General features: G+C 40.4%; 6 protein-coding genes across 6 annotated transcripts; 2 read left to right on the top strand and 4 right to left on the bottom strand.

Moving 5' to 3' along the window:
- Positions 1–24,885: 24,885 nt before the first annotated feature.
- LOC128739798 (putative gustatory receptor 28b) lies at positions 24,886–26,614 on the top strand. Its single transcript, XM_053835301.1, has 6 exons — positions 24,886–25,034; positions 25,507–25,572; positions 25,636–25,978; positions 26,272–26,340; positions 26,396–26,482; positions 26,546–26,614. Exons 1-6 carry the CDS (start codon positions 24,886–24,888, stop codon positions 26,612–26,614), a joined length of 783 nt encoding a protein of 260 aa, XP_053691276.1.
- A 3,464-nt stretch (positions 26,615–30,078) lies between these two features.
- LOC128742786 (DNA replication licensing factor Mcm3) lies at positions 30,079–33,033 on the bottom strand. Its single transcript, XM_053839241.1, has 3 exons — positions 32,867–33,033; positions 31,518–32,807; positions 30,079–31,448 (listed from the first exon to the last, which is right to left on the bottom strand). The coding sequence occupies exons 1-3, from the start codon at positions 32,930–32,932 to the stop codon at positions 30,339–30,341; spliced, it is 2,466 nt and encodes an 821-aa protein (XP_053695216.1). The 5' UTR covers positions 32,933–33,033; the 3' UTR covers positions 30,079–30,338.
- Positions 33,034–34,954: 1,921 nt separating this feature from the next.
- Positions 34,955–36,445, bottom strand: LOC128742443 (ER membrane protein complex subunit 2-like). The gene is made up of 4 exons (XM_053838810.1): positions 36,253–36,445; positions 35,632–36,197; positions 35,480–35,575; positions 34,955–35,409 (listed from the first exon to the last, which is right to left on the bottom strand). The coding sequence occupies exons 1-4, from the start codon at positions 36,284–36,286 to the stop codon at positions 35,194–35,196; spliced, it is 912 nt and encodes a 303-aa protein (XP_053694785.1). The 5' UTR covers positions 36,287–36,445; the 3' UTR covers positions 34,955–35,193.
- Positions 36,446–50,066: 13,621 nt separating this feature from the next.
- LOC128740447 (zinc finger and SCAN domain-containing protein 2-like) lies at positions 50,067–52,165 on the top strand. The gene is made up of 6 exons (XM_053835988.1): positions 50,067–50,361; positions 50,433–50,983; positions 51,043–51,379; positions 51,508–51,613; positions 51,691–51,893; positions 51,959–52,165. The coding sequence occupies exons 1-6, from the start codon at positions 50,215–50,217 to the stop codon at positions 52,046–52,048; spliced, it is 1,434 nt and encodes a 477-aa protein (XP_053691963.1). The 5' UTR covers positions 50,067–50,214; the 3' UTR covers positions 52,049–52,165.
- Positions 52,116–55,632, bottom strand: LOC128740446 (poly [ADP-ribose] polymerase). The gene is made up of 4 exons (XM_053835987.1): positions 55,265–55,632; positions 54,937–55,187; positions 53,693–54,879; positions 52,116–53,581 (listed from the first exon to the last, which is right to left on the bottom strand). The coding sequence occupies exons 1-4, from the start codon at positions 55,521–55,523 to the stop codon at positions 52,285–52,287; spliced, it is 2,994 nt and encodes a 997-aa protein (XP_053691962.1). The 5' UTR covers positions 55,524–55,632; the 3' UTR covers positions 52,116–52,284.
- A 3,832-nt stretch (positions 55,633–59,464) lies between these two features.
- On the bottom strand, positions 59,465–61,303 carry LOC128742632 (28S ribosomal protein S30, mitochondrial). Its single transcript, XM_053839052.1, has 2 exons — positions 60,791–61,303; positions 59,465–60,728 (listed from the first exon to the last, which is right to left on the bottom strand). The coding sequence occupies exons 1-2, from the start codon at positions 61,231–61,233 to the stop codon at positions 59,507–59,509; spliced, it is 1,665 nt and encodes a 554-aa protein (XP_053695027.1). The 5' UTR covers positions 61,234–61,303; the 3' UTR covers positions 59,465–59,506.
- Between the last annotated feature and the right edge of the window lie 9,426 nt (positions 61,304–70,729).

Genomic DNA, 70,729 nt, shown 5'->3' with positions numbered 1-70,729 from the left:
CTGTTTAACCTGGCTCCGGTCAGTCTACCTTCGTCATTCAGCTGTGTGAACCATCATCGGCATCCACTGAACTTGATCTTGACGAGCGGTCGCTTGATAAATCAATTTCGATTGGGAACCAGCTGAAAATTGTGAAAGTGTCAAGAGAGTACATCGTTTGAACTTGCTAAGTGATTTAATTGACTTTTTGGCTACGGACGATGACGCTACGAACGGTGTGCCGACAAAGAAGGTTCAATTAACGGCGAAAGTCAGTCCAGCGTGACTGTTTGCTTTATTTTAGTTTCGATAGTTTATTTGAAGAGTTATTTGAATCAAAGCAACGATTTTTTTTGAGACAATAAATTACAGTGTTTAAAATTTTCTCGATAATTTGATTAATAAAATGAATCAATGTGATTGTGATGTTTCATTTCTTTAATTATTATGATTTATACAATAATTAGGAAAATATTTTTAGATGGAAAGAAGTCAAAATTCGTAAACTTCGAATGAAAAATCGTAAGACACTTTGAATGTGGTGGAGTTATAAAAACAACAACCAGTTCCACGGTTTATTTCTTCCTTTGGTAATAATTATGAATCAATTTGTCAGACGACCAAAATAAATCCAAGAAAAAAGTCATGAACTCAATGAATTAACCATTTTCTACTCAAAGAACGACTACCCGTCGGTCGAACTCTTGATGCCCACCAGCAAGAGAGCAAATTAATTACGTCGATAGCATCACACACATTACGTCCTGTATGCGAAAAGCTTTCTCCGTGCGGCAAAACATGCGCAATCTAATCATGCCATTTAGTTCCATAGCCGCAGGTAGCTCGTTCAGTAGTAACACTCGATAAAACCTGTTTCCAAACCGAAAAGGTTCGTGCGAAATTCCATTTGTCCGTCAGTCATTCATCTGCGTCGCGTCCACACAGCATCGGATCCCAGTCTGCTCTGCTGGGCTTGCAATCAAACGATGCGAACGACGACGCAACGCAACGCAACACAGCAGAAGTCTGAAGTAGTTTCACGGGTCATCATCTGTGGCTAAATGCCAGAGTGTCTGCCAATATTTACCATCCAAGAGCTAGTGTACCCCTTGGCCAGCCACAAGCAATTTACTAGAGATACATTCACCCTTAGCACAACTTGCAGTAGTATTACTTAACAAACGTGACTCCTAGTTGAGAGAGGAAGCTTTCCGTACATTTCCTTAGAATTACGGTGTACGGCGCACGCAGGGGAGTAAAAAATCGCACGAAGAGGAAGGAGTAAAATTGAATGTTCGTTCATATGCATGCATGCGTGAAACTTGTCAGCCACTGACTGACTAGGCTTCCCCATTGATCATTTCCACGGGTGCAGCGTGTAGTACATGTTTTCAGTACCGATAGAGGTAACTTGTTTTACTAAAAAAAAGTTGCCCAAAAGTCATTGAACTCGATTTAATTATGGAGGCAGTAGCTGAGGCTGGTACTTCGAGGCTTTGTTCTTCTTTTGGAATTTTTTAAGCAGGTTTCACAAAAATCGAGTATTTATTTTTTATCGGCCAGAACTCAAACTCAAAAAAAGTTTCCGTGAAATTTTTATCGCTAAGATATGTACTTAATATAAATAAAAAGTCAAAAAGAAAAAAAAATATTTTGAAGGTTTTCCATTGGGTAGAAAATAGTAATTCCGATTCCAAAGAAAAGGAATTTTTCAGCACCGTAGAAAATTTTGCGAAAAACCTTTTCCAGATGATATTTTTCCTGAGTTGCTTAGAATTTGTTTGTTTTCATGATAATAAAAAAAAATTTGTTCGACGATGCTTAGCTCAAGAGTTACAAATTTCTAAAATAAGCGACAACCGAGAAAATCGGAAAATTTCACTTGGAAAATAGGGTAACGGAACCAGTTCGTCATACGTAAACACGATCCACACTTTATTCCGAGTTTTAAAAGGAATTATAACCGCAAGTACTTACTCAAGTTTTTGGTACGAGATGAGTCTTTCATTGCAAATGAAACATACGTTTTTAGAGAAGCAAATTTTCTTGTTCAACGGCAGTTCGTCATACGGAAATTGCACTTCGTCATAAACAAGATTTGCTTTCATCTACCATGGACAATCAGCAATCGTTTACAAAAACATATGCATGCATTTGTTAAGCCGTGCGTACGGGCTATCGAACTTTCACAAGTAAAGTGCAATTAGTTTGAATCAGAGCTTAAAATTCGATGTGTTCACTTCGAGTGATCAGCAGATTCTCTTCGTCATAGTCAAAGCAAGTAGAAAACCCAAGGGCTTTTATTTTTTGAAAAAAAAATCGTAGAAAATAGTCGATAACGAACAGACAATTCATAAATATCAACCCTCTAATTTACCACTTTTACCACTAATCGGTATGCAAATTTCATAATAAATACAGTCTATCTAATTGATATACTGTCATACTCGATGATTCATCACAAAAACGGCATTAACTAGACATGTTTTTCACATATATTGCAAAAAACTTCAAAATACAAAACAGGGGTAGAATGCATCACACTGGGTCGAACAGTTATAAAATATTTGTAATTTGCAGTACATTTTTTGTTTCAAATTATTTATTAAAAATGTAGCAATATTATGTATAGTATAGGACTTAGAATTTGCTTTAAACCTAATTGTACATTATTTAACTTACAATATTTCATCACACATCAGTTGGAGAAAAGTAGATGATTAAATTTTATTGCCAATTATGTTGAGATATGAACCCACTATATCCCAGCAAACAAGCGTATGTAACAAACGCTATAACGAACGCTTCCGCCATTTCGGCAGCCTAGTTTTAGGAGTTTATACAACACGTGATTAAGTGTAAATTTTGCGGTTGCGTTTAACGCCTAGCTGGGCAAACTTGGTGCGTTTTGTACACGGGCTTTAGCGTTCTGCCCCACATAATGATTTTGACTCATGCCAAAATACGTCAAAAATAACAAAAAAATACTGGTTGTTGTTAGAAAATTTCACCAGGAGTAAGTATAAAAACCCGATTTAATCCACTTAGTGGTGAAAGGAACCTTTGTTATACGGTCTTACTTGATATTTGAGATAGAAATCGACACGTTTTCGAAGCATAATTCATCTATTGGTAGTGCATTGGTTTAAATAAAAAATTTGAAAATTGAATACGTTTACAAAATTTGAACAAAATAGGAGCACTTATAAATTTTGATAGATCCTTTTTTCATGAAATTGCTGAGTAAGGATAAGTAAGTTGTTAATAATTTGAATAAGTGCAAGTAAAAGTAGGTTGTAAGAGCAAATATTATTCTTTACCATATACATTGCGTAGTAAAGGTCTAGTTTATAGATTTTGGAACTATGCATAATTTCTTGTAATGCCATTCTATTTGATTCACATCAATAAAGTTTTCTAGAATAAATTTCAACAATTTTTATTAACCTTCGGTTACTCACGCTGTTGTATTTTGTATTTTGAACGCCATATTGTTATAAAGTTACAAATCGTTGTTTATCTAACGTATATTCTTCAATAAACTTGTTATGAACCAAATATCATTATTATTCAATGTATTAATACTTTAAATTATTGGCACAAACTGCCATCACAGAAACGAAGCTATCAGCATGTAAGGAGTACCGGAATTGGCCCCAACTGGAATTTTCTCTCGTTTCTTCATATGGAAAAATAGTGTCTGTATGCAGCAAAACTATCAACAAATCTAATTTTTGCTATAAATTTGGGTAATTTTTTATATAAATCTATGTGACAATGAGAGATTCTCTTCATGTCTCCTCTCTTCTGTTTTTTAACACATCAGCTTTACATGAATCGGTTGCCGGAGTTACTAGTTAGCTAAATGTGTTGAAAATTCGCTTTTTTATGCATTTATGTAGCCGTGAAAAGCGGAAGAGAGGAGACGCAAAGAGAATCTTTCATTGTTACATGGATCTGTTTGAAAAATTACTCGAGAAATGTAATATGTTTAAAATGTATTTGTTATAGTATAACAAAGGTAAAAAGATCCCAAAGTCTTCTAAGTTGAAAAACGTGGAACAAACACGCCGTTGCTCTGCAAAATGATGTTTTGCTTAACTTACAATTGCCTAACATCGGTACCTCGCGTACCTGCAGTTATAAAATAGACCCCACAGCGGTCATTAGCCTCATACCCAGCAACTCCTATCCCAAGTAACAATTTCAAGTTTTATTACGTTCGTATAGGGTAGAGGATCCATATTTCGCCAGGAGCCATATTTCACCAGGAGCCATATTTCGCCAGTTTGATGAATCCAAAGCCTTTTTGCTGGATGGTAAATGGTTGAATAATGCGCTCCAGAACTACCACGAAGTTCCACAGCCTCTTATTTAGCAACTCCTCTCTCTACCTCCTCGTGGTACCATCCGGGATACGTTCCTTAGTGGAAATCGGACAACCGGTGGAAACTAGGGTCGTATGCGGACAGAGAAGGGGGCATTCATGCGAAGGCTAAGTGTAAACTCTCCGCCTGCAAATGACAGATCTCGGTAGAAGCATGTTCGATGAACCTGAAAATACTGAGAACCTGAGCAGAGGGTCCAAAGCCCCCAAAGGAGGATGGTTTTAATAGCTGTTATCCATGGCTAAAAGTAAAAACAAGAATGGATAAGCCCCTAATCCAAGGTGTCATGCGACCCGTGCCGTGGGATGAATGGTGGGGGGGTTTCATAAATACTCAGCCTCAAACGGAGCCTGTGGAGTACCAGAGCGCCCTCAACAGTAAACAGCCCTAACCGCATCATGAGGGGCTCTGATGCGGCGGACTCTTCTTTGCCCTCAACTCGTGAGATTCTATATGAGCAATCAAAATAAAACATTAACTTCAGTGAGCGCGGACGGATTAGATAATCCGTTCGCAAGAAGTGGTATCCAGAGGTCTCCGCCGATGGATACCAGTAGAAGCGCCAGCGTAAGCGGAAAGGGAAACGGCACACCTGTCGCTCCAACTGCATCTACGCCGGACGCAGCAATGAACGGCCCGTCGCTAATAAAAGCAGTGGCAGGCAAGAGAGACATGCTACCAAGAGTGGTAGCGGCGTCTCATCAACTCGATGCCATTATCGAGTTCGTGGCAGGTCGCAGCACCTTAGCGAAGGACCTGAAACAAAATCTGCTCATGCTTCGGAGCACCATGCGTGCTGCGACGAAGGAGCACAGCGAACTCGAAGCGCGAGTAAAAGTGTCAGAGAAAGAGAAGACGCTTGTGTCAAGGTCTGCACAAACGGATGCCTGCCCGTCAATGGCTGACCATTCCGTGGCACTCGCGACTACGAAGCAGTCTAGCGACAAGGCATCCGGCAAACGCGCAAGGCAGTCCCCAGGGGGAGAAACTCCCACGGGTCCAAAGAAGCGCCTGATAGCAGAGGGTCGTAAGCCAACAGAAGAACCTACTGAGGGTAACAAGACGCTGTTAGCGTCCGACAACCAGTGGGAGTTGGTCAAAAAGAAGAAGGCCAGGAAGAAAGAGTAGGATCGAGCTCCACCGAAAGTGGCTAGGAAAAAAAGGAGCAAAGGCGATGCCCTTATCCTCAAAACTGAGGGGTCGAAATATTCGGAAGTTTTAAAGGCTATGAGAGGGCATGATCAGTTGAAGGGTCTTGGCGCGGATGTGCGGAGTATCCGCCGCTCTCGCACAGGCGACATGATTCTTGAACTCAAAAAGAATACCACTGAAAAGGGTTCTGCTTACAAAGTGCTGGCAGAAAAGGTCCTTGGCGATAGCGTGCAGATCCGAGCACTAACGCCCGAGATGACTCTCCAGCTTAAAAACCTGGACGAGATCACCCAAGCGGGCGAACTAGCACGAGCTCTCAACGAGCAATGCAAAGTGGTGGTGACTATCGAGGCAGTTCGTCTGCGTAAGGGACCGGCGGGAACCCAGGTAGCAACTATAAGACTTCCACTGGAAGACGGGAATGCAGCCCTGAAAGTGGCTAAGCTGAAGGTGGGATGGTCCGTGTGCCCACTGAGCGTGTTCCAGCAGCCGGAGGCCTGCTCCGGTGCTTTGAGAGAGAGCACAGGTCCTGGAGCTGTAAGGAGCCAGACCGAAGCCACTTGTGTAGGAGATGTGGCGGTACGGGCCATATAGCGAGGGACTATACTGCGCCACCCAAGTGCCTGATATGTACCGGCCAACGGGACGCTAAGCACACAATAGGAGGCCCGAAGTGCCCGGCAGGCGCGCCGGCGACTAAAACACGGGCGTAGTGCAGGTAACGCAACTGAACTTGAACCACTGCCACGCGGCCCAGCAGCTGTTGTACCAAGCAGTTACTGAGTCGTTGACGGACATTGCAATCATCTCGGACCCATACCGCATCCCTGCCGGAAACGGTAACTGGGTGTCGGATAGGTCCGGGACGGCGGCTATATGAACGACAAGCAGGTTCCCGGTTCAAGATGTTGTGCCAACTGCAGATGAGGGATTCGCGGTTGCCAAAGTGGGTGGAGTGTTCTACTGCAGCTGTTATGCTCCGCCGAGTTGGTCTATCGAGCAGTTTACGCGGATGGTAGACCGAGTATCAGTTGTGCTGACTTGTCTAAGGCCGTTGGTTATGGCGGGCGACTTTAACGCTTGGGCGGTAGAGTGGGGAAGTCGTCGCGCGAACCATAGGCCTTTGCTTGAAGCTCTAGCAAAGCTCAACGTAGATCTGGTCAACGTCGGCACCACAAGTACCTTCAGTAGGAACGGTGCGGAGTCTATCATCGACGTGACATTCGGCAGTCCTGGTCTGATAGGAGACTGGAGGGTAGACAATGGCTACACTCACAGTGACCATCAGGCGGTCCGCTATGGTGTCGGTCAGATAACGAGGCGGCAGGCGGCGAGTAGAGCCGACACTCCAACCACCCGTGGATGGAAGACATCATACTTCGATCCCGAAGTACTTGTGGAAGCAATCCGAAGAGAGTGCGGTGATCGTAGTATGCCCGATCCGAACACTGATCATTTGGTTGAGGTACTGTCGCGAGCATGTGACGCTACCATGCCTAGGAAAGGTCGACATAGGTATGGCAGGTCACCGGCTTACTAGTGGACAGATGAAATTGCGGAACTCCGCGGAGCGTGCTTTCGTGCGAGGAGAATTATGCAAAGAGCTCGTTCGGACGAAGGCAGGGCTGAATGTCGAGTAGCACTTGCTGCTTCACGCGCAGCGCTTAAGAGTGGGATAAAAGCTACTGTGTTACCTGACTCACTGCGCATAGCGTTGTATTCGCGGTATCGTGTTGGTTCGAAAGGTTTCGAAAAATATCGCCCTTGTATCGAAAATATCGTTGATTTTGATCACTAAAAATAACGTACTTAAACGTTATATTGCAAGTGCTAGTAGTACGCAATAATTGTATTGTGAAACTGAATTGTTAATTATGCAACTTTTTACAAGTTAAATGCAATAACAAAAGCACAACTTATAAAAGATCGCGTTATAAACGAATAAAACGCATAGTGACGTTTTATTTCAATAACACGCATATTCGCAGTGAGTCAGGTAAAACAGTAGTAAACGAGCCTGCTTTGAAAGGTTATGTGCTAGTGCCAATGCGAACCCGTGGGGTGATGCCTACAAAGACCAAGGGAGTGATGGCGCCCGCAGAGCAATCGCCAGAGATGCTGGAGCATCGAGGGCCTCTTTCTGCGCCACGAGCCAAGGCCCTGGCCCCAGGCCGCTGAGTCGTCCCACGGTCGACGTTCCAGTATCTCAGACCATAGCGTAGGATGGTCGGCCTCCGTGCCGAACATCCAAAGTAACGTGGGCGACGGCGGTTTGGCGGTCGGGGACGAAGTGACGGTTACGAATGAGGAGCTCATTGAGATCGCTAAATCCCTAAAGGTGAGCAAGGCACCGGGGCCAGACGGAATCCCTAATATGGCCATTAAAGCGGCTATGTTAGAGACTCCCGAGTTATTCGAGGCAGTAATGAGTAGATGCCTGGAAGCTGGCCACTTCCCGGACAGATGGAAGCGACAGAACCTCGTGCTGTTGCTGAAGCCGGGAAAACCTCCGGGTGTTCCCTCGTCATATAGGCCGATCTGTCTGCTCGATACTGCCGGTAAGGTGCTGGAGAAAGTTATCCTCAACAGACTCGTACAGTACACGGAGGGTACAAACGGTCTGTCAAGGAACCAATTCGGCTTCCGAAAAGGCAAATCTACGGTGGATGTAATCTTGTCTGTCACTAAGACAGCCGAGGTGGCAATCCAGCGCAAGAGGACAGGTATCCGCTATTGCGCAGTTGTCACGCTTGACGTGAGAAATGCGTTGAATAGCGCTAACTGGGACTCCATAGCCAACTCGCTTCGGAAAGTCCAAGTGCCGGTGTCGCTGTACAAGATTCTGGAAAATTATTTCCAGAAAATTTTGGAAATTTTTTTTGGTAGAAATTATTTGACGAATTGGTAAAATTGAGGGCATCAAAATATAGAAAACAAATGAAGCGTGTCATTAGGTGGAGACCCATCAATGACCGTCTATGCGTGTTGAGGATCCCAGTTGGCCTCGAGGTAAGACGCTGGTCTAATAAGCCAGCCGTCGTATGTTCGAATCTCGGTTGGGAGAGGCTGTTAGAGTCAATAGGATCGTAGCACTGACCCCGCACTGTCCTGTATTCTAACAGCTGGTTGCGAAGTCTGTCGTATAAAAAACAGAAGGTCAAATTTCGATAACGGAATTAGCACCCAGGCTTTGCTTTGCTTTGCGTGTTGAGGATTTCTATGATTGAGAAGTTCTGTGATCTTCTTGAACATATTGATATATGGCGAGTGCCCAGAACATGACATAAAGATAGTCATCAAGGAAAGAAATTCATAGGTCGGACGTGAAAAGGTCTTTCGTCTCGTTATTGGTAGAAAAAGCTTCCATCCTATCACAATCAATAATGGCCTAAGGTTAATCAACTTCCCTGCAGCCAGAGGAATATCTATCTGTAGTACCTATTTTGCACGATGGAACATTCGGAAGCACATCTGAAAACACTCTAATGGAGAGACCTGTCTTCAGATCGACCACGTTCTGGTTGATGGCCGGCACTTTTCTGATGTCGCAGACGTGCGATCCTTCCGGGGACCAAACGTCGACACGGACCACTACCTCGTTGCAAGCAAGATCCGCGCCCGGTTGTCCAATGTATTCAAATCGAAACCAACGAGGAAGATATGACTGAACGAATGTTATCAGCGGGAGGAGTGTGACCATATTTTGCCACGGTCACAATAAAACCCTTTGGCCACTGGGCCAGCTTGCCAATTACCATTATTTATATTGTAAATTTTTTTTTGTAAATATTGTAAGTAAATGTCTAAATGTAAAATAAATGTCGGTTCTCTGTGCTTGCATGTTTGAGAGACATTTATTTTATGTTTATTAGCTCTAGTTGGTGTCCTCGAATATTATTTATCAAAAATTGTTTTCCCGGTTATTCATTTAATTTAATTTATTTAATTACTTTCTTTTATTCATTGCATGTCATATTGTTGGTTAGTTTAGTTTTGTTTGATATTATTTAGAATGAAATACTTAGGGTTAGGAACATATTAAATGATTTGCATGCAACTGTTACCAATAAAATAAAAAGTTTTAACCCGGAGGTGACTAGTGCGTGTGGCTAAAGGGCCAACCGAAAAAGCATCAAAGTGCCGAGCAAGTAAAATACTCTACGGAAGTATATAGTTTTCGTGGCCTAAGAGCCGAAGGAAGAATCGAACATCAAAGTGAAGTACACTAGTGTCGACCCTGCCCGTGAAGTGCAGGCAGTCGTGTCGTTTGCGCGCCGTGCCTCCGGGTGAAACGCAAGCCGTTCGTCATCAGGCTTTGCATTATTAACGGACTACTAAGCCGCTCGTTATTAGGCTATGCGTAGTGCAGACATTGGCCGTTCGTTATTAGGCCCAGTGAATACTGAACCAGTCGTCAGTGGTAGCAGGAGCTACTAGTGTGAGGCATACCCTATTCTCCCAGCGGGACGCCGCTGCGTCCGACTACAGTCCAGTTGACCGTCGAAGATAGCCCCTCCCCTGGATCACCTCGCATCTCCCGTAATCAAAGTCGACCAACGTAGAACAGCAGCAGCAACCATCCATGCACGCGGTGTGCCAGAAGAACGTTATTCATCGAAAATGCGCAAGTAGTACAAAAAGTGAAATACTAACCCTTTTTCAAAAAAATATATATGTATGGTCAGGAATTGTTCAAGCTGTAAAATTCTTTTCAAATAGGAACTTCCTTTGTTTGCCTTTGAGTTCGCGTGCCTATGCTTTTGTTCTGCTCAGTGACCATTGGTGTGGGAAGAAAGTCCGCCATTTTTTTGAAGTTTTTCCAGGAGACCAACCAAGACGACCCAAGCCGGTAATACAAAGGCTACTGTGATAAAGAATTTATTCATTGTACAAAAGAATTGTAACAGGAGTTGCTGCAGAGTACTTTCGGAAAACTGATGAGCGGATCGGTGAATAACTTGAAGAGAACCTGAAGGAACAGTGAAGGCACATCCACGACTTGTTCAGTACTACAACGCAAGAAATGTTGGGTACCAATGCTGCAGCCATTTCCTATGAGTGGTTTGACGCAGAGTGCCAACGAGTGACTGATGAAAAGAATCGAGCCAGAAGTCACATATTAGCTATAACTGTGACACGCAAGAGAAGAGAGTGATACTGAGATGTTAGAGTTACCGAAAAGAGACTTCACCGTCGTAAGAAACGCCAGCACTGGGATCGCGTTTTCGTGGAGGCGGAGATTGTCAAACAAGATGGAGCGGTTAACAGAAATAGGATAACGATGCAGGTTTATGGACAAGCTGTAGATCCACCAAGTATCGCCGCCGAATTTATGAAAAGCCTGAGCAAACGGCTGTATTGTGCCATCCATCAGGTTATATTATAAGTATGAACTGAGGAGGAACTACCTATGGACTGTTTGGAAGGTCTAATATGCCCTATTTACAGAAACGGCCATCGACCTTTATTGGCGAATACCAGTGCGGTTTTCGAGAGGGACACTCTATGACGGACGAAATGTTCACCTTGCGATAAATCCCCAATAAATTCTAGGAATTCAACTTGCAGACTCGTTTATAAACTTCAAGGCGACATACGATTCAGTTTAACGCTGATGAGCTGGGGCAGATTATGCTTGAACATGGTTTTCCAACCAAACTGATTAGGCTGATACGTGCTACCCTTGATGGTTCAAAATCAAGCGTCAGGATAGCGGGTGAGACATCGGACTCGTTTGTGATGTTAGATGGTTTGAAGCTTTCAAATTTTCTGTTCAACATTGCATTGCAAGGTTCTATTTGAAAGGCAGACGCCCAGAGAAGCGATACCATCATCACGAAATCCCATATGCTGCTAGGGTTTGCGGACGACATCGATATAATCGATGTTAACCGTAAAGCTGTGGAAGAAGCGTACACGCATCTTAAGGAAGAAGCTGCTAGGATAAGGCTTACCATAAATTCTACCAAAACAAAGCATATGGCGGCTGGTGGAGAGTGTGGTAGCCCTTCGGATGCTGGAACTGCGGTGGTGATAGATGGAGATATTTTTGAAGTGATCGACGAAGTTGTTTACATTGGTACATTAGTGACATCTGACAACGATGTGAGTCCTGAAGTAAAAAGGCGGATAGTGGCTGTCAACATGGTCTTCTCCAAATTACTTAACTAGCTTAGATTCTGCAAACCTGTAACTCCGTACGAAACACGCGTTCCATAAGATGCTAACTTTCCCGGTGGTACTCTATGACTACGAAGCGTGGACGCTGAAAGAGAGCGACCGACGTGTTCTTGGCGTTTTTGAGCATAAGATCCTGCGATAAACTCATGGTCACAGAACAGAAGTGCAAGTAGAAATCCAAACACGTACATGGTACTTTCTACAGATACTAGCGAACCTGGCTTGAGCGAGTCACTTTTTTCCACGAAAATAAACGAACGCATACGAATGCACACGAAAGCATGTGATAGCTGCTATGCGATTGGCAGCGGGCGTGCTGCTTATATTGCTGTTATTCTCTTCTATGCGAAAACCTTCCCAAAGAAAAATAAAAACAACAAAGACTCTGTTATCAGTTTTGATCGCCGTATTGTTCGGACTTCCACTTCTGTTCTGTGTCATGGTGGTATATAAGACGAAGCAGTGTGGCGCCAGCGCATAAATCATAAAATATACCAATTATACAAAGATGCGGATATTGTAAAGCGACTAAAACACGGCAGAGTACAATGGGCTGGCCACGTAGCAAGGATACCGGATGAGAGACCAGCGTAGACAATACTTAGCAGAGAACCGGACAGAGGCCGACGACTTCGAGGCAGACCCTGTACCCGTTGGACGAGTGCTGTTGGTGTGGATGCTAGAGCAGCGGGTGTTAGGGGTGACCGGAGAGCGGCAGCCCAAAACCAAGAAACGTGGAGACGTCTCCTGAATTCGGCATGGATTCGATAAGCGGATTGTCACCGAAAAAGTTAAGTAAGTAAGGTTACTCCACAACGACCCTGACAACGACGATACTTAATATTGAGCGTTTTGGTACATTCGGGCTACTGTTACGTTTGGGCTACTGTTACATTCGGGCTAGTGTTACATTCGGGCATCTGTTATTCGGGTTGGTGGCATTCGGGCTTGTGACGTTCGGGCTAGTGGTATTCGGGCTAATGTTATAGAATCACCAATCACTGGTTGAAAGCCCCAATAAAAAAGTTAATAAATGAATCAATAAATATTGAGTGTTGTGCCGGCTGCATTGCACCGACAATAATCGTAGTAGCCTAAAACACTGTGTGCCTACTGCCTATATAATACTGGATGGTGGTAAAAGTAAAATACAGATTCTTCACTATTTTCAAACTTTTCGCGAGTATTTTAATTATTTGGTTTTGTTATACCTAATAGATATTGTTTCCTTTCATTACTCTATTAACTATGCTCGCGCATAAAATTTCATAGAATTCTGGGACCGTTCGGCATATCTTATGCGATGTCATCGTCCAAAGTCTAAACAAACGTTTGATTATTAGATTCCGTTCAACTCCAAATGTTCACATCACGCATCACTCGTATCAAATAGAGTAGCCGGCACAGAAATGCCATCAAAAAGTGAATTTTCTTAAAGCAGCAGAACATTTAAAAACTAAAGCAATTAGGGTATGTTGCTACATCGTCGTAATTGCCTATTCCCATCCTATCCAACATAAATTATTAAAAATATCAGCATTTTTATGACACACAATGCAAAACTAGCTATTCCCTACTATTTTAGTTAGTTGTCTATCATACGCGATCAATCAAAGTGAGCTGAGATCTATTTAAATGCTTTTTATCATTAAAGAAATCCTACCAGCCAAATTTCCTACGTTGTTTCGTGCGACGAAGAAGACAATATCGACTAATCGTTTTAATTTCCGTCATTCATAAATGAAAATAACTTACGCAAGGCATTGTCGTTATTCTACAGCCAAAAAAAAACTTGCCTGACCTGTAGAAATTTTGTAAAATAACATTTGTCATGCCGTCCTACACAAATACATGCGCGTTAGCTTCGTAAACATTGTTGTTATTTTTAGTTCGGACGATGAAAAATTTTGATAGACGGATTTTAAAACGGTACGACGAATTTTAGCAATGAAGTCAGTTGCGTAATTTCAAAAATATGCTTTAATAGTCGCTTTTCAGTGATTTCAAAGTTCACGGATCGGAAGGTAAGTGTGTTTTAGTCAAATCAGCACAAGAACTTTTGGAGTATTCATTAAATCCATCCAGCAAATGATGAAAATTAGAATGGCTTTCCTTATTACGACGGGAATTAGAAAAAGACCCTACTCTATAATTAATTAGTGCTTGCTTCAAAAACAAACACCGCCTTTCATCATTCCTTCGAAATTTCCCAACTAGAAGAATTTAATTAATTACACTTTCTTCAGTTACGGGAATTCTATTTGCCCAAACCGTGCACACAACTTACATTGAAAGGCGAAACTCATTGAATTGAAAAGTCATTCGGCCGGACCCGGCCGGGGCATCTTCGCGCCATCCGACAGGGTCAAAATGTTTTGTGTCAATAGAGAGTGAAACCAAGCCTATTGTCACAAATGTTTGTCACGAGAAAACTGCGACGAGGGGCCAATGCATTTTTGATGAAATTGGTGGCACAATGTTTTGAAAGCTGCCACAATGTATTAATCAGTAATCACCACATTTAGCATTACCCTTCGCGTGGTGCTGCCCGGTGCATTTATCTTTTTCCATACCTTTTGATATTTCGACCGTAAGGGTGCCACTTAATAAGTAAACGCACTGTTCAGCAGACCTCACTGTTGTTAGTTCAACACAATTTCACTAGAACTATTCGTTTGGAGACTGATCATTTCTACAAAATATAAAGAGTTCAATTGGGATAGGTCACCCTAACACAGAGTCGTGGTTGATATTGTTTACATGATTTATTTTCACCCTGCAGACTGGAAAGAAAACGCTTCATGAGTAATTGAATACTCGCTTTCTGTACGGAGACAATTCAAGCTTCGGCCACTGTTGGCCCCCATTGGCATGTTGGGAAAATGGAAATTTAATATTATATTAAGCTCTCTCCCTATCAATTCATCGCTGTTGACCGTGGGCCATGGAACGCTTCGGTCCGAATTCTACCAAGCCGGTGGGGGCGGTTTTCATACTCGTCATCAAGGCAGCTAAATATAGACAGCGGAAAATGAAAGAAAGGTTCAAGGTAAATGTTACCGGACCATTCAAATAAATCATTCCATCGGAATGCATCCGAGTTTCTTCATGTTACCGACAGACATTGTATTTGCTTTCGATTTCATCTATAACAGGATAGTACGTTAGATTGTCAAAAAATCGAAAGTATAATTAGACAGAAAGTATACCAAAACTAAAGTAAACTGAAATTTAAAGTAAGAAACAAAACATAACAATTTATCATTCCTCTTTGTGACCGAAGAAATTTCAATTGCCCTTTCCCTACACGTAAAATAATCCACACGTCCTTTCCACATAAAAAATCAAGTAAATATCTCTGTTATATGACATTCAGTTGAATATTATTGGAAAATACAATAACAGACAGTCGACCAACTTGTCGGGGCCCATTTTAATAAGTTCCGCTCCAATGCCATCCTTTCCCGCTGCGTTGTTGTTCTTCAGCCACTGGATGGATTCTTTAAATTCCCTTATCGAAGTGGGTGGCACATCTTCGTTGCTTGCTACACTAATGTAGTCACTTCCTCCGCTTTGATGGTGTTCCGCCTGCACGCCATTCAGGTGTTCATCGTAGTGCTGCTTCTACCTTTCGATCACCGCACGGTCGTCAGTCAAGATACCTCCATCTTTATCTCTGCACATTTCGGCCCGCGGCACAAAGCCTTTGCGAGATTCGTTGAGTCTCTGATAGAACTTCCGTATGTCGTGGAAGCGGTACAGCTGCTCGAGTTCTTCGCACTACTTCTCCTCCTGGGGATGCTTCTTCTCCTGAACGTGTCGACTTTGCTGTCTCCGCTTCTGTTTGTATCGCTCCACATTCTGACGGGTGGCTCTACACAACATTTGTACCCGCGCTACGTTCTTCTCAGCCAATATCTGCTGGCATTCCTCGTCAAACCGTTACGTCGATTCGGTGCCATACGGCCTAGGACGTTCTCCACTACGCTGTTTATGGCTGTTTTCATGGCATTCCAACAGTCCTCAAGAGGGGCTTCATCCAGCTAACCCTCTTCCGGAAACGCGGTTTTGAGAGTTAACGCGTAGTTTTTGGCAACATCCGGTTGCTTTAGTCGCGCTAGATTACACCGTGGCGGGCGCCAGTATCGTATGTTGTTCACAACAGATAGTTTTTAACGTATCTTTACCATCACAGGATGGATGGATGGATTTAAGGAGTTAATTTAATCAAATTGATAATTTACGAAATGCATACTTTCAACACGAAATGATGTGTGGGTACGTAGAGGGTGTGTTGCGTTTCACAACGCAACTTTGTAGAGTTCTGTCCATGGGCGTTAAGGCGTTTTGCGCCGCGCAATTCTGTACCTACAACCTCCCCTACAAACCATGTAATGGGCTGCAATTGGAAATAAATGTTTGCAATTAACCGAATGACATAATGTAATCGATTCTGCTGTACTGGTCGACTTTATTTGTCACAAAATAATAATATAAGCCACGACTGCGGGTTAGCGTAAAGTTTCTGAGACTCCACAGCGTGTTCTTAGTTAACCGATTAGATCGGATCACGAAGCATCTTCATCGAGGTTATGTCTTTTAACAATTTGAGCTAAAAGTTGGACACATGCCCAATCATTTGTTATTCTACGGTACTTGTTTTTGTACTATACTAACCGGTGTAACTTGCGAGTAGAGCATATTCATTTCACATCACGCTCTGGTACCCTTCAGTTGTCAAAACGGCGTGACACACTAAACATCACTCGATGCCACCGTCGCCGGATAGATCATTCCTCGGAAAGCTTCGACGATACGAGACCATTTTCGATGTCGTATGGGTTGGACATTGGTTCAGCAATCTTTTCGGTTTATCCTCGTTGGTTTACCGAGAACCCGGAGAGCTGCCCACCTACAGGCGCACTCCGTTCTCGTTTATCGTTGCTGGCCTGGTGCAGTTGTCGATTTTTATTTTCAATCTGTATTTTGACTTCGCCAAAAACCAGTCGAGCTCGATTATTATACACAACGGTATCCGATACATCGTACTAATCGGATCCTTTCTACTGGTTGCTGCCACGATTCTCAATGGAATCCACCGCAAGCGAGTGCTGGACTTGATAATGAAATTGCACGAATTTGATATAAAAGTATAAAAGTTTATATTACAACGATCTGATTTTAATGTGACTCTTTCTCTAGTTGGAATCTTCCGGCTACGGAGTTGACCTCAAAACGCAAAATCGTTGGTTTAATTTTGTGGTGATAACAAACGCTATATTGTTATTTGCCATTCTTGGGATCTCGGGTATTTTAACCTATCTGGCATTGAATGTATCACTGCTAGAATTCATCATAGCTTTTTGCAGCGTTAGTATTACAAACATCATGTTTACACTGATCAGTGCAAAACATTTTATACTCCAATATGCAATACAACATCGATTCAAAGAACTAAATAATTTCATTTGGTATGTATGTTTCATTGTACGCTAATATCATTATTCTAATCGAAATTAATTTCGACCATCAGTAAATTACTGCCGACAGATGTAGAGCATACAAATAACTTTCGTCTTATCAAAGTATCCAAGGATAGAGTCTATGTGATAAACCGAATTGTAAACATTGGCGATCTATACTATGATCTGATCTCGATAATCGACGAATACAATCAAAGCTATGGCTTGCAGCTACTGATTACGCACTCAGGATCGGCTTGTGTTAGTATTTTTAGCTGGTTTACTATGTACCGAGTGTTGATCTATGCGGAAAGTATTTATTTGGGCATCAACTATGTATGCTGGAGCATGTATTACTTTATTTATATACTTCGGAACACGTTACTTGGTGAAATGATTAGATCACAGGTAAGTGTTAACTCTATTATTACTGCATAATACTGTATGTACTACAAGAGGTGATTCTTGTCAAAGTGACTTAAATATTAGTTTTAAAAGTTGCACCGTAGTCAGCTAAAGTTCGGGTTTCTAAAACTGTGCAAATGACTATATTTCTCGTAAGTTAATGTATAAACAACATAAAGATTAGTGGTCCCAAATAATTACCGTGTGGCGTTCCTGAGATATTGGTAAACTATGCTGAAAACTGTGATCCGATTTTCATACAAAGTGTGTGGTTTATCAAGTAAGATCGAAACCATTCAACGAGAGCAGGCGACTCTACTGAGTCGTACTGCTTTTGCAGTCGATCTGGAGTCCCGCAAGGAAGCAACCTGGGCCCATTACTGTACATAATATTTTTTAATGACGTCTGCTCGGTGATCTCATCGGGCTGCAAGCTACTATACGCTGATGATCTAAAGATGTTTCTCTATGTACGATCTGTTGAGGACTGCAAACTATGTTTGTAGATATATATAACATACTTTTTTGAGGTCAGTCCCGGCGTGGTGGTTAGCATTCACGCCTCTCACGCCGAGGACCCGGGTTCAAATCCCAACCCCGCAGAAGTCACGAATGACCCAAGCTGGTTAAAATGACTATTATTAAACAAAAAAAAAACATACTTTTTAATAAACACAAGAAAAACAAATATTCTTAATATTTATGCAATTCTAAAAGACTTAAGCATTTTTCCTGAAAGTTTCTTAAAATACCTAATAACTTATGAATTATACCTACAAAAATGAATTTCTGTCTGTCTGTTTGTCGGTATGTTCCTTATAGAATCGAGACCTACTGAACCGATCGGCGTGAAAATTTGCATGTAGCGATTTTTGGAGCCGGGGAAGGTTCTTATGATGGTTAGAGACCCCTCCGCCCTCTAAGAGGGGGGGGGGGGGAGCTCCCTTACAAATGAAATACAAATTTCCTCATAACTCGAGAACTAATCAATCAAATGGAACAAAATTTGGCATGTGGGGGTTTTCGGAGACAAGAATTTTTTTTGATGAATTAGCACCCCTCCCCTGTTTAGGAGGGGGGGCTCCCATACAACTTACTTACTTACTTACTTATTTAATCAGGCTCCAGGCCGTGGTTTCCTCTGCTGCACGAAGAAGTCGTCTCCATTCTACTCGGTCCATGGCCGCAATTCGCCAGCCACGTAGTCTACGTAGGGTCCGCAGGTCGTCTTCCACTTGATCGATCCATCTTGCTCGCTGCGCGCCCCGCCGTCTCGTTCCAGTCGGATCGTTATTGAGAACTTTTTTAACCGGGCAGTCGTCCGACATCCTCACGACATGCACAGCCCATCGCAGGCGACCGATTTTTGCGGTGTGAGCGATGGGTGGTTCCCTGAGCAGCTGATGCAATTCATGGTTCATTCGCCTCCTCCACGTTCCGTCTTCCATCTGCACTCCGCCGTAGATGGTGCGCAACACCTTCCGTTCGAAAACACTAAGGGCGCGTTGGTCCTCCACGAGCATAGTCCATGTCTCATGGCCGTAAAGGACTACCGGTCTAATCAGCGTCTTGTAGATTGTTAACTTCGTGCGGTGGCGAATTTTGTTCGATCGCAGCGTCCTACGGAGTCCAAAGTAGGCACGATTTCCTGCCATAATGCGTCTTTGTATTTCTCTGCTGGTGTCGTTATCTGCGGTAACCAGTGAGCCCAGATACACGAACTCTTCTACCACCTCGATGTCATCACCGTCTAAATGAATCCGGGGAGGGAGGTCAGCATTCACTTCTTTAGAACCTCTTCCTTTCATGTATTTTGTTTTCGATACATTAATGACAAGTCCTATCCGTTTGGCTTCAGCTTTCAGTCCGATGTACGTTTCCGCCATCTTCTCAAAGGTACGTGTAATGATGTCAACGTCGTCAGCGAAACCAAGAAGCTGGACGGACTTCGTGAATATCGTGCCACTCGTGTCTATACCTGCTCTTCTTATCACACCCTCCAAAGCGATGTTAAACAGCAAACATGAAAGCCCATCACCTTGCCGTAACCCTCTTCGAGATCCAAAGGGACTCGAGACTGCCCCTGATACTCGAACAACACACATTACTCGATCCATCGTCGCCTTGACCAATCGCGTTAGTTTATCCGGAAATCCGTAGTAGTGCATAATCTGCCATAGCTGATCTCGATCGATCGTGTCGTACGCCGATTTGAAGTCGATGAATAAATGATGCGTGGGCACGTTGTATTCGCGACATTTCTGCAACACTTGCCGAAGCGCGAAAAACTGGTCCGTGGTGGCACGGGCACCCATGAATCCCGCTTGATATTGCCCCACGAACTCCTTTGCAAATGGTGATAGTCGACGACATAAAAGTTGGGAGAGTACCTTGTAGGCGGCGTTCAACAGTGTGATTGCGCGGTAATTGCAACAATCCAACTTGTCGCCCTTTTTGTAGATCGGACACACGATGCCTTCCGTCCACTCCTCCGGTAGTAGCTCATCCTCCCAAATCTTGACAATGACCCAGTGCAGCGCTCTAGCCAGTGCGTCACCACCGTATTTCAGCAGCTCGCCGGGTAGCTGATCAGCCCCAGCCGCTTTATTGTTCTTCAGCCGACCGATCTCTTCTGCTACCTCCTGGGGGTCAGGGGCTGGTATTCTGTCATCTTCTGCACGTGCTCCAAGATTTATTACCATATCGTCACCTCCATGTTCAGCTACATCGCTGTTAAGGTGCTCGTCGTAATACTGCTTCCACCTCACGTTCGTTCGTGAGAAGATTACCGTCTGAGTCTCGACACATATCGGCCTGCGGCACATGGCCTTTGCGCGAACGGTTTAACTTCTCGTAGAACCTCCGTTTATCGTTAGCACGGTACAGTTCTTCCATCGCCTCGCGATCCCGATCTTCCTGTTGGCGCTTTTTCCTCCGGAAGACCGAGTTTTGCCTGTTCCGTGCTTGTTTATATCGATCCACATTCGCCCTCGTACGGTGTTGCAGCATCCTCGCACGTGCTGCATTCTTCTCCTGCACTAATTACTCGCATTCACCGTCGAACCAATCGTTTCTTCGGTTCGGATTTATTGTACCTAGTGCCGCTAGAGCAGTGCTACCGATGGCGGTCTTAATGCCTTTCCAACCATCTTCAAGAGTTGCTGCGCCAAGTTGCTCTTCCGTTGGTAGCGCTGCTTCCAGCTGCCGCGCGTATTCCTAGGCAACTCCGGTGACTCGTAGCTGCTCGATGTTGGGTCGCGACGTACGACTTCGACGCGTGTTATGCACCGTCGAGAGTTTTGAGCGCATGCAGACTGCAACTAGGAAATGATCCGAATCTATATTCGCACTGCGGTAGGTGCGAACGTTTATAACATAAGAGAAGAATTTACCGTCAATTAGAATATGGTCAATTTGGTTTTCTATTCGTTGGTCTGGTGATCTCCAGGTGGCCTTGTGGATATCTTTGCGGGGGAAGAAGGTACTTCGGACTACCATTCCGCGGGAAGCTGCAAAATTGACGCATCGTTGGCCGTTATCGTTCGTTGCGGCATGCAGGCTGTTTGGCCCGATTACCGGTCTTTATATAGCTTCCCGTCCTACCTGCGCGTTCATGTCACCGACGACGATTTTCACGTCCCGTCGCGGACAGCCATCATACACCTGCTCCAGCTGCGCGTAGACCGCCTCCTTCTCGTCATCGGCTCTCCCTTCGTGTGGGCAATGCACATTGATGATACTGTAATTGAAGAAACGGCCCTTAATCCTCAACTTGCACATCCTTGCGTTGATCGGTTGCCAACCAATCACACGCTGGCGCATCTTTCCCAGTACTATAAAGCCGGTTCCCAGCTCGTTGGTGGTGCCACAGCTCTAGTAGAAAGTAGCCGCTCGATGCCCGCTTTTCCATACCTTCTGTCCTGTCCAGCAAAGTTCCTGCAGTGCTACGACTTCGAAGTTTCGGGGATGTAATTCATCATATATTATCCTATCGCAACCCGGGAAGCCGAGCGATTTGCAATTCCATGTCCCGAGTTTCCAATCGTAGTCCTTATTTCGTCGCGTGGGTCGACGCCGATTGTTCCGATCCCTATTTTCTTCTTCGTTGTTGGTAACTTTTAGTTTTCCAGGGCGGCTTGTTGAGCCTGCCCCTAACCCCCTGTCTTGCTGGAGGAGTCCCTGCTGGCATAAGGACGAGTATAATAATCAGCCGCCCCTAACATGGAGAACAGACGCTGTTTGAGCCGCACCTCCTTGGTGAACAAACGCTCGTGTTTGACGAAGCATTTCCTCTACCGCCATGCTATGGTTACCGCGCCAGTATTCGCGTCGCACCTCCTCACTTCGCTATTGTCAGATTGACCACATTGCCCAGGCTACGTCGCATTTGGTATCATATGACTCGTGGAGGCGTGAGGCGGGAGCTTGTGAGGACCAGAGCTGTGTTTGACGCTCCTTCCAGGTTGTCAACTCACCATTTGGCTCCCATACAAATGAAATACAAATTTGGCATGGGAGAGTTCTAGAAGGCAGAAATTTTTTCTATGAGGAATTAGGACCCCTCCCCTCTTTAAGAGGAGGGGCTCCCATACAAATGAAATACAAATTTCCTCATAACTCGAGAACTAATCAAGCAAATAGAACCAAATTTGGATTGTGGAGGTTTTAGGAGGCAGAAATTTTTTCTATGGCGAATTTTGAGGGTGGTTCCCATACAAATGAAATACAAATTACCTCATATCTCGAAAACTAATTTGACACGTGGGAGTTTTTGGAGGCAAGAATTTTTTCTATGGTGAATTACGATCCCTCCCCTATTTAGGAGAGGGAGGGCTCTTTTACAAATGAAATACACATTTCCTCATAATTCGAGAAGTAATCAAGCAAATAGAACCCTATTTGGCATGTGGGGGTTTCTAGAGGCAGGATTTTTTTCTATGGTGCAGTATGACCCCTCCCCACTTTAAAAGGGTGGGCTCCCATATAAATGAATTACAAATTTCCTCATAACTCGAGAACTAATCAAGCAAATGGAACCAAATTTGGCATGTGCGGGATTTTGGGGCATGAATTTATTTTGTGATGGTTTGAGACCCTTCACCCCTGTGGTAGGGAGATAAAGACTCTCATACAAATAAGACAAATTTTTGCGTAACTCAAAAAACTAATCGAACTCGAGAAATTTTAGACTCTTACATAAAACATTAGTCAATATTAAGACCCGACAAGGGTCAGCTAGTAAATAATAATTCCATTCCAAGGCAAAATGATGAATTTCAGGACGAGTCTCAAATTTACAGGAACGGGTATACAGTCACTCCACAGTTATGGATCTACTAAGGCGTATTTCACGCTAAATTATAGAATAAAAAAATTAACTTAAATGTCACCTTAGCTCTGATAGGAAAAATACGAAGCTAATTGTATAAGCTTTCAAGATAATTAACTGTTTTGGTTGAATAATAATCGTAAAACCACAATTTAAGCAGTTATTCTACCTCTGTCTAACCCACAACTATGGATCAGTGCAATTAATGGTCACAGTTATGGATAAAAGCGTTACATATTATGAATCAACGGAAGCAATTAAATCAAGTTCGAAAGATTTTTGCTGTGAATAGCAATAAACGCAATATCAGTTACTTTGCTGCAGTTACAGGACAACGGGAATCCGGAACCGGTTCCCATAGAGGGGCATTTCAGCATCAGTAAAATACGTCATGTCGCATATCAAAAAACATCAGCACTTCACAAAATAGCGATTGGGAACCGTCTCATGTTTCTCAGAGGTCATATGGCCGCAGGGAGATTTTGTTCTCTGATCCAAGCACGGTATGGATTTCGAATAAATTTGTCCAGCACATAAAATGGGCCTATGGCCTCTAAGAGACATGAAATGGTCAACAATCGCTATATTATGAAGTGCTGATGATTTTTGATATGCGATATAACATATTTTACTGATGCTGAAATATCCTTCTATGGAAACCGGTTCCGGTTTCTCAGTGTCCCTCCGGATCCAGATAACGCGCACCATGGATTGTAACTGCAGCAAAGTAACTGATATGACCACAGTCGATGATTTGTTAAAGACAATCAGCATGTTTCCTACAAATGTCAAATATTTAGCAACATTATGTAAAAAGGCCATGTCGCGGTCCCCCAAGGAACATCGGAATACTTCAGGAACTATGTGACAGATGGCCATGATTCGGAGATATTATGAAAATAGAAAAGATTTTCGGAAAAATTCCCAAATTTGGTGAAAAATATTGAAAGATAAAAAAATTACGCCTATTTGAGTAAATTTTCGGGTGCTAAAAATGATGTAGGTTAAAAGAGTAAATTAAAAACTTCACGTTTTTAAGTTCCATGCCTTGACCAAAAAAAACGTCAGCCAACGGACAATTTTCGTTACTTTTTTATAAATTATCAACAACTTCCTTTACAATTTCCTTTTCCTTTTAGAGAGAAGTAGAGTTTTTATTGATTCATAATAGTGGAAATATACATTATTCCCCACAATTATGGATCATATATATTTCGCTTGATGTCCTAGTTTTTTGTGAAATAACTAGATATATTGCGGTATTTTCTGTTGAATACTAATTGAATCTAATAAAAACTTTCATTGTTATGGGTTTCGTGGTTGACAATCAACCAAAAAACACCTTATGAAAATGGAGCTCTTTCTTGGCGATGAAATCGCCAACACGATGCGCGATGAAATCGAACCGCAAAAGACTTCATCAAACAAATCGACCTCTCAAGCAACACATGGTGAAGTTAACAAGTAAACCACTGTTTAAAAGAGTGTATAAACAATTAAACTACACATAAAAAATAGTTGCAATCAAGTTGAATGATTAATTTTGCTTTAACAGAGTTTTTAAATCAATGTTGATCCATAACTGTGGATTATCTACAATTGTGGAGTGACTGTACAACACTTAAAAAATTGAAGCGCCTGTAAATTTCAGTAGTACTTTTTCTGTGAAATTGGTATTGCAATTTCAACTAATTTAAAAATTATAAATTAAAAGTTATAAACCATGTCACTTGCAATTAAAATAATTACTACTGAGAACATCAAAAACATTGTTTTCGTTTAATTGTGTTCCATAATTCAACTGTGACATATCATTCATTTTAATAAATTGCAGATCATAAATTTAATATTACGTTTCATAGTTAGCAATTATTCTAATGCATATCAGAAATTAATATCCTACCGTTCGATGCATCCGTGATGGGATGAATAACTTTTCGGGCTAGTTGGTGTCAGTCTTCGAGGAGACTTGTGCTTCAGCGCTAACGCAATGTCAGCGTTTCTCGCGAACCTTCGTCGACACGACACTTTCTTCGACGTACTCTGGGTTGGACATTGGTTTAGTAACCGGTTCGGGCTATCCCCCTTGGTGTACCGGAAGTCCGGAACAGTTCCCACTTACAAACGGATTCCATATTCGTTCGTTGTCGCAGCACTACTGCAACTGGCGATTTTTTTTCTGAATCTGCATTTTGATTTTGCAAAAAGTCAATCAAAATCGGTCATCTCGCGTAATGGCATGCGTTATTCAGTGTTAATATCAACTTTTTTCTTGTTCGGCACAACGATTTTAAACGCTATTCATCGTAAAAAAGCAATGGAATTGTTAATGGAAATTCATAACTTTGATATAAAAGTATTTAATTTCAGTATTTTTCTTTTTCGTGTATTTTTAACAGTACTTTATTCAGCTTCAATTTTTAGGCCATAGAAATAATTTGAAACGTCAAAATCGTTGGTTCAACACAGTAGTGATTACAAATGGTACATTGCTGTTTGGTATTCTTATAATAGCTGGTTTTTTAACATATCATGCAGTAGGATCCGTACTAGCATTCGTTGCAGCCTATTGTAGTGTTAGCTTTACTAATATTATGATAACAACTATCAGTGGACAGCACTACATAGTGCAGTATTCGATACAGTATCGCTTCAAGGAGCTAAACAGGTATCTTTGGTATGTATGATTATCATTTCGAGCAAATCATCCAAGCTAACTGCTAAATACTCCGATTGTTAGTGAACTACTACCAACCGAAATGGAGCATTCTAATAATTTCCGACTTTTTTATGTGTCGAAGAATCGAACCTATCTACTAATCCATGTGACAGAAATGGCTGATCTGTACCACAGCCTAGTAGAATTAATCGATAAATATAATGAAAATTTCGGTTTACAACTGTTGATGACTCACTTGGGGTCGACATGTGTTACCATTTTTAGCGGGTTTACGATGTATCGCGCGTTAGTTGACAAGAATCGTGAAACTATTTACATGGGAATCAACAACTTGTGCTGGAGCATTTATTACTCCATTTATCAACTGTTAAGCACAATACTCGGAGAAATGGTTCGTTCGGAGGTAAGACCCAATCAGAATCATTATTATCGACAGGACAACCATCAACAATCCAAATTTTAGTCAACGTAACTCATCGTGATCGTTCGTTCGTATTTATTTTATAAAACTAACAGTAACGAAACATTTATTAACCCTTTGAACTGCAACTACTTTGGTAAATTCAAACATGTTCAATAACCGAGTTCTAGGTACTGAGATTTCTCCACATTTTAATTTAAATTTTTAAAAGTAAATACATTGTCAATCAATTTTTCTCATCCTTAAATGTAATTGAGACATCTATTTCTTTACAGTCGAAAAAAATGGGAAAACTTCTCCACAAGTCAATTGAACTGATAAATGATGAAGAAATTCGAGACAAGGTAAATGTCAGTAAACTAAAGCCACGTGTATATTATTTAATGTGAATGTTTTCAGTTACTCCATTTCTCCAACCAAATTTATCAAAGAACGTCGATTATCTCTTGCAAGTGGTTCGATTTCGATAATGCTTTAATCTTTTCGGTGCATATATTTATGAGCAGTAGATTTTTTTCCTAATGTATGCTAATTGTTACTTCTTTTCAGACAATGGGTGCTATCACTACCTATCTAGTAATTTTGATACAATTCGATGTAACATCTCAGCAAAACTAACCAAATGCTAGTTGAAGTTATTGTTAGTTGAAGTGTGATTGATCACCGGTGTCTCAGAAAAAGTTATATGATACATTTCAAATCAAATTTCGAAAAAAAGTCTCTTAAAAGAATCTCTCAGATTTTGATCACGCAAGGAAATAAGCATTGTAAGTGAATAACCAAATAAACAAACATAACTTGATTAAGAATAATTTCAATCTATCACAAAACTTAGCCGTATAAAAAGGCTGAACAAAGGTTAAGTAAACGTTTTAAAGAACATCTACTTGACGTGGTTATATTGATAGCAGGTAAAGCAATACATCGTCGTTTCAAATGATCACAGTGCGATTTTAACTCAACGCAAAAAAAACTAATAATGCAGGAAGGGATGAAGGGACGGTAGGGGAAAGTAATGAAAATTTTTTGGAATGAAAGGGAAAGAGCTGAAAGGTGAGGGGGGTTAGACTTAGAACCTTTTTAATGGATCGTGTTGTTTATGAATTATATAAATTACGTTGTATGATATGTTTCTGTTTCTGTTTCTGTTTGCAGCACAAGGTGGGGCAGTTAGAGCCAAGTCTGTCCAGGGCTGAGATAAGGTGGTTGTGATAATGTTAAAAGAATCCGTGCGGATTACGCTAGCTCCATAATGTATTGGTGATTATGGATTAATGGGCGGAAGAAGAGTGACAGAACTTGGCTTGATATAATTGTGTGCTTGGTTAATATAGCATAAGATGGCTTGTACTTATCTTGTTTTCTCCTTCCTTTGTTTGTTTCCTCATCTTGTTCGTAGTCAATCTTAAACCTGAAGCAGGCTCCACGCCGGCCGTCCTCTCCATCGTTGTCACCAGTGTGGTCATCTGTGGCTGGTCTCTTGCCTCCCCTCACGGCAACATTATTGTTGCCGTGAGAAGAAGCGATAGAGATCAGGCAGAAAAGAAAAGAAAAGAAAAGAGGAATTTTTTAGTCAACATGTTGATTGCAATTTTCAAGTTAGTAATATCACGAGAATTCTATGTCTGTCCATCACCTATGCTACTACCGACTAACTACTCGCTAGGCTGGACGCTACTCATCTTCCAAATACCCATGTCATCACGATTGACCCAGCGCTGTTCCACAACCTATGCTCATTAAAAACCACAGCCGCCTCTTTATCTACCATCTTTGCAGTATTGTAGCTGATGGCGTAAATTTTCGAATATTTTGTGCGGAATATTATTCAAGAGCAATATTATCGCTCAGAACTATCGAAAAACTACTTGAACTTCCGAAAAATAGAGCAGATGCGATGTAATGGGGACTGGTACTCGCTCGTATTATTCCCGGTGGCATTAATTGCATATTTGTAGCGGTAGTCAACCGATTTGTCGGTATGCTCTTCAGACCGTGGTCAATTGAAATGATTCTGTAACTAAGAAGGGATGAGGTGGATCAAAAAGAACTTCACTTGGAGATATGTATATATGCCGTGTTAGGTCTTAAGTGCAAGCTGTCACTAAAGCAAGACTTAATAAGATGTTAACAACGTTGATAATTCTGTGAGGATGGTATTGAATCGAAAAATAAATCCTCATACCACGGCCATATATTATGTACTATGACCCCATTTTAGGAAGTGGAAATGATTGAGGACAGCCCTTCGCTATCGCTTGAATCAGCCAGAGAATCGAATACCTGTTTTTACTTGAAGAAGTTTTGACTCTAAAAAGATTTAGTTAGAAATGGAATTTCAGTTGAAGTCTGCCAGCATTGGGCAATGGACAGAACAAGATATATATCGAGGCTATAAATCTTTTCGAGTGATCCACTAAGTCCGACCGCGACGACAGCCGCAAGAATGGAGAGGAGCAGGCCGCCGGTGAGTTGCCACCGTTCGACTTGATGGACTCTCCGACAGAGGCTCATCAGCATTAGGAAGGCCCTTGGGAGACAAACAGCGTCATACATGATCATTTTATGTTGTTAGTTGAATACCGTTAACGCGGTTAGTCACAAGACATGCAAATCATTCTAATAAAGGAGGGAAAGAAAAAAAAAAAAAAAAAAAAAAAAAAATTATAATTACATCCAAAACAATACAATAGAGGTGACAGTAACAGCAACGATAGCAATATTAGTAATAATAATTAGTAATAATAGCATAGGAAACTGATACAGGAAACACATCTACTGACTATAACTTCCTGCCCATTAATAATTGTAATGTGGCAGCATAGGTATAAGAAGAATTTCCGACTCATCATAGAACACTCAAACATATATTCATTCGTACCTATACACCCATGCACACTCATACATGCATACACATGTATACATGTACGTGTGTGTATATTTTTCAGTGCTGTGCTGTCCATAATCGCATAACAGCCACAAATTCTATGGCAATCTCATAGAAAATGTCTCGATTACGCAAATAAAGACATCACATCATTTTTGAACACTCGTTCGTTCTAACTAGCGATACATTTTAATTTTCATGAGTAAGTCAAAATCTCATGAATAGTGGGTAGGATTTGGTTTCAGTTTTCTAGAGAAATTTCTGTGCATACCAGCAATTCATCTAGGGAACCGATTAAGCCCTCCCGGTGCTTCGGCCCAAACGGATTGAATTTAAAATCAAATCCGTTCGATTTCGCTCCATTCCGCTTTACGAGACACATGCTACACATAAAGCTAAATTATGCAATACTACATACTACACATATATCCAACTTAAACTATAAACATTCTACATGCGGAACTAAGAATTTTTAGGTCGTTTGGCCGAAGTACGCGTCAAACCACCTACCCATGGGAGGGATAAATTACGTTGTATGATATGTTACATACTTAACTTATTTAAGTGGCTCGCCGTCTAAGACAAAGCCTGTTGAACAAGGTTTCTCCAGTTAACTCGTTTGTGGTCTATCGCTCTCCAATTCTTCGGACACCGAGTACTCTCGGTCAGATCTCACTCTACCTGGTCCAACCATCTTGTTCGCTGCGATCCTGGTAGTCTTGTTTCTACCGGATTTGGGGCAATACCTGAGTCGATTCGAGGCATAGACCTATTAACTACTGCAATATCTGTCTGTGAAGTAGTCAAATGCCAAACGTTAGGTGGGAAAGTATTTTTTAGCTTTTCCAAATATGTCCCAAAAGGTCTTGCGCCAAGTGGTGAAGTATTAAAATGCTTGAGAAAATTCTAACGCATTAATTGCGTTCGATACCGGTCCCCAGTGTGGGTCTGTCTCGCATAATAACATATGATGCTATACGAGTTTTTTTTTCGGACGAAAATTACAAAGTGGTGATACTAGGCCGTATGAATAAAACAGTTTGCTTTGCTTTTTCCGTTTAAATCGTATGGGAGCATTTGCTCCAACTCTTTTATTCATACGGCCTACTATCGAACGGTAACGTTGGGTAATTGAATGTAGAATAATAACTCAAGCAGATATTGTTTAATGGATTTATAGGCAAATAGCATAAAACTTAAGAAAAGTTGACATGACAAAGAGCAAGATCGAATCTCTGTTTCTTGTACGAAATGACATGCGAATAAATTTCCTTAAATGCAAAAATAATCATTCTACGATGTCATTCGACTGTTTACCAAAAGGGAAAACATCAAATTTGCACAGAAAACATATTCAATGGCTGCTGTTATTTATAGTTGAAGTAAAATATTATTCATGAACAAAAATAGGTACACACATTCAATTTTAGGGAAACGTACGGGTACGGCACAGTCCTAGATCAAAAAGACAATATCATCATGCATCATGATTTGATTATCGTCGGTCATCCTTGCGATAGCAGCCCTTACTTCACCCTGACTGAACGCCTCTGTTCCACTGCTTTCGTCAATACTCTTTGTCAGCCGAGCCAGGGCAATGGATTGTTCACGTGCCTGGCGGAAGGCTTGATGCACTCCCTGTTTAAATAGTTTGAAGCGGTCTTCTGAAATTACTTCAACTTCTGAATCCGTTTCCATCGGCATCGTAGAAGCAGCTTCGCTTGGGCGGGAAGCTACTGCCGAAATAGAAGCACGTTTTGTTAAATCACCAGCATCCGGTACGGTTGAAACCAGCTCTTCCGTATCTGATTCGTCCTGATCTTCAACGCGGGTACGCTTTGCACGACGACTGGCGCGAGTGCTCTGACTGCTGACAGTTTCCTGTTCATCAACATCCTCATTTTGCTCCTCTTCCTCATCCTCGGAACCATCCTCCGTTCGTTTCCTCTTCTTTTTCTCTTTTTCTAGAACCTTCTTAAAGTAAGCAAACTGGATCAACTCTATAGCCGCTTGGGCATCTTTTTCTGCCACGGTTCGTGCCATACGTGCCTTAGCGTGGGCAGTTGACAGACGAATGAGCGTCTCCAGTGTACGAGCTGTGACTGGCTGCGTTCGTGCAACGTCCGAATCCATCAGGTCTTGTGACCGCAAACGAGAGTATTCATTTGAAATGAGTTCACAAGCCGCCTCCGTCAACTTCGGCTTTAAACATTTCGCAATATGTATGTATTTGCGCATGAATTCCATCGACAAAATCTGATCCGTACGCTTACGTGTACTTCCGTGCAATAGTGGATCGTACTTTTCGTACATTGGCGTTTCCTTATCATCACGGGTTTCAGGATTAATGGTAGACAACATGTCTACTGCGCTAATTCCCATCGGAAGAACATCTCCATCTTGCTCTTTAGGATTCCGATAGCGATGCATTCGTACAACGTGATCCGAAATCATTCGATCGTGATCGCTGTCGATTACGTCAAGCATAACAAACAACAAATCAAAACGGGAAAGCAGTGAATCTTGCAATCCAATGTTTTCCATGGGTGTTTTGTACTGGTCGTACTGCAAGATGTAAAATAATCTTCTTAGATAGGAACATAAAAACATTCAAAATGATTACTCAAATCTTACCCTTCCATACACAGGATTGGCTGCCGCTAGAACCGAGCATCTAGCATTAAGAGCAGCGTGGATGCCGGCCTTCGAAATGGTAACTCTACCTTGTTCCATCACTTCGTGTATGGCTGTCCGATCAATGTCACTCATCTTATCAAACTCGTCAATACAGACAACACCACGATCGGCTAGCACCATAGCGCCAGCTTCCAATCGTCGTTCTCCAGTTTCTTGATCCGTAGTAACAGCTGCTGTCAGACCAACACCGCTGGAACCTCGTCCAGTAGTTGTAATGGCACGAGGTGCCGTGTTCAATACGTAACGCAGCAACTGCGATTTGGCCACACTAGGATCACCAATTAGCAGGACGTTAACATCCCCTCGCAACCTAGTCCCGTTCGCTAAATTTTTTTCAATTCCACCCAGTAATAAGCACAAAATCGCCTTTTTAACGTATTCATGACCGTGGATCGATGGAGCCAAACTCTTAGATAAAAGTTCAAATATATCGTTATTCTTGGCCAATTTTTTACATAAATTAATTTCCTCTCTGGTAACATTGAGCGTACTTTCCTTATTCAGCTGCGACACGTTATTGGCGATCAAAATGGTTCGGAAAGTTCCAGTGGTATATCCGCCTTGCTTTCCAGGTAAACAGCGATAGTTACCCACAATCTGCACTCGATCACCAGGCTTACAGCGATCAACCAGATCATCGTCGCAAATCACGTCTACTGATCGGGGCAATTGCCCTGCAGGGGCTTTCTCGGGCATTTCCTGGATGCTTAATGTCTGGTGGTCCTTGTACACCGACAGGCCAAATTCCGTCTCCAGCGGATTGCCATCGTCATCTTTAGTTGGATAGACAGCACTGGAGGGAACTGCTTCAAATGAAGTTAAGTCAGTGTATCGGCGCTCCATTACCTTCTTGGTAGCATCGCAATAGTGTACACTTTTCACCACTTTTGGCCTAATGAGTGACACTTTAGTTACGATGCCTTCTACGCATACTAAATTTCCCAAATAACTTGAAGTGAGCGAACGGGGAGTGACATGCTTGTTACCGAAGCTGCCCTCAAAAGCAACGAAAAAATCCTCATGCGTTTTGGCATAACTAGGATCGACCGTCGAAACGTATTCCTTTAATGCACGCGAAAAAGCCAACTGCTCGTCGAAGGCACTATTCAACAGTGCCTGCGCACGCATCGGATTTTTCCGACGCAGGTCATTAACGTTTACTACAAGGCGTTTTGCATTGTCCGTTATCATTTTACGGACATGGTTTGTGTACGTCGCTTGATCCTCCTATAGGAATTAATAGTATTTAAAATCGCTCAAGATTGGAAAAAGGGCAAAGGCATTACCTCATCATCCAGGAAATCCAGATATTCCCTTTGTATATCACGAAGGCGCTGGTCTTCATCAGCCATATCTGCTGTTGCAATTACTCTTTATCAAACGTGTTAAAGTTGTTAAAAAAATTTATGTTGACTCACTGTCACTATAGGATTAGTTGAATTATAAACTGTTCTGCACAAAATTGAGGATAAAAACCTGCTAAATAATCCAGAACAAGATCGGTTCGAAATAGCAGAAGCAGAACTGCGATACACACAAGCACGAAATAGCGCGCGAAAACATCTGGCAGAAGCGCTGCCAGTCGACTGTAAAAATGTTAAAGTATAAAACCCTACAAAAGTACCTTTGTGGTGCTTTCGAGAAATCGGTTCGGAGGGGAGCCAAGGTAGCCCAAAAGAAAGGTAAAGAAATTTCCCACCCTTTCCTGTTGAACTGGTCGTAGCAATATTAAAAGGATTATCCACTGACGAACTGACATGCATGACACTTAAGGCCCAGACACAATGCATACGGATTTTACTACGTTGCGGCAATTTGACAGTTTTTCCATGGGTTTTCTGTCAAATTTCCGCAACGTAGTAAAATCCGTATGCATTGTGTCTGGGCCTTTAGAAGAAAATCCTTTAAAAACCATCGTCCTGCACATTTTACTTGCATACTAGCACCCTCTGTTATGCATGTTGCGGACAACGGGGTGGCACGCTAGAGTATCAGTGTAACGAACATCTATTTTCATTCCGCTTTCACCAAAACTGGATAAACTGTTGTCGTATTTTCACTCATTCTACAGAAAAATATCATATGATGTATAATATATTACAAAACCGCAAGAATATTCAGCAAATTGTACTAAATTGCATAAATAATCGTAAACTGCCATCATTTGGTACAGCCAGCAGCAAGTTTTGTTACCCGATTTCGATTTAACATTGCTTTAGGGTGAACAGGCCATTTTACGGGTGCCAGTACCAGTGATGTCGGTTACGCACCAAATATGTGGAAGATGACAAACCTTGCCATCCTGTTGGTTGCGGAGTAGCTTGCGTTTGCAGGGGTTTATGCTGTAGGGTTTTGTACATTTGAATGGTTTTATACTGAAATCCCAAAGCAACACTTGCGCGCCGCGGTGTGGCCATGTTGCGAAACATGCTTTTTTGAAAAATGAGTGGTTTTTTATTGGACGATGGAATTATCGCGAGTGTCTCGTCTGTTTGTCTGTGGATTATCCTTACCCTACACTCAAAAAAACTCGGCACGTCAAGTTTACGTGAAAACATAGGTAATTCTCATCCATCACACTTTTCATGTAACATTTACGTGAATTGTTGGTAACTCGCACTCATACTAACCAGTTTACGTGCGATTCCGGTAAGTTTTATTAATTTTCCCATTAAATAGTACATGAAGTTAACGTGAGTTGCTGTACAGAAGTTTACATGATTTTTCACGTGGACGCGACGTGTCGATTTTTTTGAGTGTATGATTATAAGAACTAAATAAATAAATAACAGCAACTCCGACTCGAAGATCCCCGAACTAATAGCGAACTCGTTTATTCAATCCGGGTTGGAACTGGATGAATTTTATCTGTCTGACAGGAGCAAATGAACACAAAAAACATCCGGTTCCAATCCGGATTGAATCAACAAATTCGCTATCAGCTTGCGCTGCAAAATGTACTGAACAAAGCATGCAGAGGAATTCCCTCATAGAATCGTCCTTTTTTCCTGCTGGGCTACTAGCGTAATAAGACGTGAATTGATAGACTGCGCCACTTGGCAAATCCACACAATGATGATGAGAGGGAAAATGATAGAAATTATCGATGTGCTTTGTCCTGGACATTTTAAATCTCGTTTTAAATATACTACTTGAATTGTAAAATGTAGTATAGTGGAGATCACTTCAACCTCGTCTAACCCCGGTTGTCCTCAACCACACATCCGACATAAATTTTCCAATAAACCAAGAGGAAATAAATCTCAGACCATCACTTGTTATCCACTTACTCGATCCTTGGAACCCATGGTCCCTTTTTGGATTTAGGTAAAACGGGTAAAACAGTACATTAGCACAAAAACAGTTTTATCAATTTGGACTACACAATTTATTCATCGAGAACTTAAATGCGTACTCTTACTTCATTTAATGCAATATACAGCAACTATTAAAATTCCATACCATTTCGAAGACCCTAAAGCGAAAAGTCACCACAGTATAATTAGCAACATCAGTAGGTGCTAGATATTGTAAGTGATAGGGATGAAAGCATGCATAAATTACGTAGTGGCCGATCACCTTCGAAAATTCGGCTTTGAAACTGTTCAGTTTGTCAATTTGCTTTGGCAATGTCTAAACCGCCAAAGGCCTGCTCTAAAGCGTTCATTTCAGATTTAGAATGCTTTTCTGACGATTCACCAATTTTAGCAGCCGGCAGCACAGAAGATATCGTTCTGTGCTGAATCTGGCCAATTGCCCATTGGGCCAGTTTTTGTACTTCCTTTCGCTTGCTGGTGGCGGCCTTCGAATTAGCAATATGTCCGCAGCACTACAAAAAAATAGATATATGCAATATTTTGAAAGGATTAGCCTGATAAGTTGAGAAAACAATCACTTACTAAGAAAAGTCCATACAAAGCACGGAGATTGTTTTGGTTAAGCTTTACTGCCTGACAGTAATATGATTTGGCTATTTCGATATTCTCGAGCCCGCCCTAAAACCAAATTACCGGTTACATATTATAATAGGAAGATGTATGTATTATATTACCATGGTATAACGAATATCGGCCAACCGCTGATGGATCAAATGGCTGTGCGGATTGTGCAAAAGTACTTCCTCCATGCAAAAAGCAGCTTTGGCGTACTCACCCTCTGCTAAGTACAAACTGCACAACTCGTGCCATCCCTCTTGGTCCGACATGAAACGTTTCATATAGTCGCACAATTCCCGAATAGCATCAGCTGTCCTGCCTTGGGCTTTAAAAATAGCTACTTTGCGCTTCCGGGGGGCTGCATTCGTTTCGTCCATCTTAATAATTATATCCAGGACATCCAGCGCATCGTCGTAACGCTCAAGCGCTTCCAATACCATGGCCTTATATTTTTGAATGCGTAAGCTACCTGGAAATTCAACGGTCAGTACCCGAATGCAGTCCTCCGCGGTTTCTATTCGATTGCAATCAAGGGCGGCTATCATCACTTGTTCCAGCACAAGGTGGCGTTCGTTTCCCAGTTTGTTCTGTTTGCCCGAGAGGATTGCATCCCATAATTGCATTACATCGTCACTTTTACGTTCGTTATCATCTCGCCACTTTCTGAACAGATTTCGTACATCTAAATGAGGAAATTGAAATTAAAACACATCCGGACAATGGAATCGATGACTTACCTGTCCAGCTCATCTCATCTATATTATACGACATTTTTTCTACTATATTAGTATGATGATTGCGTTGCTCTTATGTTAATGTTGATAAATCATTAATTTATTTAAATTAAACTAATTGAAAAGATTAGAATGTGAAAACTTTTCACACTTTTCTCACGATATTTTTTAAGCTGCCTTCTTAATAAACGTCAGTGTCACCAACGTCCGTGTCACCCCATGACAGTGCTGCCAGATTATTTAAAAAAAAATCGCAACAAAAACGCTGTATATGAATATTTACTTTGACAACTCTGTTTGGCAGCGTCCTGATTTTTTTTTTTTTTTTGGTTTGAGTGGTGATGGCCCGAGGAGCGATGCCTCATATTCGCCAGTGACCGTAGCGTTTTAGTGACGTCTAGTCGTTAAACAACGATATGTCCCATATCCAGAAATTGAAGAATTTCCTTCAGCTTGCTGATGTGTAATTCGCTCGTGTTGTTCTTTAGCAATTCCGATATGTTTTTAAAATTTCCCCAGTCGAAGTGGTTTCTGACATGTGTATATTTAATACAACGTAATAGTGCATGTTCTGTAGTATTTTTTTCACCACAAAGTTCGCATTCTTCAAAGTTTTCTATTTGCATTTTAGAGAGCCAGTAGTGTGAGTAATCGTGTCCTGCTACAATTCTGTTGAGTTTCCTGGTTTCTTCTCCGTTGAAGCTTGTGAACCAAAACCAAGGTTTTATAGGAAAGTGCTCAAACAGTTGATGGAATTTTGTTCCCTTGTTGTTTTCACGTGTATATTTATTGTACCACAAATCTGTGGCCGAATATAGTTGTTGCTTAAGCAGTCGTATCATGTCTTGCCATAATAGTTTGTTTGAAATCATGGCTAAGCTATTTACTCCGTTCTTTGCAAGAGAATCTGCTTTTTCGTTTCCGCTCAAGCCTACGTGACCCGGAATCCATTGAAGAACCGTACCAGTTGATTGTAGGTAGTTACATATTTCACCGGTTAATCTATCCCATCTCTTATTTGAATGGTGCGACTTTAGTAACTTGCAGGCTGCTAGTGAATCCGTTAGAATTACAGTTCTTTCTGGCTCAAGTTGTTCTACTTCTTTAAGTGCTTCCCGAATGGCTAAAAGTTCTGCAGTCATGATGCATGAGTCTTGCTCGAGCCTCATACTAACGCTGACATTGTTGTCTTCCTCGTAGATGCCGATTCCACATCCTGCTTCAGACCTGGAAGCATCTGTATATACTTTTCTCCAAAGCTGAAATTTAGTGTTTATATATGCATTGCATATATTCCTCATAACTATGGTATTCATTTTTTTCTTGTTTATTGGATAGTCCTCTATCTGAGTTATTATTTCAATGGCCTTAGGGTTTTCTATTTGTATGTTTTCGTAAACTTTGGTGACCTCCACACTATTTTCGATATAGACCCATTCCATATAGGAATAGTTTTTTTCTTCCTGTTTGTTTTCCAAATCTAATTGTAGGAGTTGGTGGCAAATTTGATCACCTTGCTTGAAGTGGCGCATTATTTTCTTTTTTGTGTGATAATATCTTTTTAATTCCAAAGGTTCCTCATTGGCCAGAGCGGCCAACGTGTTTATTGGTGTCGTCCTAGTGCATCCTGTGGCTATTCTCTGACATTGTCTATGTGTTATTTCTAGTGTTTGCTTGTATGTATTTGATGTTTTTCCGTAGATGGAACTAGCGTAGGCAAGATAGTTGCCATACAAGGCTTTGTGAAATAAGACCATAACTTTGGGCGTGGCACCTTTTTTATGCTGCTAATTATTTTGAGCATATTTTGTCGGTGTTTTACATTGTCTCTGAGTTCTCTAACCTGGGTACCAAAGGCCAGATTCCGGTCCATATAGATACCAAGATACTTATGGTATCGCACACATTCAATTTGCTCACCCTGTATGTGTAACCCTACATCTGTTGCTTTGTGGTGGAATAGTATCACTTTAGTTTTGTCGGTATTTACCTTTAACCCCAATTTAGTGCTACATTCTGTGAATGAGTCAATTGCTTGTTGAGCCTTGGATTTAGCTTCTGATAACGTTTTTGCTTTTATAATTTTTAGGAAGTCGTCGGCGAATTGGATAGTTGTTACACTATTTCCTGTACCATCGGTGTAGTGGAGTTGGCAGGTATATATATTGAATAGAGTCGGTGAGAGCACATCACCCTGGGGCAGTCCTGACGAAGATGTTTTTTGAAGCGTTCCTTGTTCTGTATGTAGTAACAGAATTCTGTTGTTCAAGAAGTTATGAATCCATGTGACTATATCATCTGGTAGATTCATTTCTCGCAATATAGTTATTAAGGTTGTTGTATTCACTGTATTAAAAGCATTTGAGAAGTCGAAGAAAATTCCGATACAAAACTGTTTTTCACGCTTCGCCTGCATAATATGATTAGTGGCATAATTTAAACAATCTTCTGTAGATTTTCCTTGACGGAAACCAAAGGATAGTTCTGGTAAGAATTGGTGGTTTTGCAAGTGCTTACATATCTTTTCGAGAACAGCTGTGTTCATCGCTTTAGTTATCGTGGGTAAACACGATATTGGTCTATAAGATTTGACATTGTTTGGGTCCTTATTCGGTTTAAGAATTGGAACGACTTTGATTTTCTTCAGGCTGTCCGGGAGATTTCCTTCACTGTAGAAACTGTTAAGTTCATCGACTATTTTTTTCTTGACCGTTGTACTGAGATTTCGTAACATTTCGTAAGTGATCTTGTCTGGCCCTGGCGCTGAGTTTGCTTTTTTACTGCACACAATGGTATTCCATTTTTCCATTGTAAGGAGTTGACTTTGGGGGGTTGAATCCACTCTTATTGGCTGTATGTTGCAGGAGTCTTCGAAATTATCGTCCATGAATTTCGTAGCGATCTGTTTGTCGGTTGCTATTATATTGTTTTTGCTTTTATCCTCGCTGTTGTACTTTAATCTTCTAACCAATTGCCAATTTGCTCTGGTGTTAGTAGGATCTATATGTTTAGTAATCTCGGCGAGTTTATTTTTCATCAACTCCTTTTTCTTGCGTATAAATTTGGCTTCAGCCTTTTTCATTTCAATGAGATTGGCGATGTTTGCCAGTTCATTGAAATTTTTCCTGCAGTCTTTTTTGGTCTTATACAATTGTGTGAGCTCTTCGTTCCAGTAGTACTTGGGTTTATGTTTAGATAATCCAGCATTATTTTTAACAGAGATTTTTATTATTTCTTCCAGTGTGTTTATTGAATCGAAATCTTCACGATGAATACTTGCTACCTCTTCAAGAATTTTTTTCTTATTGTATACTACTCTTTGTGCTTTTGTTTTGATGTTGTCGATTTGTATTTCTAAGAGCATGTGACCAGAACCGCCTAGGCTATAGTCTAATACCTTCCAAAAGCAATCATTGAAAATATTTACGGTGCAAAGAGTCAAATCAATTGCACTTGGTTGACAATTTAATGTGGCGGGAATAAAAGTTTTGCTTCCGTCATTCAAGATTAGATTCGATTGGATTAACATTTCGTAAATCAATTTTCCTTTACCGTTGCACAGTGGGGCGACTCCATACAAACGCTGGTCAAGCAAAAAAATCTCTTTAAATCAAGGATAATATGTGGTTCTTAAGTAATTTTGGGGTGCTGAGCCCGAATTTCAGGTTTATTTTGCATTAGAACGTATATTTTTTGTGTTAGGGAGAATTTTCCACTATTTTTCAAGTATTTTTTTAAGTATAATGAGGTATAAGAAATGAGGGTCATTTGGAAAACTATTGCAGATGGATTTTTGTAGAATAAAACATTATATAAAACTATTCAAAGCAAGTATGAGCTTTAATAATCAACACAAAATCCATATAAGTTAATATTAATCAAAAATCAAAACTTTTCCCCTTATTAGTTTTCTTAATCTTCTTTATCTCCATCTTTTTCTTTTTCTTTTTCTTCTTCTTCTTCTTCTTCTTCTTCTTCTTCTTCTTCTTCTCCTCCTTCTGCAGAATCACTAGTTTCACGTTTCGTCTTCAATAGTAATATAGCGTTCTCAGAAAGATTTTCCTGATTACATTTTTTCGTTTCGAAGAAGCTATAAGCTTTATCCGGAGAAATAAGAAGACGAATAATTCTATCACGATTTATTTTTTCACACTTATTTTTGCATGTAAAATATTGTCTTATAAGGCAATAACCTTATTTTCGTGAGGGTCAATACCGGTGCAGTGGCTAGCATTCACGCCTCTTACACCGACGACCGTGGTTCCATTCCCAACCCCGCAGAAGTCACGAATGACCCGAGTTGTTAAAGTGACTATAATTAAACAAAGAAACTTATTTTTGTGCTTCTTCTGTCATTCGTCCTATCAGCAATATTGTTGTCTAGATTCATTTATGACCGCGAATTCAAATTCTTTGCATTGCAGTGGACGTATTATATGAGGACTATACCCTGACGTAAAGGTTTTTGGTATACAAACAATAAGTTTCGAATTTTTCTGAAATAATGTGTTTAAGAACTTGCTGTAAGAAAATTTCTCAACCTTTTAATTAATTTCATATCAATACCCGTGATTTCAGAACTAATACCAGGATTGGCATAAGATCTTCGAGCTGAATTTCCGTCATTACTATCGCTGTATCCTCAAGATTTCCTCCAGCCTCTAAAATCTGGTAAATATGCAATATGGACCATACATTCGAAGCAGCCTATCCAACAATGTAAAGCAGATATCCCATAATTAAGATATCCACCGTTTACTTTGAGTGTTTGCATTTTGTCTATATTGTTGAATTCTGATATAGTAGCCTTACAAGCGTAACATTTGTGCTCTGCGCTACTCTGCGCTAAATGAGACTATATCCATTTGAAAGCCAATATTTTACGCTAACTTTTACCGGTAGTGTCAATAGTGGCGAAGCTTGGCTTCAAAACTTTTAAGCGTGTTTTACGCGAAAATATGGCACTTTTTTAATGAAAATTAAAATTGTGGCATACTATGATAAAATTACTGCATACTCAATTAGTGGGCTTTATTCAGCACTATTTTTTGAAGAGCTTTTCCTTAGACGCCGTTGAAATCCGAGCTACCATTAGGCCTCTAGCATGTTTTGAAATATTGGGTTATTTTTCAAAAAAACGCTAAAACATGCTGAGATAGCATACTTTCGAGATTCATAGAAAATTCAAATTTTATCATATTGATCTAAAACTTTGAATTTGAACACTTCAATAGTATAGAATCACAGGAAAAATACAACGGAGAGTCGAAATGAACTTTCATTTTTTGGCTGCTGGCCAGCGATTCCCCACTGTGCGTTGTCGTTCCTGCAACCCCAGGTGGTATTGTGAGCGTTGAAATCTCCGCCAATAATTACGTTTGTTAGTGATTTGGTTTCGCTTAAAAGTATGGATAATCTTGATTCTAGTTCGGGTGTGCTTATTCTCGGATTTATATACACAGATATAAGGCTAAGTTCATTAGAAGGGATATAGATGCCAATCACTTCAAAATTATCGTTTGTTGTAAGCTGCAATAATGAATAATTATACAAGTCACGAAGGTATATACCTACCCCTCCTGCTGTTCGGTTCTGTCTGGTTTTTAGAATTTTATGGAATCCTGAAATGTTTACCGAGTGTAAACTATCATCATTTAACCATATCTCTGCTAAGATTGCTGCATCGTATTTATTTTCATGTAGTTCATGCGTCAACTCTGTCTTGTTTTTGCCGAGGCTCTGTATATTATTCTGTAGAATTCGAAACTTGCCCATCGTTAGTTGTATTCGTATTGGTACCTGTTGCGAGCCCCAGAGTTTGTCCCGCGTAAACTAGTATGTCTTTCAATACAGCATGTCCATTTTCATGATTACCAGTAAGTACATTTGATAGTCCGTTGACGATTGTAGACATAGCGTGTGTTAGCTGTTCCTTTTGATACGTGGTTTTTTTCATTTGCTCTTCCCATCTTTGTCGAAGCTCTAAATACCTTGAAACTGTAATATGTTGTACCTCTTCTGGCTCTGACGGTTTACGTTTTTTATTTTGTACTACCCGTTCCACATTTTCGTTATTCGCAACCTTATCATTATTGTCTGTCTTGTGTTCATTTTGTGTTTGTTTCGGTGTTTGTGATGGGTTTACATGGTTTTCCTTTCTATTTGTTTGTTTAGTTGGACGACTTTGGGTGTTTTGTTTGGCCTTGATAGCTTCTGCATAGCTTTCATACGGTGTCGGAAACGAGTCCATGTTTTGTAAGATGCTGTATCCGTTTGTTGTTTCTATTTTGCACTGTTGCATCGCTTCTTGATATGTAATGTTTTTCCTTGCCATTAATGTCTTTATATTTTTTTGTTTGTTACGTTCTGGACATGAATAGTCTGTTGTTTTGTGTTGCCCTTTGCAGTGCGCGCATTTCGTTTCATTGGCACAATCTCCTTCGTGTTTTTCTGAGCAATTTGAACACCTGGGTGTTGATGTCTTGCAATTTTTTGTTATATGACCATAGCGGAGACATTTTTCACATAGGACAACTCTAGTGATGAACGGGTCAACTCGAGTCAGTACCCTGAAAACTCTTATAATGTTAGGGAGGACATTATTTCTGAAAACAATGCCGACTTTTCTTGTGGGTATTTTGTCACCATCTGAATCTCTGCGAGTCATTCGAAAAAGTTCCAATATTTCGACATCGGAATCGATATTTTGGTGCAGTTCATCCATTTTCATGTCTTCGGGAATTCCGTTAATGACACCTTTCACGGATAGATAGCCCTTGGGTATATATGCTTTTAGCTGTTTCAAAGATAAGTTTTGGCAATTGACCAGTCTGTTTGCTTCCTTCCACTCATCCACGTAGACGGTAACCTTGGCAAAAGCCGCCTTTTTTATATCCAACACTGTTTTAGTGAAACCATTCTGCTGTAATACTCTGCCTACGGCAATTTTGACGTAGGACTACGTCTTACGGCAAGTTTTGAGATAGGGTGTCATTCCAAAAAATCGAAAAATGCTAGCGTCACGAAAAATAAAAGGTTTTGAGCGCTAATAGCTCAACGGTTTTCCGATCGATTTTCAATATTCTTATACCAATCGATTGGCAAATCTCCTAAGAATTGACCCAAATGAAGAAAAGTATGAATTCTTGATGTTGAACTATTGAAAAATTGAAAATAATGAACCTATGTTTTACCAGAATTCTCGCTTCGTGATTGGTTGGAAGATTCTTTGCGATGATCTAAACCTATACCAATTTGATATCTGTGCTTGGGAAGTAAGCCAAAACAAGTGACAAAGTTACTTCATTTCAACAAGATTTCTTACCACCGCGGTTAAACCTAGACCATTTTGATGTCCTTGCTTGGGAAGTACGCCAGAAAGAGTAACAAAGCCCCCTCGTGCCAACAGATTTCTTACGAACGCAATTAAACCTAGTTCAATTTGATGTCTGTGTTAGGGAAGTCAGAACAAATGACAAAGTTCGTTGTCCCAACAGATCGCAAATTCTTTACTGCGAGACGATTAAACCTCGGCGAATTTGATATCTGTGCTGGAAAAATGTGCAACAGCTGTAGTGTTCGGTTATAATACTACTCTGTATGAATACGCATGCTTGCCGTTTCATTACAAGTGTAGTGAAAAGATCTGCTGTTGATAAAATAGGATTGAATAGGTAAAATCCCTTCAACGTGGGGAACCATGGGTAATAAAAATAATCTTTAATTTCAGTAAGGTAGCAGGAAAGCAATAGTTTGTGTTCTTGATTTTGTTAAATTGTTTTCAAATGCACAATCTTTTGAGAATTGAACGTATGCAATGTTACTACTTTGATAAATGTTACATACAACGTATGTAGCATGTATATATGTTGCATATAGCATGTATACATGAAAAATCGAATGATTAAAGCATGAATACTTGCTACTATCACTACAAAGAGACTTACGTAGTCCTGCGTCACCTATATATGCGGTCGTGTCTTGTACACAACCCCTCTGATTTTGTTGATTCCGATTCGTCTGTCGCTTGTAGCGGGTTCGTGAATTTTTTCGACTGTAACCTTAAAAGGCCCAACATCTGTTGGCTTGTAATAATAAATTTCTCGCACGTGTCTGGCATCTCCTGTCTTTTCGTGTTATCCGCCATTTTGTTGATCCATCGGCACTCCTATAGGAGTGCCGTTTTCGACGCTCATACTCTTTGGATCGCAGATGAGAATCCGTAATGCACTTCGAGAGATTAATTTACCTTCCTTCTTTTAATAAAGGACACTTATTCCAATTTTCGACACCTTCCCAATTTGTAACTTTTTTATACAACCAACGATTCGATAGCGTCCGTACTCCTTAAGAATCTGGCTGAGAATGAGCGTCCTGATTGACGCTGGGCCCCATCAAGGCAATGAGGTTTAAAAAGGTGTGGCAGATGAAGACATTTGATGGTATTAGTAGCGAAAAATCAGAAAACGACGTCAAACTACAAAAACAAACCGCGTCGGACAAAGGGGTTTGTTTTTGGAGTTTGACGTCACGCTTCATCGTGATTGGTCGATTTACGATTTCACTCACACCGTGATGAAATTTCTTCATTGCACTAACACCACTTAACCAACATTGCCACACCTGTATATATCGCATTGCCATCAAGGCACTCCCCTCCTTCGCAGCGGGGTGCTATCCTTATATCTTAACTTAGGACAGGACGTGCCAAGTGTCAACCACGGCGTTGACCCAAAATTGACCCAATTTCTGATTGGCTGAAAGCGACGAGCAACCGTTGGCTGGGAAATATAACGCGGTATCGCTTTGAGTGTTGCTGAAACTCATTAGTGGGAATACGACAATAAGTTATTATTTCCGAATTTTGATTTCTTTTGTATTCTGTAGTTCTATGCTTGGTTCTACATTAGTTTTGTTTGTACACGGATTCTAATTTTCAAAATGAAATGCAGAACATGATTTTGGTCGCATGAACTGTGGCGTATTCGGAAGCTGTTGTTCGACAAACGAAGTTATTCCACAGAGAACAGACTACCAGGTAATTGACAAAAAGTGTGTAAAAGGTTGTTATGTAATCTACGAGTAATCCTTCAATAGAACACCCCTCGAGCAGTAAGTGGCAAACTAAATCTTGATGTCGCTGCCGTCGCTGCTATGTAACTCCAGCACAAAGAAATATTGATAAAGGTATATGGATATTTTTTTATGCGTTTGGCAAACTATTTCTGGAGGGCGCCACCGACAGATTTTACACACAAAAAATCGATTACTTCCTTCGAACCTGTTAATCTGTTCTCTGTGGTTATTCTTAAAATAATATATGCAGGCAACAGTGGTGCAGAGTGGACGAAATGAAAAGTGACGCTTGAATTGTACAGGTACAACGCTGGTACAATTGTATGTCTGTCTCTGGTATAAGAAAGAATATTCAATCGGGATGGCAGTAATAATAAGAAGAAGAGTAAGAAGCCAGATGGCACGTCCGTTTGCTAGGACAGGACATGACATGTGACTTCTTCTTGTTCAAAATTTACTACGGCAAGCGAAAAGTGTTTCCAAGAATGCAGCTGCAGTTTATGATAGAAGCCACCTAGCACAGAACCCGATAAAGCTTGCGATAAAGTTACACTCGCTATCACTTTGCGGTTAATCAAAATTTTATAAGTTGCCCCGGTATAACGCGATAGTCACTTGACAATTCTCGGATAAATTTTCAAATAGACCTAAGTGACAATGAGAGATTCTCTTCGCGTCTCCTCTCTTCCGCTTTTTACGGCGATCCTAATGTATTTTAACCTGAGAGAGAGTCGCGAAGACGGTTTTCTTTTTCTTATTCTTTGACAGTTCTTATTCTTCTTATTATGTTTGTGTTCATTTTCGGGCTGACTCTACATTGGATGTGAAAAGTGCGTGTCTTGCAGTGACATTTTTTGATGCTAGTTGGTCTATGGGACATCAGCTTTTGCAAAAATACTGTATGCAACATACGATAAATCGGAAGCTCATAGTTAATTGCATGTAAAATGACACGTTATGAGTACTTTTGTGAGAAATTCGAAAGTATCCCAAGTAACAATTTTAGGCTGATCAAACGCTTTTATAGCTGATTTTCTTCAACCTGTGGCTGATCTATGGTTTAGGTTTAGAAATAAAAACCTTTTTTCAGCTCTTAAACATCTAAATCTGGTGATTTTATCAAGCTTCAGGCTAATTAATAGCTGCTTTCGAAGCTGCAATGAAGCTTAATAGAAACTTTTTTGCGGTTTTAAATACCCAATTTGCGCAATGCTGTCAATTCTATTTTTAGAACGAGAAATAGTTTTGCAATCTGCTTTTCCAGTCGCTTAATCAACGCTTCATCAACCTTTATGCAGCCAAAAAAAATCTATCTTTAAATTTAAAAAATGAAACGCGGCCTTTTTTATTTTGCTGTAAACATGTTTCGAACGCGATATTTTTAATTTCGAATAACTTTAATTCGTATAAGTAAGCTAGCTAATTAAAAATGCATGTCTTTTTTCCGGGAATTGAACCCGCCATCTTTTGATCCATAAGCACTCACCGTATGATCCGCCCCATTTGCATCTACAGAACAGACAGTGAGAATATCTTTACACCTCAAGCCTAGCCCGCCTAGCGTGAAGCAGTCGATAATGTCGATAACGGATAAGCTTTTGCTGTCAGCTGAATTGCGAAATTCTATGATCTGACAGTAAGTGTGCTGTGAGCCGAAAAAAAACTTGGTAGAAGTTTGTAAAGCCACTTTAACACTTTTAAGCAGCCCTAAAGTAGTTTAAAGCTGTGAGCCTAATGAAAGCTTCCACTCTATATTTTAACACCTTTAAGCAGCCGTAAAACGGTTTAATGTTTATGGCTGTTGAGAAACAGATTGTTTAGCAGAAAAATCCGCTATTAAGCTTGTTTATCAGCTTTTGGGAGAGAGCTGGTTTGAAAAACTTAAAGTAGCTTAAACATCGCTTATTTAAACACCATTTAAGTGCTTACTTTATGCAGGTTTGATCGCCTTAAACCAACCCGTGAACAGCTATTGCTCTTGCAATTCAGCTACCGTTGTTACTTGGGATGCTTAGCGTAAAATATTATCACAGACAAACAGACGAGACACTCGCGAAAATTCCATCGTCCAATCAAAAACCACTCATTTTTCAAAAAAGCATGTTTCGCAACATGACCACACCGCGGCGCGCGAGTTTTGCTTCGAGATTTCAGTATAAAACCATACAAATGTAAAAACCCTACAGCATAAAACCGTGCAAATGCAAGCTACTCCGCGACATGCATAACAGAGGGTGCTAGTGTGCAAGCAAAATGTGTAGGACGATGGTTTTTAAAGGATTTTCTTTTATGTGTCATGTCAGTTCGTCAGTGATATTATCAAACGTTTTTTTAGCTAATTTACAACGAAAAAATAAGACAAATTTAATTTCTTATTTGTGTTTTCCTAAAGAACTACAGTGGACCCCCGTTCGTTTGAACGATTCCTCATGCAAACTAACGGGGTTAGCTTTTAATTTGAACAACTGGTAACCCTAAATATGCTGGAGCTTGTGTGAACTGGCTGCCCTGTTCTTTGTTATTGTTTTGGTGGTTTGATTCAGTTGGCAGTTGCAAGCAGCGAATATTTCATTTTTCGATCGGATTTCTACCATAACCGTTGGGAAAACGCATTGTGAAACAGATTAAACACGCTAGATCAGTACAAACAAATCGTGTTTATGTGCATTGTCCGCATTACCAAATGATGTCATATTGAGAATGACATTTGAACCATTTTTAATTTGCACATCGTGCAAACCAACGGGGTTCGAATTAAAAAGTGTTCAGATTAAAAACGGTCAAACGAACGGGGGTCCACGGTACAAGGCGAACACTTGTATGAGTCACCAACACTTTTCCATTTCTGACCAATAATAACAACTGGCTGCATTTGACAGTTAGAACTGGCTGCATTTGACGTAAGATTTTTTTCTATCCGCGAACCTCTCTCAGATTTTAACATTTTAACCAAGGGGTTTCCAACAGCAATGATTACTAGGCACCTTTGAAAAAAGTTACTTTTGATTACTTTACTGATTACCTCTGATTACCAGTAATCAATCTCTTGTGATTACTATAAATTAATCATGATTACCAATGATTACTTAAGATTATCATTGATTACAGTCAACTTTCGCTAATTGCACTAAGCTCTTAGCCCGTTTAGTGAAAGACTTTCGTTAATTGGGCTGAGATGTCAAAACCGAGGGATATATCGATTGTTTTTGTCGAAATCATCGCAGAAAGGTTTTAATAAAAAATAATAATCGGTTTGTTTTGCCTGATTCTCTCGTAATACAAATACAAATATACACTTATATTAAATACAGAATCAATGTGGAACCTAATCTTTTCATTGTTGAAATTTAGTTCTAGACTGTTTAACAAGTAAATAGCTGAATTTCATGCTACAATGTTAATATATATTGGCATTTTTAACTGTTTCACCGTGATGCTAAAAATAGGAGAGTCAAGTTCATAAGGGATCGGAAAACGATATGATGTAATTGTGTTCCATTCAATTAATTTTAATATTTTCTATATAAATTATTTTCCACACTTGAATGAACTATATTCAAGAGCCCCTCGGAAGAAAAAATACGCTGTCAGAAATGACGTTTGACTTTGTTTTAGATGGGCTATAGCCCAATTAACGGGAGCCCGATTAAAACGTAGCCCAGTTAAAGATAGCCCAACGAACGAAAGTTGACTGTACTCTACTGATTACCATTGATTACCTAAATAATTCGAAAATGATTACAAAAGTAATCTCTGATTACTACGCACTTATACGCCTTACTGGAAACCCCTTCATTTTAACCCATCAGCTTTGCATAAAACGGTTGCCGGAGTCACTAGTTAGCTAAATGTTTTGAAAATTTCCTTTTCTATGCATTTATGTAGCCGTGAAAGACGGAAGAGAGGAGACGCGAAGAGAATCTCTCATTGTCACTTAGGTCTATTTGAAAATTTACCCGAGAATTCTTGACAACATTGGCTTTATGGAACACCTATGGTCTGTGCCAAAAGGGAATAAACAAAAAAAAATCCGTGTTTGGCCCTTTTAAATATTGCGGTTATTTACATAAATTTTCATCCTGTTGCGGCGGTAACCCGCATCGTCAATCACCGCAACGAGAACAAGGAAAGGTGGCCAAATATTTTTTGGTTTATATGTGCAATTGTTACTAATGCTTTAGCAACTAAAACTACATAAAAAAATGTCTTTTAGCATCTTACATTCAAAAATATGTATTATATAAATTCATTGAATATCATAAGTACAAAAATATGTGTAAATATAGTAACAAAATTTAAGAAGTTCGGAATGGGGTTGCAAATATCTAAACAATAGAAATAATCTATTTGTATGGCAGCTCTGGACAAAAGCACATCCTTCAATATTTGGCGAGGTCAGCATTGGGCGATAATGTATCGATATAACTGGTACCGATATTCGTGGACGAAATCTCGATAGTTTTTTTTCGAAATAGTTAATTGCGGCATGCATATAACAGCTTTGTAAATGTTAACACGTTATAAAACAAGTCAAACAGAGTGTTATAAAACAAATGTAAAATGCAGATCGTCACGTGATGCGAGCATTTTTGCTGATTATGCTCTCAGCTGAGTATACGTATCGATATGTGAAAAATATCGATATTCAATTAACGAAAATTCGTCAGCTTCGCTCAATACAGAATTATTTTGACAGCTTGCTATGAACTTTCCAAGAATGAAAAGATTTCTTGCAAAGCACAATACTTTCATAAATTTCGACCGTATCGTAGCAGCAACCAACAACATTTAAATAGAAAGCCTAAACAGCAATCGTAGATTTATTATAATCTCAGTGAAAGTGTTACAAAGCAGTTTGATTATGATGTTTTTCTAGCAATTCAACTGAAAATGAGTGTAGATTCTTCCTGCATTATTATGCCCGAATATTGCCGATGTTGTTTTGTTGAAGACAACGATATGATTTATGTGTTTGATGTTCTGGATGAATTCGACAGCAAAATCTCCAATTTAATTAACGAATGTGGTGGAATTGCGGTAAGTTTTATAGGCACGTATTTGACATCGAGTTATCTAGTTGATACCGCTCATCTTTCGTCCAAACCCAGATAACAAATGATGATACCTATTCTAAGAACATATGTGGCGATTGCCTCAACAATTTGGCCAACGCTGCCCGTTTCCGACACCAATGCCAAAGAACGCAAAAGATGTTTCGAGACGCAGAGCATAAAACAAATATGCTGCTGAATACAGTACAAGAAAATCCACAAACTTTTGCACAAGTTGAACAAGTAGTACTGCAAGAAATAGATGAGCAAAATATAGAAAATGAAGCAGTAATACAATATATCATAGAAGAAACCTCAAATGACACCGAACTTCAGGATTTCGACTATGATAATTTAATCAGCAGCCAGAACAGTGAGCTCGAGGAAGTGGAAATCGAACAACTGTTTAAAGAATCTGATGGTTTGACCGACTTCACTTCACAACCAGACAGCTTTGAAACCAAACCTTCAGTTCATGCGGATACGATGAAGCTAAATTTTATATGCCCGCAATGTGGAGCAGCTTTTGCACTGCAGAAAAACTATGTCAGGCATGTTACCAATCATGAGAAGTTAATTTGTGATGTTTGCCTAGAAGTATCCGAAAGGTATACGTTTTACATAATTTACAAAGTTCCATCTAACTAATTAGTAACTTTGTTTTCAGAGAAGAAGATCATGAACTGCACAAACTGGTACACCTGCCATATAAGACTGCTGAAATGCATTCAACTGGGAAGCTGACAGGAAATAACACAGAAGAACGCGGCGTTTTCAAGGGACGGCATACCTGCTCATACTGTCAGCGATCATTTGCGTCTAATTCAGCCCTTACCTCGCACGTTCGTGTGCATACCCAGGAACGACCGTATCCCTGCAGCTACTGTAGCAAACGATTCCGCACAGTTGGTGGCCACGAATTGCACGAAAGACGCCACCGCGGTATTAAACCTTACTGTTGTGACGTCTGTGGCAGAGGATTTGCTGAAAGTAGCAATTTAAAGGTAGGATGGACCCACAATCCAAGTCTGACCTTTTTTTATCCTCATACTAATCCTGTGCACAGCAGAAATTAAAATTTTGGTTAAAGGTGTGGCGTTAACACCGTTTTTTTTTTGTTGCTCTTTCTAAGGTTCACCGTCGCACTCACACCAAGGAGAAGCCTCATGTATGTACCATTTGCAATCGTGCTTTCGCAAGAGTATTTCTACTCCAAACTCATCAACGTATTCATACAGGTACGTTGGCCATGTGTTACAAGACCATCTACGCTCGGTCTAGTACTCATTCAATAATAAAGTCGGTATTTTTTCAGAGGAGCGTCCATTTTCTTGCCCAGAATGCGGTAAATCGTTTCGACAGCAAGGGGATCTGAGCGCTCATCGACGTATACATAGCGGCGATCGACCGTTCAGGTGCGATATCTGTAGCAAAGGATTTATCAAAAGCAGTGGTTATACCCAACATATGAGAAAGCATAGCAAGCAAATGCATAAATTTACTTCAGATACTGGTTGGGTACGTTGTAGTTTTTTTTATTCAAAAATAAATTACTGAATTGAATGTTTTACCTTTCTTAACAGGAAAACGTTGAAGATTTAATCGAGTACGAATATGGAATTGAAGTAGAATCAGGAGACCGAAGTAATACTGAAGTTGTTGTTGATGGTTAAAATAATTAAAATAAAATGTATTATTTCGGTACGTTCTAGTCAATGATAAACATTATTTAACTGTTGTTATAGCAAGAATGTGCATATTACTGCGCGAATAAAAATCAAAGAGTATACCGGAATAAAAACAAAAACGTCAATTTAAACACATCAGAACGTGTAAATCACGGCTCAAAAACATTTATATTCAAAAAGGGAAGAATATCATTTGCAATGGGCTTACCTGTTCGTAGCCATTAATAGTTGTATTTGAAGTTCATCTTGAACAAATACTGACAGTTGACCTGGGCCACGTCGTACACAATATATTCGTTATACAGCAGAGATGATCGCATGTTTGGATCCAGGGCAACTCCTTTGCCATAGGGAATTTGAACGCCATCTGGTCGAGTGTAAATTTCGTTGGGATCCGGTTGGGTACGGCCAACACCCTTGGTACTGTGTTTGTTTGCCGGTAGTTTGGTTACGTAATGAGCTTGTGTGTACTCTTGCATATCTCCTAGAGCTACCTCACAGAGTAACATCAAACCGGTAGAGTTGAGCGAGCTGGTGCAACAATAGTTTGCCGATTTAGAAACCATGTCTGCAAAGTAGATACCCTTGCCGAACATATAACCCGTGACAGGGGCCTCTGGCGGCGCAATTTTCAAACCATGTGTTAGAATACCAACAAAGTTAGTGAGACGCGATCCATGCCACAATAGCTTGCGGTTGTGTAACTTCTTGAATGGTTTGTATCGACGAATTTCGCCCTTACGCTGGATTTTAAATATCTCACTGACTTCCAGTTTGTATGCAGTGTGAGTTTCAGCGTGCGTATTCTTTACGTATTTCTCCAGTAGCTTGAACTCTTCTGAATCGTGTTTCAGTGTTTCCATCTCCGTCTTAAGTTGCTCATAGTGACCGTCTAGCGGATTCTTGGTATCATCTGTGTCAGCATTCAACAAACTATAAGCTATCTCAATCTCCATCAGACTCTCGAGCATTGCTTGCTTGTCTTTGACTTGTTCAACGGTCTCCAGAACAGTCGGAGTTTCAACGCCAAAGTTATGTGGAATTAGAGAGTAAAAGCGATTGGACGCAGCAATGAACTGTTGGTTGCTACCTCCATCAACAATGTAATTTGAAATTTCCGTCAACACTTTCATCGCTTCCTGCAACTGTTTTTGCGATAGCTTGCCCAGTGGCATTTTCTCCATATCTAGCTCGAACTCCAACATCACTTTTTTCATTGTATCAACGTCGAACAGCATTCGAACTAGATCCTGCACGGCAGGCTCCAGCTTAGATGGAATGTTATTGTTTTCTGATAGCGTTTTGGTTTTCTCATCTCCATAGTCAATATCTACGGGATAGTACAAACCGGGGCGCTTCTGGAAAACACCTTTGCACTGCGCCTCCCACGAGTTGCCGGTTTTGTCCTGGAAATGATGCCGATAGGACTCAATCGCATCGAAAATGGTATCGCACTCCTCCACTTTATTGCCGCCTATTGTCGTTCCTATGCGGCCCCAGGCACGGAAAAACCAGTAGCTACAAATGAAACAAATAGCAGAAATGTAAAATCGATAAATGCAATGTCGTAAAGCAATACAATATAATTTCAGTTATATTTTAGCTTTACATATCAAAACGATAATTTACCTTTGCCCTTTATCCGCCTTCAGTACTTGCATCTTAAAGTAGGAATTCTTGTCCGTTTGAATATCTACTTTGTTCAGAACGCAATTGTAAATCAGTTTGCCGTCCTTGTAGACGTGTGCCTCGTCAGCTAGCCCCGAGTCGGGATCGACGGCCAGTCCACCCTTTAGCTTGAGCGTCATCTTGGACGGCATCGATTTCGTGTAAATGCTCTTCTTCGATTTGGACTTTTCCTCGTCCTGCGGAATACGGGCATGGGGATCCGAGCCCCAATCGCAAATGGATTTGCTCGTAATGTATGACAAGGCACCACCACTCTTGGCGTCGTCGAGGAAATCTTCCGGGACTACCTGAATTTGCATATCTTTCGCTTCTTGCATTCGGCTTCCTAGCTTTTCTACTTCAGCTGCGGTAGAGATTATGGCAGCTAAAGTGTTAGTGATTTTGGTTACAACTTTTCCGCCAAGCTTTTGGATCTTTTCTTTCAGTTGATCTTTTGGGGTATCCGTTTTACCAAGAATCACAAACTGTAAATTGTAAAGCGGCGGTTTCTCACGCTTAACTTTTGGTTCAAGCTCTTCCTCCTTTTTCACCTTTTTCATAGTCGTACTCAAACTGGGTGCAACGTATTTGATAACCCTGTCGCTCACGACTGATTTATATTTTTCAAGGAACGAATACGACTTCTTTATTTCTGACGGAACTTTAGTTGGGACGCGCGGCGGTTTTTTATCTGCGTTCAAACACTTCACCCATTCGGAAAGATTGCCCTCACACTGGTAGGCTGATTTCTGCAAAACATATTGCCCTTTGCATTTTGGGCAAGGTTGCAATGCACCAAAGGTTAGAATATCGCACACCCGTTCCAGGCATTCATTCGGACCTTCCGGAATCGCCTGCTTGTTGCGATTCAAAATACTGATTAAATCTGGTTTTTTCACGTTAAGATCCTTGAGTTTGTCACGAATCTTAAAGAATGCTTTTTGTTGTTGAGCGTAAAGCTGCTCATCAATAGCTTCTTGAGCAGAATCGGCTTCATCTTTGGGTTCAGTTTTGAGTTTTTTGGCTGGAATATCTTGCGCTTTCATCGCTGGTATTGAGGTTTTGATTTTCTGCTGATCCTCTTTTTTCATCGAGCGAAAGCCTGGCAGCATCTCACCACTCTCGAAATAACCTAACTCCGACCTTAACTACAGAAAGAAACATTGTTAATAAGCATTATTTTATCAAACCATGATAGGTCTTACTTGAGCGAAACATTCAATATGGTGCCACAATGCTTGTCCCCCGTATTTCATGCCAACCTCCGTTGTGTAATCCACCTTTTTGATTCTTGGTTCATCCTTCAAAATTTTAATCTCACACCCACGACACATTGCTCGACCGGACGACGCATATTCCACTCCGTAATCTTTCAAAGCCATAGTCTGCTCGGCAGAACGTTTCTTTCCTTTTCCTCCCTTTTTCGGGGCTGGTACCACCACTGAACCTAGGCCAGCTATAAATTACGATTTAGATATTTTAGAAAGAATACATCAAAATGAGTCAAGGTAGGTATGTTTCGCTCTGACTTACCAATTTTTTCGCGGATCCTTTGCTGATCTTCGTAGCGCAGATTTTCGAAATGAGCCACATCACCCTCAGTAGTTGGGCGAAGTTTTTGGAAGAAACATTTTTCGTGGTACCATTGAGCCTGTTTGCCGTCGTGAAACGCCGACTGCACCATCGCCCCAAGGCGTAGTTCATCTTTGTCTATTTTGTTCTTGCAAAGTTTACATGACGCTCGATTGCTCTTAGCATATTCTGACACATACGGCAAATTATCCACATCCATTTTAACTGCCTTTTATATAATAATTTGCCGATCAACTAATCTTCACAAATAAAAATCGGTAAAACACGAAAGCACAAGAAACTTGACTGCGGAAAAATTCAATATTCCCGTCACCGGCTCTCAGACTTCAACAAAAAAGTGCGCTAACGGCGCCAACAAACAATATTAAAGTTGCCAGTATTTATGAACAGATTGAAACAATGCTTTTCTCGCTTTCATGTCTGTTTAAAATCTTTAAAATATATGGTTTTAGTGTGAAATTGAAGTTACAGAATATGATATACCAATTATAAGACCTGTTTGTTCATCAGTGCACAACAATTGATTATACATATATAATTTGCATAAAATACACAAATAACGCAAAATTATTTACAAACATAAATCTCTTAATCGGCAACCATGTCCGCAGATATTTTCGCGGGAAAACCAGGGGTGTAAAATTGTCAAAATTCTAGATAGAATTAACAAAAGGGCGAATGTCGCAAATGTAAACAAAACGGGTGAGTTATTTTTTGCTGGACCAGCATAGGAAAATCAACCCTCACTCGGTTTGTTTACGCTTGCGACATTCGCCCTTTTGTTAATTCTATCTTCAATTTTGCGGACTATATAAACCAAGCCCATGGCAGACAACCATAGAGCTTGCTAAGGGATGCAAAAACTTATCGTTTTTCACTCAAACTAGAGTGACTATATACAGAGTGGCGACAACGTCAAAATTGGAATGATAATTATCTGTCAGTGTCATTCCAATCGAGCAGACGACCTATCCAACGCGTATGCAGGAAAGAGAAAGAAAAACCTTAGAAAAACCGCATTGCATACATTTGGGATGACTTGTCGCCACTCTGTATATAGTCACTCTAACTCAAACGTATGTTTTTTTACCGGGGTATAACTGGGGGAAAACAAAAACAAACGTGTAAAATCAATGTAAAATCTAACAACAGCAACAACAAATTGCGCGTCGATGTGTGCGTGCGGCAAACGTCAGCAAGCTCAATGTTCTCGCCGCCAACATCTCGTGTGTGCGAAAATGAGATAGCAATTCAGCACTGCATTTCACTCAACTGCCAGCAGTCTGATTTGGGCCCGCTGTCAAATTTTGAGCCCCGGACATGCTGTCGCTGACGTTTACTGCAGCTCGATATAGAGATGTCGATGGGGTGATATAAACCATATAAGCATCCAGGAATGGCAACAATATAATGTATACCAGCTACTTAAATAAACAGCTACTAAAATAAAAAGTAGAATTTCATACACGCAAAATAATCCACACGTTCTTTCCACGTGAAAAATCACGTAAATTTCTCTACAGGGAGTTACGTAACTTTCAGTTGAACATTATTGGAAAATACAATAACATCTATCTGATTTCCACGTAAATGCACGCATACTAATGCAAACTACGTTAAATTCATGTAAATAATACGGGAAAAGTTAGATAGAAAATAATCACATAACTTTTCACATAATTTCGACGTGAAAATTATTTTGAGTGTACGACTATGTTAACCCTCTAACGGGTAAGACTGTCTAGAGACGGCCTTCGCTTTTGGAGCTTCAGAGCCGCATACGAAATTTGTTTTTAATTGGCAATATGCAAAATGTGTCCAAAACAGATTTCTTGACATTTTGATACTAATATCATAACATTCTGACCATGCATTCAAAAGTTATCATTTTTCAAAAACAAAAATTCCGAAAAATTCTGAAAATAATTAATGCGCGAATATTCCCTTTTTTACTATTGAAGGAAAAGGACATCTACTTGGACATCTAGAACAAAATGTTGACCTAAACAATTTTTCTATGAGTAAATCTCATGCATTATTTTAATTTTGTAATATATCTGAATTGAAAAAATGAAGATAGAATTAACAGAAGGGCGAATGTCGCAAGCGTAAACAAACCGAGTGAGGGTTGATTTTCCTATGCTGGCCCAGCAAAAAATAACTCTCACCCGTTTCGTTTACATTTGCGACATTCGCCCTTTTGTTAATTCTATCTAGAAATATCTGGGCAGAGTGTTAGACATGGAAAAAGGAGAAATTGGACTTTTTCTTACCTGGCGCTCCTCCAGATAATTATTTTTGCTTGAAAATCAGAACGTAAGGGTGAACGTTTTTAGGGTGTTGCCCATTAGAGGGTTAACATATATTGGCACTTTTAACTGTTTCAACGTGATGCTAATGAATGGGACGATCAAGCCGAGGTCAAGCTTAAAAATGATCAGATAACGATTATGATGCAACTGTGTTCCATTTAATTAATTTTAATAATATTTTCTATATAAATTATTTTCTGCATTTGAAATAATGCCTTCAAGAGCCTTACGGAAGAAAAAAATACACTGTCAGAAATGGCGTTTGACTTCGTTTTAGATGGGCTATATTACCGTGAATAACAGTCCCATTTTCTATGAAGTTTCCTATATAAATGGGACTGTATGCGATTCACGGCAGTATAGCCCAATTAACGGGAGCCCGATTAAAACGTAACCCACTTATAGATAGCCTAACGAACGAAAGTTGACTGTAATTTGTGAACCATTTAAAATTCAAATACCGTGGAACCCCGTTCGTTTGACCGTTTTTAATCTGAACACTTTATTATTTGCACCCCGTTGGTTCGCACGACGTGCAAATTAAAAATGGTTCAAATGTCATTCTCAACATGACGTCATTTGCTTATGCAGACAATGCGCATAAACGCGATTGGTTTGTACTGATCTAGCGTGTTTAATCTGTTTCACATTACGTTTTTCCAACGATTATGATAGGAATCCGATCGGGGAATGAAATATTCGCTGCTTGCAACTGCCAACTGAATCAAAGCACCAAAACAATAACAAAGAATAGGGCGGCCAGTTCACACAAGATCCTGCATATTTAGGGTTGCCAGTTGTTCGAATTAAAAACTAACCCCGTAAGTTTGCATGAGGAATCGTTCAAACGAACGGGGGTCCACTGTATACATCATTGATTTCTGGGATTTCGAAAGCAGCTTTTCTGCTCAAAATAATAATAATGATCTTCGTGAAACTGTTTTCACTTCATTCTTTGCATTAGTCAGGACACAATGATAAGTTTTCGTGAACATATATTTTGTTTTGAGCGTAAAAACTATTTTTGAAATCAATAAAGCGTGCTTGGACCTAAACCCTCAATGGGCAACATCGTAAAAACGATGCGATCAAGCCAACGACTATTTTCCCATGAAAGTGCACTCAAAAGAAGCTCATTTTTTTATTTTTATGCAAAAATAATTATGTGGAGATACGCCAGAAAGATAGTCCAATTTCCCTTTTTTGTTTTTCATGTCTAACGCTTTATCCAGATTTTTTTTTAATCTCAGGTATATAATGCAGAATTGCAATAAAGCATGTAAATTAGTGACATAAAAAAATGTGGAGGGCAATCATTTGATTCTAGATGTCTTTTTCCTTCAGAAGTAAATAAGCGAATACTCGCGCAATATTTTTTTTGGAGTTTGCCTGAATTCTTGATTCAGAATGTTGTGATATTATCTATCAAAATGCCAATAAATATATACTTAACACATCTGTTACATTGACAATTCAAAACCAATTTCGTATGTGGCTCTGAAGATCCTGGAGAAGGTTTTTTGGATTTCGAAAGCAATTTTTGTGCCCAACACAAAAGCTCCGTTTTTAGAAATGTATTCACTGCATTCTTGCCAATCTAAACACAGAAGCTATATTTCCATAAACAGAATTTATATTTCAAACAATAAAAAACTGCTTTTGAAATTCACCGAATCAATGACGACTCATGCGGAGGAATCAAATAACTGACTGCGCATAAAATCAGATCTTTCTTTTAAATATCTGAATAGTAATTCGGAACCGAACGGTTATCAAAACGCAAAATGAAAGTTAACATAGAAATTTTAATTTAATACATATTTATTGTACTTAGCAAAAAAATGCGCTTTGAAAACTAACATCCCTTTAATTACCGTCTCACGTTGGGATAGTAAGTAGCTTCGAATTTCGGCTTGCTCTTGGGACCATCTGGACGCACACGACGCGGGATGTATTTCAACGCGTGCTCATCCATTCGGCGATTATACATATTTATGTTTAGCTCGAATGGTCGTCTTTTTGGCTCCATTGGGCGTGTTTTGTTGTCTATTTTATAAAGCTTCTCCCATTGATATATTTCCGGTACCAACCGATGACGGGGTCGATTTGAGGCTTGATGTTTGAATGCATGCTCCATGAAAACACGCCGGTTCTCGTCCACAATATTTGCGATTCTGGTTTCCGTTTTACATAGATAGGGCTTCAGATTAATCCCTTCACGAATCTTGGGTGTGTTTATGTAAAAGGCAATTAGTCGAGCAAGGACGCTTTCGTTAAGACCATGGATTTTTCCGCTATCATCCACGTGTTCAAACAACTCCATTTCCTTCATTCCCCAACACATATTATAACGTGGGTTAACATCCACCTGATCAGAGTGTAGTAAAGTTGTATTAAGCTGATACGCATAGAAGGACCACTTCTTTCCGTTTGTAATAACAGTTTGTGTAGTCAAAGGATAGGTAAGGTCATTAAACACCGAAAACCCTTGATAGCATGCCTGCCCAATCAGCCAAGCGTATGAAGCAAAAATAGCTTGTGAATGAAGAGCTTCCTGAATGTCATTTATAGCGCAGTAATGGTGACGCAATAAAGCATGACTTCGACGCTGGAACGATATTGTTCCGAACTCGTGCAGATCTCCAGGCCAAAATCCAGGAATTGTAGTGGCATGACGTTGTTCAGTTTGATAGCCTAGTGTCATAGGATCGTATTTAAACTGAGGAATTTCAATTTGTTCCTCTTTGAGATTGAGACTGTCCAGACTCACGTGAGCCAATGGTTCTAACGGGTGTTTGTGTCGTAATGCTAAATAAGGCTTGCCGATATACTGCAATTTTCGATCATATGGATCGTTTGCGTAGGGTTTTTGCCATTCGACACCTTCTTTAATCTTTCGAACCAAAGCTGGAGGCGAAATACCTCCTAAGAACCAAAAAGCCTCATGTCTAGGATCGAGATCTTCTTCCAATTCGTTCAAGTGAGCATACTGATTAGATAAATGATTGATCAATACTCTGTGAAGTCCTTTGAGAAGAGATGAGGAAGCAATTTCTTCACGTTCCTCGGGTGACATGTTATTTTCCGGTCGCCTAAAAATTAATTGGTTTTTAAAATATCACTTATTTATCTTATTCAATACGCAGGTACTTACGTATAAACACTATGTTCAAAACCAATAATGTCTTCTAATTCTCCACGAAGAGTTTCCAGAATTTTATTGCTATCTTCGCTTAGTTTAGTGTATGATTCTGGTAAAGTATCTTCGATAAAATGTGTCCTTGTGGCATATTGTGCAAACGGAAGAACATTATAGGGAAACTTTTGATCAGTTATCAGGTGAGTCTTGTAGCCATAAAACTTAGGCATGTTGATTTCAAACAATTTTTCCTCCACGGTACTAAGCTGCTTAATTTTATCGTGCCAGTTAGCAATTTCACGTTTTTTCTTCTCTTTAAAACTCAAATCTTGAATAGGAGGGTACTCTGGCTGGTTGGTGTATTCTCCGACCGGTTTTGCTAGTGCTCTTGTAGACAAATGTCGACAAACACGGCAAAGCGTGTACCCAGCTTTCCGATGTAAATGAGGCAGGAACATTTTTAATTATTTTGTTGGTAATTCACTTTTTATATTAATTTTTCCAATATCCCGAGGCGACCGCAGGAGAGCGCAGACATCGAAAACAAAAAAAAATGAACTTGACATTTGACGTTTGAGTTTGACAATATATATCAAAGAATTTTAAGCATGGGTAACTTATGCTCAGATGCTGAGCTGTGCACTCTTAAATAAATTTACGTGATTTTATAGGTGGACAAAAGCTCCATTCGACAAGTACACTGAACCAATTTACCAAGTCATCATTGTATGATTCGTCATTCATATGTATCAAATTACTCAAACATCGAAAATTGTATGAAATTCTTAATGCACTGATTATTGATGCCGAATAAAATGAATTGTCATATACCTTATGTAAGAAAATTATTATAATTAATCAAAGAAATACCTTTCATATTTGAGAGATGTTAACCAAAAGAATTTAAAAACAGATGTGAACATAAATCATTCACATTTGCCCTATAACGAAAATCATACAACTGTCATCTGATTAACTTTCAAAAGCTTTCTGGCCACCCTGAATATTTTCTCGGTTTTTCTCTTGTTTAGCCGATAGCCATTTTGTATTTAGTTTTAGCAGCTCAGCATCGTTTGGGCTGGGACGCGTTCTTTTTCTGTGCGAAACGTAGTGAAAAGTATTCCGTGATCAAAACTCACATATAGTAGCGATTTTGAATTTGTTTTCGGCTTATAATAAATGCAAAAAGGTAGGAAGTGTCTAAAATCTGGTTGATTTTAATGTTTGATGAAAAGTCCCAGCAACAAAACCAGCATCGCATACTTATTTTTGTCTTTTTTTTTTCAGATACCTATACCTAAACGGTATACCGAAAAAAATGGCATATAGAATATTGGACCACACCTGAGTGGCACGCTGAGACAACCGATTTAGGTTCATTACAACAAAAGGAGAACGTTGCAGAGGAACAACGTTCAATTATCAATCAGGTATATTCAGACTTCTATCTATTTGAATCTAATCTATTATATGAATGGAAATGTATGTCTGGCTGTCCAACAACAACCGATTGTAATGACAATTTGCATAGAAGTTTTTGGGCACGCGTAGTGTTTTAGTTGCATTACTTATACTCTATTTTAGGTGCGTAGCAAAAGGGATAGATTGTTTTCTATTTTACTGAGTACATAAACTGAAAATTTGTATTTTGGGTGCTGGAAATTTTGCTGTTATTAGTTTTGTTCGGTGGCGATAGGAATGACGATAGTTCTTTTTGGAAGCTCTCAACTAGATTCGGTTCGAATAATACTGAACCGATCCTAGCGAAAATTTGTATAAGCGGGCACGGGGAATATTTTAGTGCCATCAGATTTACTTTGCTTCAGTGGCGTAAGGTGTATATTTATATATTTATATATTAGTTTTCGGGCATAGATCATTCTTCTGTGCTATTAGTATTTTTTGGAAATGTATTTCAAGGGGCAGTAGTTTTCTACTTTTCTGAACCAAATTAAATGAGATGTGGAAAATGTTTAGGATTTGGAGACTTTCTGTGCTATCAGTCTAGCTCTATCTCAGTGGAATAGCACAGAGGGGAGATTTCTTTACTGTATGTGGTAAACTCTAAACTGGATTCAAAAACTGAATTGATCGTCACGAAACTTTGCATTAAGGAGTTTTGGGGTATAGATATTGTTTTAGTTTTTTATGATCAATTTTGGTCTATCTTAGTGGAATAGCAAAAGTGACATAGGAGACAGTGATATGCGCTGTACCTTGACGTGCCCTAATTTCGTGCAATTGAACTACGGTTGGCGGTTTCCTAGTCGAACATCATATTTTCGAAAATAATTTTTGAATGTACAGGGATTAGACAAAACGATCACGACAAGCAAAATTTTGACGAAATTCAAACGGCCATAACTCCTACAAAGTAAGACATGTTTAGATGAAACCAATTGCGTTCGTCAGGGAAATTTTTCTAAAATATTTTAAGATTTGCAGAAGTCAGTGGACACCGGAGATATTCCGGGTTGTCCAAGTCCAAGGGTATGTAAAAAACTGATTTTTTTCTTCGCTTGTATCTTTTCCTGTCATGGAAATTTTATCATATTCATATTGTGAGTTTCATTGAAAATTATCCACCGTGCAACTCATATATGAAATGCTCTTTCATAGTTGCCGGGTCGATTTTGATATTATTGGAAGAAATTACACAGAAATCATAAAGTTTTAGTTACTTTTAACGACCCAGTTAGGTTAGGGAACAACATGCCTGTTTACAGCATTCTGGCAACAGTTCTAGTGCGGTGTTTCCTCTAGACCGCGTTTAACTTTGGGCAAAGCACCCAATATTATGTCCCAAAATTCTACTTCATTTCCAATCTATTGGTGAAAAAAAAGAGGATGAATATCCGTCGAAAATTAATCATGTTACGGCCACTACCGTGAAATCAGTATTAGTAACACCTATTGCTCTGGCCATTTTAGGACATAACGCAAACCAATTCAATTGACACTAGACTCATTTCCAGGTCCACGCCAAACTATGGCAACCCTGTAGCAGGTTCTAGGTACCCCGGCGGAAGTGGTCGTTTTTGGGAATATTCGAAACCACATCAATATGAGTGTTAACCTTCAGGATCTTTAACTCTTGTTAATTTTTGATGTTTGACATCCATATTGGTATGATTTCGGCAACGGGGTAACAAACTGACAGCTCCCATATATAAAAAACGTACCTCGAAATGCTGGTTCCTGGTTCCGCTACTAACCTTTGAGTGTGGTGAATAACTCGAAATGATAACATTGCATGAATTTGCATGCAATACGCGTGTAAATTATGTCTTTCAGTATACTATTTAGAAACTATTGCTTCACTTAAGACCGTGAAAAAATGTCGGCATGGACCGACAATTCCAAAATCATCGTCGTAAATGCTTATTGCATCAAAGTTGATCTACCTTTCCATTCTACTTTTTTCGTTGAAACAGAATACAGAACTGCGTAAACAGATACAGAACGTTTTAAGCATGAACCTACAAAAAGGCATTTGTGCAAACGAAAACCAAAACAAGTAAGAGATTGTTTTTCTACATATGCTGGTTGGTACTGCAAAAAATTTCCACTCGGTTTGTTTACGTTTATATATTTGCCGTGTGATGGATTGAGTAAATCTTATTTGCTTACGACTTTCATCTTAATTACATAATTATAAACAAAGACAACAAAGAATAAAATTGTAATACGCGCATTTCAAATGTAACGCAAGATGAGCTTTTGCTTCCATAAGTGATGCTACAAAAGTGAATGTTTTCCTATAGAAATAATGCATCACTTATTATGGAGGGCCCGAAAATGCGATTGCAGCGCCGCTCACAACACTGGTAGCAGTTACGGGAAACATGCTCTGAACTGTCATTATAATAGGGGGTAGAATTTCGGTCATATTTCAAAACGACCATAAAGGTAGGACATTGCTGGCAACATTTCCAGAACTGATTTCATTGAAATGGCCATAACTCGGTTGTTTCTTGACGGATTTTTGTTCCGTTTTCGCCAATCGACTGGTAATAAAATAGAGTTTCTAGATAAAATATGATTATTAATAAATTACCATGACAGAAAACAAAGTACAAGCGATGAAAAAACTAGTTTTTGACATATCTCCGGACAACCCGGAATATATCCGGTGTCCGCTGATTACTGCGAATCTTGAAATATTTTAGAACTAGACAAATTTCTCCGTCGAATTCAATTAATTTCATCTAAAAATGTTTTATTTTGTAGAAGCTAAGGCCGTTGAATTTTGAATTTGTTTACTCTTTCAAACTTTCAAATTTTGTCGGAAAGTGCATATGTTGTAATTATTTGCTTAATGCCGCACGCACATAATTAGGGTGACTCAGTATATGAAATTTTAAATTGTGATCTTTGCTATAGTGTGATATTTTCAAAGAAACATTTTTTTAACAGGATCTTACTGTAAACGAAAAACTGGGAACAGCTGAGTTAGACCCAAAGATGTTTTTTGCTGAAAATGATGTGAAACAATCACTTCCTTCGACGTCAAAAGATACGCACTTATATTTGACTGAATGTGCCATTGAGACGACTGATGATTTAGATTACCCAGAGGAGAAAGGTACAGAGGAACAATGTTCGATTATCAGCCAGGTATGTTATCCAATATATAAATGGAAATGTCTATTTACATTCTAATTCAATCTCGCTGAAACAGTTTCAATAATAATATCAACAATAACAACTTTAAAACAAAACATCCGTATCCTCTCCTTCACTCTTTGTTTCCCTTTCACTCCTACGCAAACGGGTCCCAGCTAATGTCATTCTCGTTATTGTTTGTTGTTTATTTTAATTTAGTTTAAATTACTTCCTGTTTAACGCCCGCGCAGAATTGGTACTTTATGATAGCGTTTGCGTTGATCTGACAGATAATGTGTCAAGTATAGAAGAACATGCATATAAAACTTCTAGCTGGGCTAAGCAATGTTACCTTAAAAGTTACACTTCGCGTTACAATAAATAAATAAGTTCTAGGAGTAGTAGTTGTTTCATACTAACGATTTTCGGAAAATTTCGAAAAACGAGCCGTCCTTAACGGGTTGTGGTAATATAAAAAAATCGTTTTTATCTTTAAACCTTTTTCGCAAATTATTAACCAAATATACTGCTTATTCCTTTATGCCTGATATTTTAAATATTTCCTTTTCAAAATATATTAAATAATTAGGGTAAGCGTACCCTTAGTTAGAGGTAATATACCGTAGTAAGTAAAAATACCGTAGGTAGTAAAATACCGTGAACGCAGGTTATCCAGCAAACAACTTGGTTCGTATATCTCGATTGCAACTGAGATATACGAAATCATAATTGCACGAAAAAGTAATATTTCACGCCATGTAAGAAAATATAGGTACCAAAGTGGAAGCAACAACATAACAACATGTGCGAGAACCATTTGTAATTTTATATTAAATTTTATACAGCAGTTTTTAGAACACGCAACTTAATGCTCTTGAATACCGTGGACCACCGTTCGTTTGACGGTTTTTAATCTGAACACTTTTTAATTTGAACCCCGCTGGTTTGCACGACGTGCAAATTAAAACTGGTTCAAATGTCATTCTCAACATAACATCATTTACGGTATATGGTTAAGATATAACCAAATATTACAATCATCTGCATTGCTTTATTTATTACTAGCTGACCCGACAAACTTCGTATTGCCACAAATTAACCTGTGTTGTACATAAATCATGAATCTCGGATGATCTTTGCCACAATCTCGAGTTTTGCAAGCCCCCCAGCGCACAGTGGTTTGATTACTCGGATTCGTGAACTTTTTTAATAACTCTTTTCATAGTGTTTTTTTCAATATGGCGTCTTCGGAAGAATTTCTGTATATCAATAGACGCAACAACTGGTGATCAGTATTAGTTCGGAACTCAAACACAGGTGGCGCTGCAAAATTTAACTTTTTAATTTGATGATATAGAGCTATAGTATGTTCCAGAAAGTTTTAGATAATCTTATTATGAAGCTTTGTGCTGAACACATCATTCCTCTAAGTATCACAGTTTTTGAGATATTAAGCGTCTTTCATGACGGACCCCCACAAATCGGGGTTTTCTCTGTAGCTTCAAAACTATGTGATTTAGGGAAAAATAGTGTTCTGCAAACATTTGCATCTGTCAAAACACACACTTTTGCAGATGAAAGTGAACACGTATCTATACCTATAAAGAAGGATTTCTGTCTGTCTGTCTGTCTGTCTGTCTGTCTGTCTGTCTGTCTGTCTGTCTGTCTGTCTGTCTGTCTGTCTGTCTGTCTGTCTGTCTGTCTGTCTGTCTGTCTGTCTGTCTGTCTGTCTGTCTGTCTGTCTGTCTGTCTGTCTGTCTGTCTGTCTGTCTGTCTGTCTGTCTGTCTGTCTGTCTGTCTGTCTGTCTGTCTGTCTGTCTGTCTGTCTGTCTGTCTGTCTGTCTGTCTGTCTGTCTGTCTGTCTGTCTGTCTGTCTGTCTGTCTGTCTGTCTGTCTGTCTGTCTGTCTGTCTGTCTGTCTGTCTGTCTGTCTGTCTGTCTGTCTGTCTGTCTGTCTGTCTGTCTGTCTGTCTGTCTGTCTGTCTGTCTGTCTGTCTGTCTGTCTGTCTGTCTGTCTGTCTGTCTGTCTGTCTGTCTGTCTGTCTGTCTGTCTGTCTGTCTGTCTGTCTGTCTGTCTGTCTGTCTGTCTGTCTGTCTGTCTGTCTGTCTGTCTGTCTGTCTGTCTGTCTGTCTGTCTGTCTGTCTGTCTGTCTGTCTGTCTGTCTGTCTGTCTGTCTGTCTGTCTGTCTGTCTGTCTGTCTGTCTGTCTGTCTGTCTGTCTGTCTGTCTGTCTGTCTGTCTGTCTGTCTGTCTGTCTGTCTGTCTGTCTGTCTGTCTGTCTGTCTGTCTGTCTGTCTGTCTGTCTGTCTGTCTGTCTGTCTGTCTGTCTGTCTGTCTGTCTGTCTGTCTGTCTGTCTGTCTGTCTGTCTGTCTGTCTGTCTGTCTGTCTGTCTGTCTGTCTGTCTGTCTGTCTGTCTGTCTGTCTGTCTGTCTGTCTGTCTGTCTGTCTGTCTGTCTGTCTGTCTGTCTGTCTGTCTGTCTGTCTGTCTGTCTGTCTGTCTGTCTGTCTGTCTGTCTGTCTGTCTGTCTGTCTGTCTGTCTGTCTGTCTGTCTGTCTGTCTGTCTGTCTGTCTGTCTGTCTGTCTGTCTGTCTGTCTGTCTGTCTGTCTGTCTGTCTGTCTGTCTGTCTGTCTGTCTGTCTGTCTGTCTGTCTGTCTGTCTGTCTGTCTGTCTGTCTGTCTGTCTGTCTGTCTGTCTGTCTGTCTGTCTGTCTGTCTGTCTGTCTGTCTGTCTGTCTGTCTGTCTGTCTGTCTGTCTGTCTGTCTGTCTGTCTGTCTGTCTGTCTGTCTGTCTGTCTGTCTGTCTGTCTGTCTGTCTGTCTGTCTGTCTGTCTGTCTGTCTGTCTGTCTGTCTGTCTGTCTGTCTGTCTGTCTGTCTGTCTGTCTGTCTGTCTGTCTGTCTGTCTGTCTGTCTGTCTGTCTGTCTGTCTGTCTGTCTGTCTGTCTGTCTGTCTGTCTGTCTGTCTGTCTGTCTGTCTGTCTGTCTGTCTGTCTGTCTGTCTGTCTGTCTGTCTGTCTGTCTGTCTGTCTGTCTGTCTGTCTGTCTGTCTGTCTGTCTGTCTGTCTGTCTGTCTGTCTGTCTGTCTGTCTGTCTGTCTGTCTGTCTGTCTGTCTGTCTGTCTGTCTGTCTGTCTGTCTGTCTGTCTGTCTGTCTGTCTGTCTGTCTGTCTGTCTGTCTGTCTGTCTGTCTGTCTGTCTGTCTGTCTGTCTGTCTGTCTGTCTGTCTGTCTGTCTGTCTGTCTGTCTGTCTGTCTGTCTGTCTGTCTGTCTGTCTGTCTGTCTGTCTGTCTGTCTGTCTGTCTGTCTGTCTGTCTGTCTGTCTGTCTGTCTGTCTGTCTGTCTGTCTGTCTGTCTGTCTGTCTGTCTGTCTGTCTGTCTGTCTGTCTGTCTGTCTGTCTGTCTGTCTGTCTGTCTGTCTGTCTGTCTGTCTGTCTGTCTGTCTGTCTGTCTGTCTGTCTGTCTGTCTGTCTGTCTGTCTGTCTGTCTGTCTGTCTGTCTGTCTGTCTGTCTGTCTGTCTGTCTGTCTGTCTGTCTGTCTGTCTGTCTGTCTGTCTGTCTGTCTGTCTGTCTGTCTGTCTGTCTGTCTGTCTGTCTGTCTGTCTGTCTGTCTGTCTGTCTGTCTGTCTGTCTGTCTGTCTGTCTGTCTGTCTGTCTGTCTGTCTGTCTGTCTGTCTGTCTGTCTGTCTGTCTGTCTGTCTGTCTGTCTGTCTGTCTGTCTGTCTGTCTGTCTGTCTGTCTGTCTGTCTGTCTGTCTGTCTGTCTGTCTGTCTGTCTGTCTGTCTGTCTGTCTGTCTGTCTGTCTGTCTGTCTGTCTGTCTGTCTGTCTGTCTGTCTGTCTGTCTGTCTGTCTGTCTGTCTGTCTGTCTGTCTGTCTGTCTGTCTGTCTGTCTGTCTGTCTGTCTGTCTGTCTGTCTGTCTGTCTGTCTGTCTGTCTGTCTGTCTGTCTGTCTGTCTGTCTGTCTGTCTGTCTGTCTGTCTGTCTGTCTGTCTGTCTGTCTGTCTGTCTGTCTGTCTGTCTGTCTGTCTGTCTGTCTGTCTGTCTGTCTGTCTGTCTGTCTGTCTGTCTGTCTGTCTGTCTGTCTGTCTGTCTGTCTGTCTGTCTGTCTGTCTGTCTGTCTGTCTGTCTGTCTGTCTGTCTGTCTGTCTGTCTGTCTGTCTGTCTGTCTGTCTGTCTGTCTGTCTGTCTGTCTGTCTGTCTGTCTGTCTGTCTGTCTGTCTGTCTGTCTGTCTGTCTGTCTGTCTGTCTGTCTGTCTGTCTGTCTGTCTGTCTGTCTGTCTGTCTGTCTGTCTGTCTGTCTGTCTGTCTGTCTGTCTGTCTGTCTGTCTGTCTGTCTGTCTGTCTGTCTGTCTGTCTGTCTGTCTGTCTGTCTGTCTGTCTGTCTGTCTGTCTGTCTGTCTGTCTGTCTGTCTGTCTGTCTGTCTGTCTGTCTGTCTGTCTGTCTGTCTGTCTGTCTGTCTGTCTGTCTGTCTGTCTGTCTGTCTGTCTGTCTGTCTGTCTGTCTGTCTGTCTGTCTGTCTGTCTGTCTGTCTGTCTGTCTGTCTGTCTGTCTGTCTGTCTGTCTGTCTGTCTGTCTGTCTGTCTGTCTGTCTGTCTGTCTGTCTGTCTGTCTGTCTGTCTGTCTGTCTGTCTGTCTGTCTGTCTGTCTGTCTGTCTGTCTGTCTGTCTGTCTGTCTGTCTGTCTGTCTGTCTGTCTGTCTGTCTGTCTGTCTGTCTGTCTGTCTGTCTGTCTGTCTGTCTGTCTGTCTGTCTGTCTGTCTGTCTGTCTGTCTGTCTGTCTGTCTGTCTGTCTGTCTGTCTGTCTGTCTGTCTGTCTGTCTGTCTGTCTGTCTGTCTGTCTGTCTGTCTGTCTGTCTGTCTGTCTGTCTGTCTGTCTGTCTGTCTGTCTGTCTGTCTGTCTGTCTGTCTGTCTGTCTGTCTGTCTGTCTGTCTGTCTGTCTGTCTGTCTGTCTGTCTGTCTGTCTGTCTGTCTGTCTGTCTGTCTGTCTGTCTGTCTGTCTGTCTGTCTGTCTGTCTGTCTGTCTGTCTGTCTGTCTGTCTGTCTGTCTGTCTGTCTGTCTGTCTGTCTGTCTGTCTGTCTGTCTGTCTGTCTGTCTGTCTGTCTGTCTGTCTGTCTGTCTGTCTGTCTGTCTGTCTGTCTGTCTGTCTGTCTGTCTGTCTGTCTGTCTGTCTGTCTGTCTGTCTGTCTGTCTGTCTGTCTGTCTGTCTGTCTGTCTGTCTGTCTGTCTGTCTGTCTGTCTGTCTGTCTGTCTGTCTGTCTGTCTGTCTGTCTGTCTGTCTGTCTGTCTGTCTGTCTGTCTGTCTGTCTGTCTGTCTGTCTGTCTGTCTGTCTGTCTGTCTGTCTGTCTGTCTG

This window comes from Sabethes cyaneus, chromosome 3 (genome assembly GCF_943734655.1).
Source record: "Sabethes cyaneus chromosome 3, idSabCyanKW18_F2, whole genome shotgun sequence".
NCBI lineage: Eukaryota > Metazoa > Arthropoda > Insecta > Diptera > Culicidae > Sabethes > Sabethes cyaneus.
The sequence above is the reverse complement of the archived record's forward strand: the minus strand, read 5'-3'. Positions and strand labels throughout refer to the sequence as shown.

Excerpts from the sequence above, each read along its gene's own strand:
- LOC128742632 (XM_053839052.1), bottom strand. The coding sequence starts at position 61,233 with ATGTTCCTGCCTCATTTACATCGGAAAGCTGGGTACACGCTTTGCCGT. Across the intron at positions 60,729-60,790 it reads TTTGAACATAGTGTTTATAC|GCGACCGGAAAATAACATGT; the intron begins GTAAGTACCTGC and ends ATTAATTTTTAG.
- LOC128742786 (XM_053839241.1), bottom strand. The coding sequence starts at position 32,932 with ATGGCTGATGAAGACCAGCGCCTTCGTGATATACAAAGGGAATATCTG. Across the intron at positions 32,808-32,866 it reads TGGATTTCCTGGATGATGAG|GAGGATCAAGCGACGTACAC; the intron begins GTAATGCCTTTG and ends TAATTCCTATAG. Across the intron at positions 31,449-31,517 it reads CCAATCCTGTGTATGGAAGG|TACGACCAGTACAAAACACC; the intron begins GTAAGATTTGAG and ends TACATCTTGCAG.
- LOC128739798 (XM_053835301.1), top strand. The coding sequence starts at position 24,886 with ATGTCAGCGTTTCTCGCGAACCTTCGTCGACACGACACTTTCTTCGAC. Across the intron at positions 25,035-25,506 it reads TACAAACGGATTCCATATTC|TGGACAGCACTACATAGTGC; the intron begins GTTCGTTGTCGC and ends AACAACTATCAG. Across the intron at positions 26,341-26,395 it reads ATGAAGAAATTCGAGACAAG|TTACTCCATTTCTCCAACCA; the intron begins GTAAATGTCAGT and ends GAATGTTTTCAG.
- LOC128742443 (XM_053838810.1), bottom strand. The coding sequence starts at position 36,286 with ATGTCGTATAATATAGATGAGATGAGCTGGACAG. Across the intron at positions 36,198-36,252 it reads AGATGAGATGAGCTGGACAG|ATGTACGAAATCTGTTCAGA; the intron begins GTAAGTCATCGA and ends TTCCTCATTTAG. Across the intron at positions 35,576-35,631 it reads CCGATATTCGTTATACCATG|GGCGGGCTCGAGAATATCGA; the intron begins GTAATATAATAC and ends ATTTGGTTTTAG.
- LOC128740446 (XM_053835987.1), bottom strand. The coding sequence starts at position 55,523 with ATGGATGTGGATAATTTGCCGTATGTGTCAGAATATGCTAAGAGCAAT. Across the intron at positions 54,880-54,936 it reads ATATTGAATGTTTCGCTCAA|TTAAGGTCGGAGTTAGGTTA; the intron begins GTAAGACCTATC and ends TTCTTTCTGTAG. Across the intron at positions 53,582-53,692 it reads AAGGCGGATAAAGGGCAAAG|CTACTGGTTTTTCCGTGCCT; the intron begins GTAAATTATCGT and ends TTTCATTTGTAG.
- LOC128740447 (XM_053835988.1), top strand. The coding sequence starts at position 50,215 with ATGAGTGTAGATTCTTCCTGCATTATTATGCCCGAATATTGCCGATGT. Across the intron at positions 50,362-50,432 it reads ACGAATGTGGTGGAATTGCG|ATAACAAATGATGATACCTA; the intron begins GTAAGTTTTATA and ends GTCCAAACCCAG. Across the intron at positions 51,894-51,958 it reads TTACTTCAGATACTGGTTGG|GAAAACGTTGAAGATTTAAT; the intron begins GTACGTTGTAGT and ends CTTTCTTAACAG.